The sequence below is a fragment of the Artemia franciscana genome, chromosome 2 (genome assembly GCF_032884065.1).
Source record: "Artemia franciscana chromosome 2, ASM3288406v1, whole genome shotgun sequence".
In the NCBI taxonomy this organism is placed as follows: domain Eukaryota; kingdom Metazoa; phylum Arthropoda; class Branchiopoda; order Anostraca; family Artemiidae; genus Artemia; species Artemia franciscana.
In genome coordinates, this window is record NC_088864.1 from 1,281,485 (window position 1) to 1,349,408 (window position 67,924).

At 34.3% G+C, this 67,924-nt stretch overlaps 2 protein-coding genes across 4 annotated transcripts; one reads left to right on the forward strand and one right to left on the reverse strand.

Moving 5' to 3' along the window:
- Window positions 1-716: 716 nt before the first annotated feature.
- Window positions 717-35,718, reverse strand: LOC136035704 (protein spartin-like). Of its 3 annotated transcripts, none has more exons than XM_065717653.1 (9): window positions 35,612-35,718; window positions 32,300-32,460; window positions 29,597-29,706; window positions 26,595-26,794; window positions 23,416-23,544; window positions 18,372-18,512; window positions 12,571-12,765; window positions 8,094-8,346; window positions 717-1,057 (listed from the first exon to the last, which is right to left on the reverse strand). In XM_065717653.1, the coding sequence occupies exons 2-9, from the start codon at window positions 32,402-32,404 to the stop codon at window positions 907-909; spliced, it is 1,284 nt and encodes a 427-aa protein (XP_065573725.1). In that variant the 5' UTR covers window positions 32,405-32,460; window positions 35,612-35,718; the 3' UTR covers window positions 717-906. The 3 variants fall into 3 exon arrangements, with proteins under 3 accessions (XP_065573725.1, XP_065573733.1, XP_065573741.1); XM_065717661.1 differs by lacking the exon at window positions 35,612-35,718 and adding an exon at window positions 35,421-35,439; XM_065717669.1 differs by lacking the exon at window positions 8,094-8,346.
- Window positions 35,719-52,642: 16,924 nt separating this feature from the next.
- LOC136035724 (fatty acid hydroxylase domain-containing protein 2-like) lies at window positions 52,643-66,771 on the forward strand. The gene is made up of 3 exons (XM_065717680.1): window positions 52,643-53,061; window positions 63,808-63,908; window positions 66,566-66,771. The coding sequence occupies exons 1-3, from the start codon at window positions 52,952-52,954 to the stop codon at window positions 66,754-66,756; spliced, it is 402 nt and encodes a 133-aa protein (XP_065573752.1). The 5' UTR covers window positions 52,643-52,951; the 3' UTR covers window positions 66,757-66,771.
- The last annotated feature ends 1,153 nt before the right edge of the window (window positions 66,772-67,924 follow it).

Genomic DNA, 67,924 nt, shown 5'->3' on the forward strand with positions numbered 1-67,924 from the left:
CTAACCCTTCTTGGGTAAGGCCCTGCAAACAATCTTGTTAGGTTCTGACCGTTAGGTTCTGAACGCCCCTAACCGTTACATCTATTTACTTTATGAAAAAAAACGTCAGTATTTTCAAGGATCTAGAATTAAGGCTTTAAGTTTAGAAAGGGCGTGGTATTAATCCCAATCATGTCAACCGTAGTAATAACAGCCACTGGCTAGTTAAAGAACCCCACTTTATTCCAGCAATTTAGGTCCTCGCAACTGGGTCTGCAGCTCTAATATTCCAACTTTACTTGAATGCGGAATGATCATAAGGCATTGCAGAAACGCACTTTGAGGGACACTGACATCGGACCAAGGGCGTATCCTGGGGGGTTAGGGAGTTTTAACTCTCGCCCCCTCCCCCAAAAATGTCTTTCCAATTCATAAAAAACGTAACAAAAATGAATGTAAGAAATTCTTTGATGCGTTTTTTGAAGTTTCTTTTTGTATTCCCCCCCCCACCCCCAGATTAAAATGTTAAAAAAAGTTGCGAATTAAGAAAGAACAACGAATCTGTATAATTAGTTATAATATTTTAGAAATATGAATGAATATAAGCTCAGGTATATAAGGTTTATAACTCGTACCTTTTGTTTGTTAGCGTTAAACCTGTATTTTTTTTTCGAGGAGTGTGTGTGGGGGGGGGGGGGTCACTAGCCTTAAGCGAATTTTGAACCAAAATCCTCAAATTCTCTAGGATGTAATTTATTTCTAAATCTTAACTAATATCTATAGAGAACGTGAATTTTCATAAAATATGAATATAAGTAGATTTCTTCTTCCACAAGATGTCACACTTTTTACTACGTCATTAACATATAAAATCGTAAGGATAGCATTAAAAAAAAACAAAAAAAGAACTTGAAAGCAATGAGTGAGTTAAGTCTTGAGAACAGCTTTTCCAGTGGATTTGGCCACATTTTTTACTAGACCGCTTGGTCTCAGTACAGATACATTTCTTCCAGCTTCGACTAAATTGAAAAGGGTGATAAATGAATTGCCAGCCAACGAAGCAGCTTGACTTCCATGCCTAAAAAGTTTGCATAGGTTACATAAAAGAAATAAACAATAAAAAAAGATATCTTACTTTATATAAATTAGTGTCAGTGAAATTCAACCAGCCAATAGCTGATCTTAAAACTATGACAGGGTTCTATCGATACTACAGTTGGTTTTTGGATGGTCATAAGAGTGTGCGCTTTTTCTGTTTTTGCCTAAAGGCAAGCGACTATATCTCTTATAGACATCGCATGCTATCAATAGGTTTCCGTTAAAAAGTGACAAATTACCCTAATTTACCTCATGCCTTGAGGGTCGAGTTGGAAATTCAATGAAAACTTTTCTCTTTTTGGAGGGGGGATAAGAGGAGTGGAAATTTCGAGAGAAGGAAACAAACCGTTTTATAGAAACAGTACCTTAAGTAATAATGAAATTGAAGTAAGTAATAGTAATAAGTAATAATAGTAAGTAAGTAATTAAGTAAGTAATAATGAAAATTGAAGTAATAATGAATAATGAAATTAAGTAATAATGAAATTGACAGTGAACTTTATGAAAAGTATAACAATGCTTTAAACGAGTTGTTAAGACAATACGAAGAGGCTACTGGCAATTGTCTGGACACACACTGATCAATTTTTGTTGTTGATTGATTTAAATATAAATTTTGAGGAAATTACTGAAGAAATGGCTAATTATTTTCCCCAAATTTGAACTAATATACAAAATTAAATCGGAGAATTGAAAAATCCTGGTGCTTATGAGCAAGGTCGTATCCAAGGGGTACCAAGGTCGTATCCAAGGGGTACCAAGCTTGAACCCCCCACCGTGAAATTTTAGTTAAACTAGTAAAAACGTAACAAAATACATAAAAGAAAATTTTTGACACGTTTTCAAAGTTTTGTTTGCAACCCTTACACCCCCCCCCGGAAAAAACGAATGAAAATCTTGGACACACCTTTGCTTATGAGCAGTATTTACCTCTCCCGAGTGATATTAATTTGTTAGTTAGACAAACCAGCGAACAGAAAGTAAATGGTATTGTTAATGAAATGAAAAATTGTACCGCTAGTTCTGATCTAATGCCTTTGGGGATTGTAAAGTTTATTTTACCTTTTTTTACCTACGTTTGTAGAAATGGTGAATAGCTGTGTTAAAGATATTTCATTTCCGAGTCCATTCAAAAGGCTAGGATAATGACTTTGTTTGAAGTTGGTGATCGGGCTGATTAAGATGGATCGTTCTCAACGACCCATAAATAATGGTTTTTATCTAGGTAGTACTTAACTCAAAATGGCAGCTGTCCTTCGAATTTGATATGCAGGTACAACATTTTCCGAATTAAATAGCGTTTGCACATCTAGCAAGTACTCTTGAATTTCAATTCGTGCCTGTTCAACAGCCACATGATCTCCATATTGACATATGGATACGAATCCTGTTTAGGGTTATAGAGAAAACCTTAATTGGAGAACAATAGTTTGCGAAGAATACTTGGGATTTGTTGGGCTGATAAGAGTTCCTATGGTTTCTCACCAAGCAACCTCATAATCGACGTAGTCCGACTTTAAACATGGCGATACTTGGGTCACATGCCTCAAATGAGACAAGGAAGACTTCCCTATGACGTTTGGTGCTGGACTCCTCCAGAAGAGTGGTAAACAACGGATCGCAATTGGTCATTCCTTTGAAGATGAGATACGAGCTCTACGGACATCCCTCAATAAGCTATGGTTTCTGGCTCCGGATTGGCTGATGTTGAGGTCAACCACTGCTGACCTATACGCCAATAGGCGTAGGAGCCAATAGGCGTATACGCCAATAGGCGTATTTGAGTATAAGTCTAGAATAGACAGTAAATTGAAGATAGCTACTGTGTTTTTAGACATCTTGAAAGTTTTTAATACTGAGGACTGGGTAAACGTGATGATTGTGGGGTGAGAGGAAGGGCGTTAAAGTTAATAGCCTGATTTTTACCCAATATTTAACTATTGCTGCGGTGTTGCACTCCCCTCCGGGGTCTTCTCTTGGATCATTATTGTCCCCTGCCTACATTAATGGTGTTTCTGGTGGTTTCTTATGTATGCAATGAGACTAATAATAATACTAAGACTTGTGACTGTAACTGGTAAAATCTGAACAAGAAATGTTAATTATACTGTCGGTGACCCTGGCAAATATTTCAGAATGGCTGTGTATCAACAAGTTAAAGCTCAATTGGAAAAATTCCACTTTTATGACCGGCCAACAAATTATTATTATTTTTTAAAGGATTTAAATGTTGGCAATAAAGTTATGATCCGTAGGAATCATGTAAAATACCTAGGGGCTATTTTAGATGAATTTTTATGTTTCTCTGAGCATATTATGTATTCGTTCAGAAATGGCAACAAATATCTCAAAAAGTCTACTTTTTGGTATCTTGTTCGCTGGATCGTTGCTGTCCATCCGAGACCACTGTGCTCGTCAAAATTATCCACTTCCTCCTTTAAATAGTTTTAATACCCGGAGTTCTGTTAGCTTTAATACCCGGAGTTCTGTTAGCTTTAATACCCGGAGTTCTGTTAGCTTGGCTTACACGAGGACTTGGGCTATCCCACTGGCTGTTCTTTTTGTCGTTTATAACAGTGACTCTCTAACTTATTTAGACATTTTAACCCCTTTTACCCACTAAACATTTTAGGTACCCCTTATCAGTTACCGGTACTAAGTAAACTATAGCTAAGATATAAATAAAATTGCCAGTCCTAGAGTTAAAGAGTTGTTTAAAATTAGGCAGGCACTGTACCCTTTTTTACCCGCAAAACATTTTAGGTATCCCTTCTCAGTTACCGGTACTAAGCAAACTGTACTGTACGATACTAAGTAGGCTGACATTGAGTCTTAGACGCTTTAGGGTGTTCACCACTCGAATTGCTCTTTAGGTACTCCAATTACAGCATAATAAAATACTTTTAAGTCGAAAGGCAAAGCTAACTGTGAACAAAACTGTGAAGAAAATTAAAAGTGAATATTCACTTTCAATTTTCAATATTCAATTTTCAATATTCACATATATTCACTTTCAATATTCAATTTGAATATTGTTTAATTGATGAAAAAGCCAGGCAGAATAATAATGTAAAAATGATGGGACTACTAACCATCGTTGGTTTTACCACTGGGGATGAATAGTCAAAAACACGAACAAAACCATAAAATTAGCAATCCAAAAATGTCCCTTTTTGTTCTAGCATGTCTCCTTCTAAAGAGCAACTATTCTAGACCTTTACCAATTTCGATACTAGAAGTCCTAGAAAAGTCCTAAATATTTGAATTAACTAGACTCTGTGAATCCTTATCTTTGCATTTTGAAATACTGCTTACTGATGATATTTAGACTGTCATAAACGGATGAATACTTATTGGAACTATCAACAATTTTGAAACCAAACGGCATTTTCACGATTTTTGTTACCAAGATCCCCCCCCCATAAAAAGACAAAAATTAAAGAAATAGCAAAAAATACCTTAAAAAGTGGATATTTAAGCTTGAAAAAATTAATAAATAAAAAATAATCCCTTCTGGATTTTTGGTCAAATGAATTTAAACCAAGGACTTGTATAAAGAGCGTTGTATGTGCTTGTAACCGTCAGAATAACCATGGAGGAGCCATCGCCAAGTCAATAAATCGAAGCTGACTAGATTGTCTTAGCTATGTCAATTTGTCAGTTTCATCTGCAGAGACACACTTAAGTTTATGTCGAAAATTCCATTTTATTTCAACGTTTCGGTTAGAGGGGGGGGGGGGGTAGAGTTGGATCTTCACTATAAATTAAATGTTTGAAGTGTTTCTTAGTTTACCTTAACAAGAACCTTTTTGTCCATTATCTGCAGTATTTAGGTGTGTTTATGTATATATATATAGCTGGTTTCAGTAAAAATTAATGCAAGACAATTTTTTATTTATCTGCCTTTGTTACTGAAAAATCTGTAATTGTCTCCCTAATCACCGACAAACGTATGTCACTAGTAAAACGGTCTGTTGGTGTCTAGGGAGACAATTACAGATTTTGCCTTTTTGGAATTGCTTAGAATGTGAATTTTATTTATTTGTTTGTCTTTTGTTCTCTCTTTCTCGTTGTATTATTGTTTTTTAATTTTCTAAATTATTATTTTTTCTCTCTTTCTTTTCCCCATTGACAAAGGCTCCCGGATGCGGAGTTGAAATGCTCGGAAATTTTTTATCAATTAATGTTGTTTGTTATTATGTTTTGTTTTTGTACGTTTCGGTTCACTACTTGATTAACAAAATCCGCTTTCCTCTCTTAAATTTTAAATGGAAAACCAGTGTGATCTAACAAATTTTTTTCTTTTGTTTACATTTTGTAGATCATCCTAAAAAGTAATTTATATATATATTATAGATGACCGGAGAGTTAAGAAGAGAAAATCCTGTGATATATTATTTGATAATTTATTTTTAAGTAAAAGTTGCATTAGCTTTAGAAATAGACGATAGATGATTGAATTGGTTGAATACCTGTCTATGTTTTGGATTAAAATTGACTTGTGTGAAGAGAAATCTAATTTAATCAGTGATTGTTTAAAAATTTAAAAGATGATTTTACCAAATACATCTTCTTTTCATTTATTATTTCTGCGGGCGAAAATTCCTCGTCATTTCATGCATACCAAAAAATTCAGTAATCAAGTAATATTGTTACCTATACGTTAAGTATAATTTCTGAATTACTAATTCATAAGGATGAGTTTAAGTCAATTGCTATATTAAGGCGCAACTGGAGCAAGGTTTTACAAAAGACTAATTGTTAGATAATAATACAAAAAAAATATAAATCCTAAGAAGGAAATAAGGTCGAAATGGGCATTTAGGTCCATTATCGTAATAGAGCATGAGCGAAGCCAGGTTTTTTTTCATAGGACGATAAAAAATAATCAATATTTTATACTATATATATATATATATATATATATATATATATATATATATATATATATATATATATATATATATATATATATATATATATATATATTCAAGTTTTGACTTGATTAAAATTGAATTAAAATATTCAAGTTTTGACTTGAATTGTGAAGTGAATCAATATAATATTAGGATTTCTCGACCATTTATCATTAGTATTTTGGTCTTTTGCGCTTTCTGAAACAATAGTGTTAACATTGCCAAGGAGATCAAAAGAATTTTTTGCCACTTGGACCAATTTAGGTCTATTTTTACCTCAAAGGAGCGGTTTTTTCTTTTTGGTTCTTTCACACTTTCGTCAGTGTTGCCACGCTGAACGACGAAAATAGATAAGCAAACCTAATCAGTGTTACTAATTAGGTACTCTTTTCTTTACAAATTCAATCATTAATGATCTATTGATTCCCAAAGACAATTACACCCTCAAAGAAGCTAAACTTTCTTCAGCTGATTTTTCACCAACTTCTCTTTTCTTTAAATTTGAGGCCCACCTTTTTTTAAGATAAAAATTGGTTTATTAAATAACAAAAAACCAGAAGTAAACCGAACTCCGAAGTAAACCTAACACAACCACAGATCCTACTAAAAACTATATAGGTTCGAAGACCACACTGCCTTTTCATGACGATAATATAATAGTTCAAAATAGGAATGAAACCTTTTAATTGACAGTGAAACAAATATGAATTTTTTTAACTGGATATTTCGGACACACTGTATATGTGTCCGAAATATTCAGTTAAAATTTTTATATTTGTTTCACTGTCAATCCCTATCTTACAATGTTATATCTACTAAAAACTGCATAACTGCATACGGAGTTCTTTTTCATTACAAATTGAACTCCAGATTTTTTCAAACTTTTTAAGATTCTGTTAGCTTCCACTTAACCGATTCCAAAATTCATTTTCCATTTTCAGTTCAAATTAATCAGTTTTCTCAAACCGATCTCGTCACAGTTGCCATATGAGCTCTTAGCTCTTGTTTTTTCCCTTGTTCTTCCCAGGAGTGTCGTATCAAACCAATGGTCCTATAAGATCGAGAGGGCTCATTTGTACATAAATTAGAAGTTCCAATGCCCTTTTTAAGTTACCGAAAAATTGGAGGGCAACTAGCCCCCTCCCACGCCCTCTTTTCCCAGAACCCTCCAATCCAAATTCTGAGATAGCCATTTTGCTCAGCATAGTTGAAAGGTCCAATAATTATGTCTTTGGGGTTGAGATGACCCCCCCACACAAACACACACATGTCCTGGGAGAAGGGCTGTAATTGGGAAATTCGCAATTGGGGGGTATTATTTCCCCCAAGTTAAGTTCTGTAATTGGGGGAAGGACAAACTCAAAGTCAAAATTCCGTTTTCAGATTCCTTGGTATTTTGAACTAGCTTGACAGAACACCCAAGTTCAAGTTCTCGGAAGAATAAAAACAATAAAATAAGGAATTAGTACTTTAGTTTTTACGCAATCAATTAATAACTAGGGTATAGTAAAAAGAAAGATTGGAAAAGTTGAAATACTATGACAAGATGTCTTTATTGAAATTTCTAATCAACAAGAGAAGAGTTTTAATTCAATCATTATCATTATTTAGTTATTTTTATTTTTGATTTATTTCTATTTTATTAATTAATAATTTATTAATTCCTTTCGTTTATTAACTGTACCCTTTACTTTGTTTTAATAGAAATAAAATTCAAAAATAAAAAATGATATAACCTTTATATTATGTATTTGAAATTTGGTGCCCCTAAAATTTCTGCACCCGGGACATTTTGTAATAAACGGCATAACAATTTCATAATAATAGAACCTCAGAAATACTGTTTATTTTTACAGCTGCATTATGGAAAGGTGGATTATTAACAATAATTCACTGATAATATTCTATTAATATTTTTACTTTCTATTACTTTCTTCTATTACTTATTTTATTTTCTATTACTTATTACTCTATTACTATTACTCTATTCTGCTATTACTATTACTCTATTACTATTCTATTATTATTTTATTTCTTATTTATTTCTATTACTTATTTATTCTATTACTTTCTTTTATTATTTTCTTTGAAGTATACTACCTATGCTGAACAATGGTAACAGCACTCGAAGCCAAACACGTTGCTAAAACTTTCCCAGCAGTTTCTAATCCATGGTACAAAGTTGAAGCACCTGATACAGCCCCACCGGCAACCACCAAGGCACCGTCTACTTGACTAGCAGCATTTTCTGATGTTGTACCAGTGAGTCGGACAACTAAGTTGGTACCGTGCTCTTTTACATAGGGGGCTAAATACCCACCCGTAGCAGAGGTCACATATCCAATTTGTTTTCCTAAACAAAAGGAACAAAAATTATCGTGGCAACATTGACCTAAAACTTAAAAATTTTGAAAGAACTATCTAAGAAATTTTGAAAGAACTATCTAAGAAAATCGTGGTTTTCACACACGAATAGACTTAAGACAGGTCTTAAGAAAGGAAAGGAAATATGAATAGGAAGGAATAGAAAGGAAAAGGAAACAAAAGAAAAAGATGATTTTTCTGAAAACTAAGAGTTCAGAAGGTTTCAAAAGGAGATAAATTATAGAGACAACCGTGGTTATAGAAATGAAACAGTGCAAAGAGGTCATAGATATGGCGTAAATAGACATGGCGACAGAACTGGACGACATGATGACAGGAACGATAGATGAGGTGTCCCTCCTCGTAGTGGGTATCTTAGCGGTATGAATTGTAAAAAGGTAGAAGAGATCGAGAATTTAGAAACAAAACAGGCAACAAAGGTTCCCAAAAAACCCGCGACTCTATCAGATATGCAACAAAAGGACTAGAAAAAGGTTGCCAAAGAAACAGAAAAAACTGACGAAAAATTTAACCAAGAGGCTGAAAAGGATAGAGCTGAAAGCCAAAACGAAAAAACCGAAGAAGCTGAAAAAACAAATTAGATGAAGAGAAAATGGAAGAAGGCGAAACTGATGTAAAGAAAGAGGAAGTAAATGAGAAGGAAGAGTCCGAGAAGTTAAAGGACACTACTAAATATGCTAAAATTCCGAATGAGTTTCTTTATTGTTATATGTGTGAAAAGTATGTTTGGAATGGAGTGTCGTTTTTACGCAATATCGGTGGTAATAAGCGTTTTAGCCTTGTTCGTCGACTAGAAAACGTTTACGAAGCAACTGTCAAAAGTATCCGCCTTATTTCACAGCTGGAAGAATATCACAAAATCGGGATGGAAGGATCCAAGGGTGTATTTAAAAAGAGAAACTGCCATCCCTGGAAAGGAACATGTGCGAAGTTAGCTTTTTCTGGTAGCATTTATGCCCATCGTACAAATTATGCTCATCAGACGTTGAAAAATTTCCTTCATTCGTCGTGTGGCATTTGTAAGGAGAATTTCCGCATGAAAATCAATCACAATCACGCTGGACATATTAAGAAACTCGATGAAAAAAATGGTGGAACTGCTGAGCATCCAGACGTAATTGACGAATTTCTTGAAGAATTGAAATTTGTTCCAACTGAAAAAGCCATTGATGTTGAAGAATTAGAAAGTGGTGCACCTCCTGTACCAAAGGATACTGACTTCGATATTAATACCATAGAGTGCTATGACGTTAATACCCCTATTGGTCGAGGAAGTGCTATTCGATTAGCTTCGTATTTCTGTAACATTTGTAATGTAGACATGAAATTTGATGAGAGCTTGAAATCCCATTATATGGAATCTGAAGAGCATTTGAGCAATTGAAGAAAGAGGAAAAGGCAGAAGGGGAGGAGCATCCTGAAGAGACGGCTGAAGATATGGCAGGTATGGATATAGTGGATGAAATAAATGAAGAAACTCGTATGGGAGAAGACAAAGAACTAGAAGCTGAAGAAAAGGAGGCTGAGGGAAATGAGGAACAACAAGAGGAGATAGAAGAACATCTAATTAAAAATCAGATTGTGTATTTGATTATTGCTACTTTTGACATATACTTTGACTACTGTTTGACATAAATGTGAGAGTTCCCATTTGCTGTGTGATACTGTGAAGTGATACTGTCTTAAATTATGAATTAGTTTGGATGGAATTAGATTATGATTATAATACTCTCTTAGACTAGAGCCAGACTTTGCTGATGATTTAAGTATCTTCTTAGACATTGAAAATGGGAGCAAAATGAACCAATTTTTAGAGGATTTGTGAGTTTAAGGTACAAAAATAGGTTTAAAATTAATGTTAAAATAACTAACTCGTTAAGACTAGGAATAAATGAAGCTTCAGAGGTGATCTTAGGTAACGAGAAGATTCATCAAGTGGACAGCTCCACTTACCTTGACAGTATTATAAGTGAAGACAGTGAGCATAGTAAAGATGTTAAAAGTAGAATAGCAAAGGTCCAGGTTTGTTTCACAGTTGAAAAAAACTTTGGAAGAATTGGAAGATATGTCTGCAAACCAAGATTAGAATATTCGAAGCTACAATGATGACAGTGGTCGAATATGTTTCTGAAGCGTGGGTGGTCCGAAAAACAGAGGAGGATTCGCTAGACGTTTTCAACAGAAATTACTTACGGATTGAAAGATCTGCTTCAATCCCGATTTTTAGGGCTATGATGAGCCAAAGGACTAGATGGCTGGGACATGTTCTGCAGATGAAGGATGACAGATTGCCAAATATTGTCCCGGTCGGCCAACCGTCTGGGGCCAAACGAAAAGCAGGTTATCCCTGAATATTGAGGGAGGATGTCGTAATGAAAGATCTAAAAAAAATTGAATTTCTTGGGAGGGCGTAAAGAGGGAGGCTTTGAATAAAATGGGATGGAGGAGGGGCTTGCGTAGCTTTGTTGACCCCAGGTCGCTTGATACTGCAGTGAATTATTATTATTAGTAGTAATAGTAATTAATAACAATCCAACTTCGGTAATTAGCTTGTTTTATTTTGAAGTTTTAGGTAGATAAACCCTTTTCCCCTCTTAGCCAGTGGTGTCAATCCACGAAACTTCAGGGAAAGTGAAAAATGTATTTGTTTTAGATATAAAGAGGGGAGGAGGGATTTTTCGTTTTCCAGTTTTTGCAACAAAAATGCCAAAAAGAATTTTTTAATAAAAAGAATCCCCCACCCCCCGAAAAGAAAAAAGATCTTTCAAAATATAGGCAACAAGCATGCGGCAACAAGATGAACACGCAGAAGTCAAGCTATGAAGAAATAATAGTAAACACCCCTACCTTTAACATCACACACAGAAAATTGCTGCAATAGTCAAAATTCGTTAATTGCATCTAATACGCCACTTTTACCACTGTTATGTGCACACAGGATTTCTAAGTCATAAATTGATAATTTTTCATATCTTTTAAATCATTTTTTTCTTCAAAAAAGCGCCTCAAAACTTTCCGATACCCCCTTCATTCAAAACATTCCCATCATTCCCCCTTGACAGTATAAACCAAATTTAAAATCCAGCATTCGTTCTTGGGATATTCCACACATTCAATTTATAACTTCTCAGATAAAATTAGCAGGTCTTTACCCGACATTTCGTAAATCCAATTACAAACCTTGGTAAATTCCTTAATTGTTGGAAACATGGGTTTCATGACACATTTCCAGTTTCAATACTGGATTTGCGCCACCCTTTCAAATTTTTCAATACGACTAACTGAAAGTAAAAATTTTTCCTGGCAGCGACAAGAACCAGCTTGGTCTATTACTTGCGAATTTGATACATGCTGTCTTAACTAACATCGAGAAGTCAAATGGTTGGCTAAACCTTGTCTTGGCTGACCCTCAAAAGCCTTTAACGCAGTTGACCAGTACATTCACATCCATATCGTAATGAAAAATTCAGTCCTTGGCCCTACGTTACCGAATATAATTATTTCTTTCTTTTTCACTAGTTTCCTTTTTGCCTCTGGTCACTTCCCTCGGGTCACTAAAGAATTATATAAGCCCCCCTCTTCTGAAATGTTGGCTGCATGGATTTATATTTTTGTACTGCCTTAATTAAAAGTTTTGCCCGTTATTATATATTTTCATTTCATTTGAATTATCAATAGAATAGTACTGTGGTCTAAGGAGTTTTTCATGGGGCTACACGGACATGCCCAGGAGAGAATAGGGGATTGAAGCACTCCCCCTGCCCCAAGAGATTCTTGGGTTGTGAAAGTGTCAAATACTAAATGTATGCTTAGTATGTTTTGAATTATAATTATCGATTCTAATTTTAACACAAACATATTCATCGATTTAAAAAAGCTACATTAGAGTGCATACTTGAACAAATTGTGCAATTTCCCAGATTGAAAAAACTCTAATAAATGTCGGTAAAAGACGGACGAATTAGTGGAAGTCCCCCTCCTACTCGAACTGAATATCGAGATGCATCCCCTGCCCAGTGCTTTCTCGGGACATCTTTGCGCAGCTCACATATTTTATCTTGTTATTGTTTTACTTTTGCTTATCCTAGCTTTCAATTTTTGAGCAGCATAAATGGGAACGAATATACAACAATTTATCCTCATCTTGATTTAAGTAAAAAAAAAGAAGGCAAAAAAAAAAAATGGAGTTTACCGACATATCCAGAGACTTTAAAGACAACGTTGGAAGCACCTACAGCGATACCCATTCCTGTGCTCAAATGTCGGTTGATTGAGGTTGGCTCCTCCGTCCTCGGTATCATGGATCGTATCCAGCTTCCTCCTCTGACAATCCATTCACCAGCGAATTCAGCTCCTCTAACTGCTGCTGTTCCTAGAGTCTGACCACCTTAAACAAGACAACGTACATTAGGTACGCAAGTACCGATATTTTTGAGGGAAGGGGGGCGCAGCAAGCAGCCAAAGATTGCATAGAGTAAATAGAAAGAACTAGGGATTTCAAGAGGGTCTGCGCTCACAAGAGGGCTCTCTCTGTAAACGTGCCTCACGTGCACACCAATTTTGTAGCTAGGTGAAAAAAGAAAAATACAAATAGTGCCCAAACAACGAAACCCGAATTTACCTGATTTATAAGGCCAGTAACAGTAACATGGACATGTACTTAAATTTATACATTTGCTCTAGTTTTTGGAAATTCTTAAAGGTTTCTAGGCCTCCCAGCCCAGATTATAATTAGCAAGGGTAACTCACTTAATAAGACTGAATCAAGCCATTATTAACATAATATTAGCTACACTCAACTAGATTTGACTTCCTTGCTTGTAATTCATTGTGGTTTCGGCTTTCAGCTTTCAATCTTCTTGTAGCTGAAAGCAGGGCTGCCATAAACTGACCGAAATCACCGAAAAATCACCGAACAAATACGCAAAAAAAAACAAAAATAAAAAAAAATACCACAAAACGAAACAAAAACATCACAATGACTATTGAAAAATTTGGACTAATAAAAGTAAAGCTTGTAAGTTAAGGATATGCTTTTAGTTTCATCTTTATCTAATTCGCTAAAATTTATTGAGTTATTTATTAGAGTTATTAAATTATTATTATTATTATTATTATATATTATATTATTATAATAAATTATTATTATAGTTACTAAATTTATAAAAAAAAACAATTAATAAGACTGAATCCTACCATTACTAGCAGTAGTATTAGCTAAACTCACCTAGATTTGACTTCCTTGTTTGGAATTCATCTTGGGTTCGATCTTCTTGTAGCTGTAATCAAGGCTGCCACCAATTGACCCCCAAAAATCCCCTAAAAACACGCTAAAAAAAAACACCACAGAACAAAAGTGCAATTTATTTTCGCTGTTTTTCGGATAGTTGTGCAGAGGGGTCCAAACATTTCTGCGAGAAGTCTAATGATAAGATTATATTGAGCGATCTACTAAAAACATTATTACTACAAGGAAAAAAAGTAACAGATCCACGTGTCATTTTAATTTTTGGGATTCTTTTGTCAAGTGCCAAAACTATAAGACATTTAAAACAATTTAAGACAATATTTCAGTTTAAAAGAACTTGCTTAAAAATATCTTTCTTCTTTTGAAGTAAAAAAAGAAGCTAGCTATGTCTCAAGCTGCTTTCTAATACTTAAGTTTTATGTAAAAACTCCAGACGAGTCCATCTCCAGTTTTTCAATCAAAACTCTAGTTCTTTCTTTCTATTAAGTGAGAAAGAAAAAAAGTTTAAACGGAATTAGTCAAAATTGGAACTTAAATATATAATAAATTCCAAAAATCTAATAGGAACAAAATATTATTTCTAAAATAGTACTTGATATCGTGTCCTGTTTACGTTATTTTTTGTTAATAACGTTGTTAATAGCGTTATAAGTTGTTATATGTAAAACAATTTAATCTCTTCAACTATTTTATGAAGTAGAAACAGATGAGGTTTGTTTAAATTTTGGAGAAAGTCACCAGAAAAATGTACCCCTAATTTTGCAACCAAAACTTCCCAAGATTAATAATAAAATTCTCTTTTGTTGCCCACGTTGTCAGAAAGCTACTAACTTCTATTGTAAAACTTTAGCTTTTATGTGATTATATAGGCTTTCTGAAACATAAGCTGCTTTTATATTTCTAAAACGTATGTTTCAGATGCGTTCTAAAACATACCAATCTTTCAAGTTGAGGCTCAAAGTTAGGATCCAGCGTCTAAGCCAGTTTTACCTTCTAATCCTCATTTCAAAAATTAAATTTATCATTCATAAAAGAAACTACAATACAGATACAGCATATCGTTGCCTTAAGAAGTTCACCCTTTTTCGGTGAAAAAATTTATGCATTCTTTTCACTAGAGGCACAATTTTCAATTTTTGAAGAAAAAGAAGAAAAAACAAAAAGATACTTGTTAACAATCTAGAATAAATTTGAGAAATTACGCTGTGTTCGATCTGAAAAAAAAAACCGGTTTGCCTTTCTGGAGTTGGTTATAATTTGCTTATAACAAGTGACAAAAAGTACGATGTATTTACTTATTAATTAAATATTTAATATATATATATATATGGAGTTAGGAGAGATAAATATAGAGTTAGGAGTTAGGTATTTAATATAATGCGTTCTGTGTGGCCTGCTTTCCATAATTCTTTGTCATAGTTTCCATAATTTTGTTTCTAAAGTATTATATTATCATCATATTTTGGTATATTTCGTTAAGATTAACCTAACTTCAGTTCTTGAGTGTGTTCTGGATTGTCAACAAGTATCAACAAAAATTAGACAGTGATAAAAGGGAAAAATGTGATATCGTAAAAACAATAAATAAGCAAGATGACTCCATTTTTCACCTCCCCCAAAACAGCTAATTTCAAAAAAAGAACGGCGCATAATTACTATATAATGATGTTTCAATTATAATCATTAGAAGCTTTTCGATTAATCAAGTACTATGACGACAATAAAGGGGATTTCAGTCAATATCATTAGATATGTGGGCTCAGCAATACTTTCATTCTATTCAATTTTCATTCAATAAAATAGATTAAAATATATATACAGCATATCGTTCTGCTCAAGAACGTTAGGATTCCCAAAAACATTCATGTATTTTTTCACTAGAGACACAATATTCAATAATTAAAGAAGAAAGAAAATAAAAAATATAGAGTAAGAAAAGGGGAAAAATAACAAAAGACAACTTCTATTTTCACCCAATTGAACACAAGAAATGAACTGCACATAAACACCATTAGAAGAAGAAGAAGACTTAGATTTTAAGGTGTATTGGTAGAAGAAGAAGAAAAAACAAAAATAATATAGAGTAGAGTAACTTTTTATTTACAACAAGAACCAAACACTGTTAATCAGCGAAAACGCATATGTCTTATAGCATAATTAAACAAGGAAAAGGAAAGGAAAAATCTACAAACAACGACAAGAAAAAATCACCATGCAGACTACATTTTCAATAATTTAAACGGCTAAATCTTCCTAAAATAAAACAAGAAAAACAAAATTTCTTTATTAAAACAGTTCGTGCCAATATGCTATTCTATCGCACTTTCATGTCAAAAGGAATGAAAACGAAAGCCACTCCTTTGCAACCTCTTTATTAGACCTCGTACAATCCTGTACGACCTCGTACAATCCTGTACAACCTCGTACAATCCTGTACAACCCTTATTTTGCAACCTCGTACAATCCTGTACAACCCTTATTTTGCAACCTCGTACAATCCTGTACAACCCTTATTTTGCAACCTCGTACAATCCTGTACAACCCTTATTTTGCAACCTCGTACAATGCTGTACAACCCTTATTTTGCAACCTCGTACAATCCTGTACAACCCTTATTTTGCAACCTCGTACAATCCTGTACAACCCTTATTTTGCAACCTCGTACAATCCTGTACAACCCTTATTTTGCAACCTCGTACAATCCTATACAACCCTTATTTTGCAACCTCGTACAATCCTGAACAGCGGAAACTTTTCTGTATAATTTTTGCAGTTTTATCAATGTTTGAGCAAGTGCAACGTGTCTTCGGATAGCCTGTGCTGCAACCTCGTTTTCTTACTGGCTCCCAGTTCCCGATTCTTCTTCATCATTACTTTTTCCACCCTCTTCCGTAGACGCTGCATCAGTTTTATCAGAGTCTTCGGAAAACTTATTTTCACTTCTGGAGTTTTCGACTCCGTCTGAACCATTTTCATCAATTGGCTCTCCATCTTCTACTTCATCAGAGGATTTTACACAATCTTCTTCAGGAATATTATTGACTATGTTTCGAGGTGGCCAAAATCCAAGAACACGTGTTACAGATAAATGAAGTTAATGTGCAAAACATGAAGTTCAGGATATTGCTCATAGCCTACAAGTTTTGTGACATTGTTCCAAGAAACAGTCACAACACGGAACATCGTATGTGGTAGTAAAAATTTGCTGATTGCAACTTGGATTGCTGAAAGGATGTTAGTAGCTGTATGAAAATGCTCACGCCTCTTGAAATGTGAAACACACTGGTGCAACTTCTGCCCATTTTTCATCTCCCTGAGGTAAAAGGTAGTGATACCTAAAACTCCAAATCCTTTTGCAGAACTTAAACAGCAGACCTTAAGGCAGCATTCTGCAAAACTTGTTTTTGAACTGGCAGCAACACTTATGTGACGATGGATAGTTCCGTGGGATGATGCTTTCAAGCCCCTGCTGTTATTTAAATAAGATGATTCATATCTGGCTAATGAAACACAAAAGTGACAATTTGTCCTTAAACAGTGTTTTACAGCAGAGCTTCCGCTGTGCAGCTTGTTTTGATCGATAGGGAATAAAGAATGATGTTATGTCTGCTCTTCTTTTTTCAGATTTCATTATTTCATTTTCCTTAGTGTTACTTACCTTTCTATCTGGAGCTTTCTTTAGGGAATCACCCTGACCTGATATATGTCTTTATGTTGACCTGGGCTTGTTATTGCAGCATAGAATTATCAAAATCGTCCGATCAAAACTATGAGAAAGCCATTTAGCAAAAAAAAAATTAACACGCAAATTTCGTTTTACTTATTCATGTGCGGTGAGCCAAAATCAAAACATGCATTAATTTAAAAACATTTAGAAATTAAATTAAAAAAGAATTTTTTTAACTGCAAGTAAGGAGCGACATTAAAACTTAAAACGAACAGAAATTATTCCGGGTATGAAACGGGCTGTCCCCTCCTCAACGCCTCACTCTTTACGTTAAAAGTTTTTTAATTGTTTTAAAAAGTAGAATTGTGACAGAGTCAAACTTTAGCGTAAAAAGTGGGGCGTTGAGAAGTGGATAACCCCTTTCATATACGGAATAATTCTTTTCGTTTTAAGTTTTAATGTCGCTCCTTACTTGCAGTTAAAAAAAACTTGTTCTTTTTTATTTAATACATAAAAAATGGGCAACGATCTATGAGATGTGGGTGATAAATGATATTGCGAATTTGTCGCAAGAATCGTAGAATATCTTGATGGAACTTGATCAGAAGCAAATTCATGGCAAATACGGGAAATAAAAATCCAATGGATCAGATTTATCGAAAATATACCGGAAGATTCGTATAGGTGTCTTACTGAAGCTGAACAATAAATATTAAAAGGATCCTAAGTGCTTTATTAAACAAAATTATATCTATTTACAAATAGATGCAAAGTAAATGCCCAAACTGACATACAATAAAGGAAATAAGTGCGAGCAAGAAGAAAATAAACAGTCTTAAAAAATATTCGTAGAGAAATAATGGCGTAACCATGAAAGAATCGTGAATAAAAATTTAAAAAAAAGGAGGCAAAAAAAGACAAGTTCAGTTTTCACCCCAATTAAATACAAGAAATGAATTGCAAATAATGAAGTTACAATTATAATTTTCCATTTTAATCCTCAGTGGTTTTTTGATTAATCAAGCATTATTATGAAAATAAAAGAATTCAATCAACGTCACGAAACAAATAGGCTCACCCTGTTCCAGTGCAGAAGCAATACTTTGGGACGTTGTCACAGGTTCAACATAAACTTCCTCTTTGGTCAGATCCTTCACAAGAGATTCAAAAGCTAGTCTGGATTCCATAGTTTCATCGGGAAAGCTGATTCCAACATAACCTATGAGTATATTTCAAATTATTCATACGAAAACTTCGAAGTAATTAAGTAAGAAGGGTAGTAAATTACACATGGGCATAGAATTAGTATAGGGGATCTTCCCCTAGCCATCAAATCAGTGAGCACCTTCGTATGCATACCTATTTTCATATTTCTTGAAAAATCATTCCTATATGATCCTTAATGTATATAATTTATTGCAATTTGTATTAACAATTAGCAGCCATGTTTTTTTTTAAGATATAGCACATCTTTTTGCCAAGATATAACAACATAAGATATAACAACAAATATTGGCAACTATTTGAAATAGTTGGAAATAATAAAAAGGAATTTAGTAAAATAAGAGACTGTTTTTGAGCATAGTGGGATGGTAAAAAGATATGCCTTCTCATTCATACTTATTTTCGTATTTTTTTTGGGAAATCATTCTTATATAATCCTTAGGACATCAATTCATTGCAAATTGTCTCAAAAAATTTACAACCATATTTTTTTTAGACATAACACATGTATTTGGAGTTTTTTTTTTATGCTACTGTGCCGCATCCTGTTTTACAACCTAACCTCACAATTCCTATTTTGGCGTGAATTTTGGGCTTAAGGGAACAAGAAAGATGAGAAAAACAAGAAAGTAAGTATACATTTCCAACATTTAGATATGCACTTACAGCTATATATCTTCAATATGGTATCAGTGGAATAATTTGGTCAAAATCCTGGGGGGGGGGGCAAAGTTGGAGTCAATTTTCCCAAATCCAGTGAAAATGACAGCGAAAACTGAAAAATGAGCCATTTAGTAACATAAAGGTAAATATATACTAAAGAAAACTGACCCGCTTCTGTATATACTTGAATTAAGAAGGCTTAGTTTTGACAAGACTTTGGCAGAAACTAAATCTCAGCTGGGGAGCCAGATTGGGGGATGGGGGAGCAGATTAGGCTAGAGGGGGGGGGGGGCAAGCCAAGGACAGCTGTCCCCCTGCCCCATAGCAAATTTCAACCCTGATGGTAATCAAAACACTTCATAATGGCAGGAGACCCCAGTCAGGGAATAATAATTTAGCCGAAATTGGCTTACTTGAGCTCGTCCTACGAACACGAGACCTAGACTTGAAGTCCGAGTCATTTTTGAAACTCAAATTTCGATTTGATGCTTCAAATTTTACATGAAACAAGTACTCTATATTTAATTAAGTATGGAAAGTAACTGATGCGGAATCTGAGACCTATTTAGGCAATAAGTCTATGGATACGTATAAAGCTGAAAAAATGGGTAATCATATACGCGACTCCATTACTGACAACGGGACGAAGTGAACCCACTATAATATGCCTTTTTTTACGCTCTGTTCAAAAATAATAATCGCTTAAATTGCCCTCCCCCTGATAGTCCCATAGTAGCCATAGGATATAGGTTCGTGCAAAGCTAAAATAGACGTTTAATCAAAGAAACTAACCTTATAAAATACAGCATACTATTAATCACATTACTGTGTCTACTTTTACTGTTATCCGCAATCATAAATAATTTTTAGACAATATTCAGTACCCAACAGATCTAAAGTTGTTTTAAAATCAAGTATAGGTCTAATGGTTTTCAGGGTCAATGAACCGGTTCACAAAGATCGACAGATACAAAACAAGAGAGAAGTATATTAATCAGGGCAATATATGGAACCGAGAGCATAAGAAAGGCATCGAGTAGTGTGCTCACCTTGTCTATAAATCAGTAATAGAATTGTGAATATAGTTACCAAAGATTGCCAGGGAGCTAACCCATGCCACACGTTACTGTGGCACCGCGCGCCACAGCAACGCGTGGGTTGTCAACTGATAAGGTAAAGAAAATTTCTTTAGTGGCCCATTTTGAACATAAAGCGAAAAGCATTACGTATACAGGTGAAAGACAACATTCAAAGTTCTTAAGCCGAACTGGCCAGACATGACAATAAACAATCAAGAGAGATAAAACTCTAAAAAAGAAAACTTCAAACGAGACGACGGCCAGTAGAATTAAAAGACTAAAACAACGCGGATATTTCGCCTGTATAAAACAAGGCGTCTTCAGCACAAGATAGAAAATTAAAAGAAAACTAATCTAAAAACAAATAAAAACCACCACCAAATATAATAAATACAATTGTCGCTACTTATCCACGTAGGGAAAAGCAGCTATGCGAGTTACTTCAATGAGAATCAAAGAGCAACTGAAGAAAATTTATGAAAATTGAAACTTAGTTAATTATTCTGTTGCGAAATAATCCTTTTGTAAGCTAACATTGAAGCAACTCTTTTTGGTCTAGTGGGTAATCTTGTCCCCTGGTGATTGTGTAAAATTTTAATTCCCCAATCGACTATTGGTTCATTTTTTAAAAGAATGTCATAAATTGGGTTAATATTTAAATTCCCTGTGTCTCTATTTATTGAAATATTAGCAAATATATGTTTTTTAATTTCTATAGCCTCCCTCGCCCACTGAGAAAAACCTCTATCATTAGAAATAGCTGTAGCCTCATCAAATTGTATAAAATGTTCAGGATAAAAGAATGTGTGTTCAGCTAGAGCCGAAACAAAAGTTTCGGGAGGCTTTCTTAGTTATAGGGTTTTTTCTATTGAGTAGCGATGCTCAATAAATCTTTCAGTAAATTGTTGGTGAGTTCTACCAACATAAAACTTTCCACAGGAACAAGGAATTTTATATACCCCACTAACTAAATCCCCCCGGGTTAAATCCTTCCCAGAATTAAGAAAACTACCTAATGGTCTCACTGATTGGAAACAAGTATCAATGTTATGTTTACCCAAAATTCTTTTAAGCATCTCCCCCAAAGTAGGTACATAAGGTAAAGAAATGAAACGTTTCGGTAAGTCCAATTCTGTGCACTGTGAAACCCCAATAACCCTATTGTTGTGTTTAATGCGTCTATTTTTTTATTATTTTATCAATGAATTTAATCGGGTAACTATTACAAAATAAAACATCCCTCAAATATAACAATTCAGAATCTAAAAACTCCCGGGAACAAATTCTGAAAGCTCTATCCACCAGTGCAATCACAACCCCTCGTTTCACTGAGATAGGGTGGCAAGAGTGAAAGTTCAAATACCTATCATTGTGGGTAGGCTTTCTATAAACTGAAAAAAGTAAATGGAACTCACTTTTGATCAATAAGATATCCAGAAAAGGTAGTTTATCACTTTCTTCAAACTCCACTGTAAATTTTACGTTTTTGTCAAAACTATTTAAATGTTTATGGAAAAGGTCTAAAGACTCTAAACCGTGTTTCCAAATGCAGACCACATCATCCATGAATCTGCCCCAGAAACAAGGAGAGAGCCTAAAACTGTGTATGGCGGAGGTTTCAATAGATTCCATGAAGAGATTTGCCAACAAAGGGGAGAGAGATGCCCCCATAGCCAAACCAAACACCTGTTTATAAAATTCACCTCTAAAACCAAAATAAAGAGAATGTTCATTTGCAAGAATAACCAATTTCATAATGACTTCAATCTCCAAACTCGCCATGGTCACATCTTGTATCAAATCAAAGTGCTTTTGTAATTTAATCCTTAATATATGCTCGCACTTTTTTACGTTACAATTTGAATACATGGACACTACATCAAAACTACAGAGAATTGAATTCTCCTCCAGTGTGAAATTTTTTTAACTTATTAGTAAGATCAGTGGAATTTTGTATATATGATTTTTGTGTTCCTAAGAGTGGACGCAATGCCACCGACAACCACTTTCCTAATTTTGCCACTGGTGATGAAAAAGTTGATACAATGGGACGGAGGGGGACTCCCGTCTTATGAATTTTGGGTAGACCATAGATCTTTGGTGCGGAACAACCTCTTGGATAAAATTTATTATAAAATTGTGGGGTAATGTGTAAATTATTTTTCAGGGACTCCAATTCCTTTCTAATCGATTTTACATATTTATCCGTAAGATCGAAATCCAATTTCTTGTAAAAAGTGGTATCCGAAATGATTGTATTCATTTTACGATCATAATCATCGGTGTCCATAATTACAATAGTATTGCCTTTATCTGCCCTAGTGATAGTAAGGGTCTTATCCTTTTTCAAATCAGAAAGTATTTTAATGTCATTTTTTATTATATCATTATCAATTTTTTTCATGTTAAAATTCTTAAGTTTCCTTACGATTTCAGCTCTAAGTTCTTGAGGAGCTTCGACTTTATCAATAGAAGCCATAATTCCTGACTCTACTTTAGAGATTATTTTTGAATAAGAAATTGGGGTTGGAAAACAGAATCTAAAACCCTTCGACAAAACTGCCTCTTGTTGACTACTAAGAGTTTTAGACGACAAATTCTTAGTGGCAGGACCCAGACAAAAACGAGGATAAAAAGTATCCGAATTCTGGAACTTTTCAAACAAAAGGCTATTGAACTTGTCGACCAAACGAACCTTTGACAAATGGAAATCATGGTGGAAAGATCTAACGGCCATTTCCTTAATCCTCAGAAAAATGTCAAATGGAAGGTTATTCCTCAAAGAATTTTCGACAAAATTTGAGTCTTTGGACAACTTGAAACGTCTTTGTTTTTTTTCAGAATAACTTTGTTTATTTTAATCAGAATAAACTCCACTTCATTTCTTTTTGAGAGCCAGATTCATTCTTTCGTAAAGAGGCATGCTGGCAAGCGAAATTTGGAAACGCGTGTTACATACCAATTTAAAACTTAAGCCCATTCCAATTTATTTCGGGTCAGCATAACATTTTAAAATGGACCCAATTATGAAAAAAAAATATTAAATGCAGAATATAAGAAATTAGGAGGACAAATTTAATTATCTTGACACTTATGGCGGCTACGCCTTTACTTCCCTTACAAACCAATAAGACTCATAGGCTTAACACTACTCACCTTCAGAAACCGAGTTATATACTGCAGGAAAAATGTATGATCCATTCTGATTACACCAAATTGAACAAACTCCTGGGATAAGCGGATACGTCCAATCAGCTACTTTGATGTAAGAGCTTTTAGGCTCAACTGGTGAACAAAAATGAAAAAAAAAAATTAAATTGAAACAATGCTGAAGCCATTTTCGGTGAAAACATTTGAAGTTAGTTTTGAAACTAAGTTTTGAAACGTCGCATTTACAAATATTATTTACAATGTTACTTAAATGTCATTTACAAATAACATTTTTGTAATTATTCGGAGTAAAATAGGGGTTTTGAAGAAATTTTCTTCGATCATATACGTATTAAATTTTAGAAGTATATCCATGGCATCGTCATATCCCAAAATGATAGGCTGTATGTACTGAGTACACACCACGCAGAAGAAAAATAAATGTTTTTGACTTTTTCCTAGAGACAGTCTTACAGATAATGTGACAAACTACAATAAGTATGATAGATAATATGAGTAATAATAGGTTTAATTATAATATATATATATATATATATATATATATATATATATATATATATATATATATATATATATATATATATATATATATATATAATACAATAATAATAATAATAAAATAATAAACACAATATATAATAATAATAATAATAAAACAATAAATAGGATAACCCGACAAACTACAGAGTATGCCTGAATTAATTTTGATATTTAACACATGTTGTTAACAAAAGTGTTTGTCTACTTTCTTACAAATTTTCAGATAGAACAGTTGAGCAAGATCAAAAGCAATATTTTTTTTTCGCATACGGACCAACAGTCCGATAAGCGCAGGTACCAATCTCATGATTTTCTCCCTTCGGAAGAGAGAGTGGTATTTATGGTTAGAGGCAAACCATCCGACGCTTCCTGTATTTTCCCCCCAGGAATCCCATTCGGAGTTGGGTCGATTCTAGCTGAGTTTTCAGAGTCAGACCTCTCACCCCCAATTCCAAAACAAATAATCAGTGACATCAGGACCCGAACCCCTGCAAGGATATTGGATTGCCGGTCCAGCCTATGAGCCAATACGGAGTCAAACATTTTTAGTTAGAATGGAAAATACTCTTCTGAGAAAAATCCTTCAAATACAAAAAAAGAAAAAAAAATAGGCAAAAGAGCTAGCCCAAATTTTGAATTAAGTGCGCATTATTCAATTTGCTTTTTACATTCCATAAATATCACTTTTTTCACCTTTTGTATTCTTACAATAAGGGTTTATTTTGTCTGGACTTTAGACAAAATTTTGGAGCCATGTGCTGAAAAATTCAAATGGAACATAAGGCCTTTGTTTTATTAAGTAGGCTCATTCCGATTCATTTATCACTTTTTGCGTCTTATTAGGGAACATTTACTTTTTTAAACGAGTGATTCTTTATCTGTCTACCTGGCTAAGGAATACAGTGGCGAGTTCTTAGCGTTCCTTAACTCGGTTAGACAGGGAAAGAGTCATTCATGAGTAAAACAAGCAAAATTTGCCTTTCTCATTTTAGTCAACTAAAGCTAACATAATTCATAAAAATAACGTAGAAAGTGAGGAATGAATTGGGATAAGACTTTTTTGTATAAAATAGGCCTCTTGATATCTCAGCAAAAAACTAGCAGAAATAATATCGAAACAATATCTTTACTTTTGCTGAGAAATTTTCTCAGAAATAACATCAATGGAAAATGGGTAGTTTTTGAACATGTTAAATCACTGAACATTATTTGTCCCAATCATGACAACTCTTACCTAATTTTAACCAGCTTATCTAATTGCCTAACTTCAAGAAGTAAATATGCCTCTGTAAAGGGCACTAGTGCCACAAGTCTATGTGAAAAATCTTTTAAACTTTCTAACTCATATTCGGATAAGGTGTGACATACAGAATTTTTTCTATCATTTTTAACAATATTGATGGCGCATTACCTACAAAAAGGCCCAAGGGGCTAGACAACATAATTTTGTCAGGTATAAATTTTGAACTGGGATATTCTAGTAGCAGCAAAAATTGAAGATAATAGACAAAAATTCACGAAACTTATGATCCAAATTTAGTTATGATTCTTAAGTATTATGATTCGAAATATTTTGGATTCAAATTTAATTGTTTTGATTCAGTTTACATAGTAAGCCTAGATTGATTAAAAAAAGAAGGAAAAACTTAGTAACAAAATAATTTGCACTAGAAGCAAAATTTTAAGAATTTAAAACCTTTAGGAATAACTTTAAATTATATAGCGTTAAAAAGCAGAAACTTTGTTTAAAAACTTTTTCGTATCGATGCTCGGTTTTAACAAAATAACCTTGTAACTGTATAGAATGAAGAAGAAACCTAGTCTGGCGATAAAACCGCGAAAATCCAAGAAGTGGACATGGCCAGATTTCTATCTGTATGGGGGTTTTTTTTGTTTTGTTTTAGAGTTGATATAATTAAGCCCAATTTCCTACAGAATTTCAAATTTTTAGTTTGGATCATTCGATTTAGCTGTTTTGGCCTCAGACGGTTGGATACTGCACCGAATTGACGGTAGTAGTAATAGGAGTAGTAGCTAATTTGATTATATTAGTTGTGGTTCTGATAGAGCTGTGTTTTTTTGGTGTTCCAGACCGTAGTGGACACTCGCATCAAACACATAAATAACTAATTAAATAACTCCATGGATTTACATAAAACATAACTGCCAGGAAATTTTTAGCTTCGCTAATTCGATTATAGGCCTATTAGTTGTGATTCAGACACAGCTATGGCACTGGGCTGACATTTTCCAGGAATAAGCCTCCCTTTTGGTTATTTTAAACAAAAACATAATTAAATAAATGAACCTTCGGATTTATAAAAAGCATAAATGCCAAAAATGTGAAAGCAAACAGGGGGTATTATTACTCTTTGCTGTCACCTGTTGTTTAATCATCTGAAACCATCTAATATTCTGAAACCATTTTTTTAGTAGAATTTTGTTACTCAGACATCAGGATTCAAAAGGATTTACGAAAAACTAATTTTACATTTCAATACCAAGCTTGATGATTGTCAAGTCACCAAAGAATATCAATCTTTGAAAATAGACAAACCATATACAAGGGGGACAAACATCCCCACTATGATATAGTAAGGGATTAACACCTATTGGTATCATACCTTCTGAACACAAAATCTGCAGGTCATATTTTTCTTCATCCCTCCCAACAATGTTTTCGGTTGATATTCTAAAAATTTCTACATCCTGCTGAGCGAATACGACTGAAAAAATCTGATTTGAGTCTGTTTCTTCAACAATCGGCTGCCTTTCCGCTTCCTGACCAGATTCAATGTCTGCAATACGCATCAGAACTTGCTTCCTGTCAGAAAAAACGATACGAAAACAATATAAGAAATACGAATAGAAGCAAAATGGAAAAAAATATACTAAAAACAAACACACATCAAAAACAACATAAGAAAACATGAAAAAAAACAAGAGCTAAGAGCTCTTATGGCACTTGTGAAGAGGCCGGAAGAGCCAAGAGCTCATATGACACGAGTTCTAGCAAAATTCTAAGAATTAATAGATTAATTTAAAAGGAAAATCAGAGGCTTAATGCTGGTCGAGATTTAAAATAAGAGCTCTGAGACAGGAGGTCCTTCTAAATATCCAAATTCGTTAAGATCCGATCACCCACTCGTACTTCAAAATACCTCATTTTTTCTAATATTTCCTCTCCCTTCAGCCCCCTGACACGCCTACCAGTTTTCATCGTCCTAGCACGTCCAGAAGCACCGAACTCGCCAAAGCACTAGACCCCCTCACTCCCCCAAAGAGAGCGGATCCAGTCCGGTTACGTCAATCACGTATCTATGATATTTGCTTATTCTACCCACCAAGTTTCATCCCAATCTCTCCACTCTAATCGTTTCCCAAGATTTCCAGTTTCCCCCTCCAACTCCCCCTAATGTTATCAGATCTGGCCGGGATTTAAAATAAGAGATCTGAGACATGGGTTCCTTCTAAACATCAAATTTCATCAAGATCCGGTCACCCGTTCTTATGTTAAAAATACCTCGATTATTCTAATTTTTCCGAAATAAAACCCCCTCAAAACTCCCCCAAAGAGGGCGGATTCAGTCCACTTATGTCAATCACGTATCTAGGAATTGTGCTTATTCTTCCCACCAAGTTTCATCCTGATCTCTTCACTCTAAGCGTTTTCCAAGATTTCCGGCCCCCCAGCTCCCCCCAATGACACTGAATTTGGTAGGGATTTCAAATAAGAGACCTGAGTTACGAGGTCCTTCTAAATATGAAATTTCATTAAGATCCGATCGCTCCTTTGTAAGTTAAAAATACCTCATTTTTTCTAATTTTTTAGAATTAAGCCTCCCTCCCAACTCCCCCAAAGAGAGCAGATCCTTTCCGGTTATGCTAATTACGTATCTAAGACTTGTGATTATTTTTTCCACCAAGTTTCATCCCAATCACTCCATTCTAAGCGTTTTCCAAGATTTTAAGTTTCCCCCTCCAACTCCCCCCAATGTCACCAGATCAGGTCGAGATTTTAAATAAGAGCTCTGAGACACAATATCCCTCTAAATGTCAAATTTCATTAAGAGCCAGTAACCCGTTCGTAAGTTAAAAATACTAATTTTTTTAAATTTTTCCAAATTAAACGTCGCCCCACTCCACCCCCAGATTGTCGAATCGGGGAAATAAGCATTTCTAATTTAATCTGGTCTGAACCCTGATACGCCTGCCAAATTTTATCATCTTAGCTTATCTGGAAGTGCCTAAACAAGCAAAACTGGGACCAACAGACCAACAGAATTTGTGATCACTATTTGTTTTGGTAAATATCAAGTGCCATAACAATACAAAGACAATATGAGCATTGCAAATACTTGATATTATATACAACATGTAATAAAAAGTAAATAGTTACAGGCATCTGGCTTAGACAGACAATTGCTTCATGGTTGTTCCATGGTCATTCCTAAAATATGCAAAAAAAAAATAAATATGTTGGAGGCTACTTCATAATATTTGTAGAGTTTTTAAACTTTTTGGAGAAAAGACACTTTTTTCCTCTTTTCCTCTCGTAAAAAAAAAAAAAAAAAAAAAACAAAAAAAACACAGGCTACACAAAAAAAAAAATAATGCCTTGGGCTATTTCATAATATTTGTAGAACTTCTACCAAATCAAAATTGGGAGCCTTAAAATCGAAACATATCAACTTAGCAATATAAAAAAAATACATATACATAAAAAATGAAAAGGAACGAAAATGATGAAAACAAAAAGACGATAATAAAAAAGGTAATTTTCAGCCAGTAAATAATGAAAACACCCCAGATAATTCAGCAAAGCCCTCTTCAGTGCTTAAAAAAAAAAGAAACTGAAGAAGTAACAAAAGCGAAAAAGTAACCAAAAATCAAACAAAACAAAACGGCCATGGAAGGACTGAATTAGGCATGAATTCTATAGACAGGCTGCAGATGCAGCCTGTATATAGATAATATTTGGATTTACCTTGGATCTTTTGGACTAATTAAATAAAAAAAACTAGTTTTTTAACTGAAAGTAACGAGCGACAAAAAAACTTAAAACGAACAGAAATTACTCCGTATATGAAATGGGTTGTCCCCTCCTCAACGCCTCCCTCTTTACGCTAAAGTTTTTTTATTGTTTTAAAAATTAGTTTTGTGGCAAAGAGTCAAACTTTAGCGTAAAGAGCGAGGGATTGCGGAGGGGAAAACCCATTTCATATATGGAGTAATTTCTGTTCGTTTTAAGTTTTAATGTCGCTCCTTACTTTCAGTTAAAAAAACTGATAAACTTAAAAGGGAAGGAGGCGTAGTTGTCCTCCAATTTTCCGGTTACTTAAAAAGGTAACTAGAACTTTTAATTTTTAACGAACGTAAATATTCGAAAATTTGATGTAGTTTTTGCCTTTTTTTGTAACAGAAACTAATACAATATCTTATATTAATGCTGAAATACTTCTCAAGGCGAAATTAATTAGCAACTTAATTTCTTAGACCACCTTCTTTTATTTTAGGCATCAGGTCATATTGTTTAAGTATAATTATCATAGAAGGAGGAGTAATCCAAGGGAAGGGAAGTGCTTCACAACAAGCAAATAGCCAATGATTTTTAGAAAATACTAACCTCAAATCATCAAATATGTCAAGATATTTTCTGGAGTCACCCTCTGAGGGTCCAATATTTTTGACTATGTCGGAAATAGAAGTCAAGGTTTCATAGTAACATTTGATTGCCTGAAAGAAAAGCAAAATTTAGAAAAAGCGAAAAAGCAAAAAGAAAAGCCAATTTAACAATAGCAGTAACAAAGCATAAATAATCATATGGACAGTGATACAAATTAAAATAACCATTACACTTGTTAAAAGCTAAGTTAGCTGCAGCAGATAAAACATGTTTATAAATGGAAGATTCAGCATGACAATGAAGAAAGTTAATTTATATGAATCACTTGCTTGCTCTTTCATTCAAAAAAAAAAAATTCAGAAAAAAATTCACAATGAAATAATAATAAAATTATCAGTAGACACCTTTGGCATGATTCTTCCTAAATTTGATATATTTTTCCACTTAAAACTTTTCCCATCTTCCTTAAAAAAAAAAGAAGAAAGATAAGGGATATTTCTTCATAAGACACAGGGAATTTTTCTGGCTAACAACAATTGTCATTTGGTAAATCTCATAAGTTGAATAATGCTGCATATACTTTTCTTTAATTAGTCAGCCAAGAAATAGTTGGCTCCTCATCAAAAAAGTTTTTCCAAATTTGAGTTGCAATTGGCTTCACCAGTGAAAACTTGCTCATGCTTCTCATTCAATACTCAAGCTTCAGAGCTACTTCTCATAAAATATAGCCTCAGGGTTAATCTTTTTTGAATATTATGTGCTTTACAAGTGAAAACTTGCTCATACTTCTCATTTAATGCTCAAACTTCAGAGCTACTTTTCAAGGAAAATTTATACTTATTAACTGGAAATTTACTGGTGCTTCTCATTCAATATCCAGGCTTTCAATTTACAGCTCAAACCTCAGAGTTAATCTTGTTTCAACAGTAGTATGCTTTACCAGGGAAAATTTTGTCATGCTTCTCATTCAATACTCAAACTTCAGAGCTACTTCTCATGGAATATTCATATTCAAGCTTTTAATTTACTACCCATACCTCAAAGTTGATTTTGGTTGAATACTTATGTGTTTTACTAATGAAAACTTGCTCATTCTTCTCATTTAATACTCAAGCTTCAGAGCTAATTCTCATGGAATATTCATACTTTTTGATTGAAAACTGACTCAAGCTTCTCATTAAATATTCAAGTTTTCAATCTACTGCTCAAATGTCAGAGTAATTTCGTTTGAATACTAGTGTGTTTTACCAGGAAAAACTTGTTGATGCTTCTCATTCAATACTTTGCTCATATTTCTCATTTAACTCATACTTTCTTTAAAGGCTAATCTTTCAGTCACTTCTCAATTACTCATAATTTTTATTAAAAATTGGTTCAAGCTTCTCATGAAACACCCATGCTTGTCATTTACTACTCATACTTTGAGCAAAAAGTTGCTTCTATTAAAATTTTGATGTGATTGGTTTCACCATTATACAAGTAATACAATATTCCCAAATTTAATACCACAAGTTACTTATTTTTGCTAGGGTAATAAAGATAAGTGTGAAATATGCAATATTTATTATAAACAAATGTCAATCAAGAAGCAACCTTGTTGAATAGGAGAATTACAGTGAAGATTTTCTGTTTAACTATATCATGTATGAATAATATACCCACTTTGTGAAAACTATTTGTTTTACTATCACATATCAAAGAAAAACACATATAAACACTAGTAGTCTTATTTCACAAGGACATCCATAGGAGAGATGAAATTTTTAACAACTCCTCCCATGAGTAAGTAATAACATTTAAGAATAAAACTATGCACTACTCAAAACAAATACAGCAATTTTTCTGACAAGAAGACTTTGAAATTTTTCACCAGGAAAGATCATAATGGCTTACTCCTTGCTCCCTCCCTCTTCCCACAAGTTGTTGAGTCTGTAGCCTTTTAATAAAGCTATTTCAATACTGTAGTACCAAGTGATGACACTTTTGTTTGCCAAAAATAACCTAATTGAAATTTTTATGCATGTTACAATCATTACTTTAAAATACTATGTACTTAAACAGGATAAAGTATCTTCTTAATGTAATAACTAACAATTTTGGTTTACTCTTTTGGTCACATTTGATATTTATGCTCCTTTTCTTTGACACATTTAGGGTAGTCATTCTACTAGTGTATTTTTGCCTTGCATATTTTGAACCCACCACCCAGTGGTCCTGTTTAAGCACAGAGCAAAAATGAGGAGGAATGGTCAGAAGCAGCCACCAATGGATTCCTTATAAACCCAATAACAAAATAAAGAATAAGAAATAGCCTTCTTTTTCCTGGTTCCATCTGTAATGCACCACTATGAGAGATACAGGAAATATTTCAAAGCTTACTACAGTAGAAAATCACTAGGAATGGGGTTGTCTGGTTTAGACTTTTATATAGAACTCTTACATTAATGCTTCTGATATGTTGGATACTGGGTGTTCAAAGGCTAATGGTATCTGGATGAAACTTAAAGGGGATTTTGAACTTAATCAAAAGATTATATGTGCATCCAGGTTGTCTAAATGATATACCTGAATTATCCAGAAAGAATACATGCCTTGGTTTAGATCTACATTCACAGCTTAGTTTCCTTTGTGTAGCCTTCTCAATATATTAGCAATTTTTTATTTCCTTACTTATAACAGATAAAGAAAATAAAATATACAAACTTCAACTGGCTTATTTGCTTCATCAAGATTCAGGCCATCACTAATTTGGGCAAGAATACTCTGGTAGAGATCTTCAAGTGATTGTTTTTGATCACTGGTTTCCATTTCTCTATAGTAAAGAACTGACTAGGCCTAATACCAACAAAATTTTTGTTCTTTGCCTGAAATGTAAATTAACACACAATTAATTCTTAGGGCAAAATCCATATTTTTCAGGTAATTCACAATTGTAATATACACAATCACAATTGCATAATACTTACACCATAATAATAATCACAATTGTAATATAACAACTTCAAAATATTCATAATTATTGAAATTTAGAGATTTAGCAAACACAAATGGTCAATAAAGGGACTTGGCTTAGGCTTATTTTGTAACACCCAAAGGAGGAGAAATTCCAATAGAGTTTTTTGAATTGACTATTGACACATCTGTCTTCCCCAAAATCACTTCTTGTAAATTAATCCATTATGTAACTCTCTGCATTAAAGAGTGCATGGCAAATCTAGCTATTTTCAGAGATAAAAACTATTTTTGCTAATCTATAGCTGCCTAAGAGTGTATCAGGTAAGATTCTAGTTAATTGACTTCTTGCTATCTTGGAAAGGGTTTAGGTAAGGAAAATGAAACTTTCAGGGATGGGTCTACAGGCTAAAGTATGTCCCAGGAAGGTATTTTAAAGTACCCACCTCCACTCCTCCCTCTAGAGCGCCCTGAAATTTGCCTACATGACAGGTCTATACCTATTGAAATTTTGACAAAACAACATTTTACCTTAATTTTCAGTTACTGGTTGCTTTTTCTCTGCCTTTAGTTCTGAAAATGCAATTCCTGTTATTTGAGTAGAATTTTGAGCCATATAATTGTTTTTTGTTTTTTTTTTTAATTTAGGAAATTTATTTGCATATCTTTAAAACCTTATAAAATGGAATTGAGCAAAGTTATGAAGCTGAAAACAATTTTGTTGTACTTCAATTAAGCAGAAGATCTATTGGCAAGGTTTCACTTTTATAACACACATATTTTTAAAGGCCAGGGCCCTCTAGAGGGAGAAGGAGTGGAGATATTGGTTCAAAATACCTTCCCAGGACATACTTTAGTCTGTAGATTCATCCCCAAAAGTTTCATTTTCCTAACCTAAACCCTTTCTGAAATAGCAAGAAGTCAATTAACTAGAATTTTACCCTGTATTGTCAAGCTTACACTAAGGAAAGTTGGTAAAATTGTGACAATTTATATTATTGATATAAAAATAATATGAACACATCACTCAGTGCCTTTTTTATGCTCTTTCTGAAAATAATAGTCATTTTACTAGGAAATTCAATTTTAAGCCCTTTATTTATACTCAAAGATGATAACTTTTTTCTGAATTTTGGCTATATAAAGAATTAAAAACTAAAATTCTTACTTCATTATATGCAAAATAATTGTAGTTATCACATTTAAACAGCATATCCACAATTTATTCAGTAAAACTGGTGCAAACAGTATTACTGGCTTTCATATAAAGTGAATATACCACTCGATGCATTTTTTTATGCTCTTTACAAATATAATAATTGCTTCTACTGAAAATTCAGATTTAAGCACTTTTTGACCTCTTAAAAATGACCTATATATTTATTTATTTATTAATACCAAATACGGTAAGCTTTCAAGCTTGTCGCAATAAACATAATAAATAGAAGTTATGACAATACTGACAACATAATACAAACATACAAATCAATGAAAATAACAACTACAACAAACACTGACAAATAATACTATAAATTATTTAAAAATGATTTACTTTGAAAATTTGTTTCTGCTAGTCTTATTTTGAATCTGTTTATGTCATCTGTTAGAAATGTTTTAGGTGGAAGGTCATTCCATGGCTTCCACATCCTGCTGTAAAATGAATGTTGTCCTATTTTCCTTTTTGAGAGTGAGGGGTACAATTTATGTATGGGGTCATTACAAATCTGTAATAGTTTAGAAACAAATTTGGGCTATATATTTGCACATCAGGGGGGTGGGGGTAAAGCATAGCATATATTAAATACATAGACTAATCATTGCTGGTTTTTTTTTTTTTTTTTTTTTTTTTTTTTGGTGGTGCTGTTGCACTGGTGATCTCTCTTCTAATCAAAATTTGATGCCCACAAACACATAAAAAAAAAACAGCAATGGTTAGTTTATGTATTTAATATATGCTATGCTTTACCCCCTACCCCCCTGATGTGCAAATATATAGCCCAAATTTGTTTCTAAACTATTACAGATAGGTAATGACCCTATATATAGGTCATTTTTAAGAGGTCAAAAAGTGCTTAAATCTGAATTTGCAGTTGAAGCAATTATTATATTGTAAACAGCATTAAAAAAGGCATTGAGTGGTATATTCACTTTATATGAAGGCCAGTAATACTGTTTACACCAGTTTTACCAATTATTCACCCTCTCTTCTCCTTGTGTATAATTATATAGCCTGAATCATAGCCTATATTTCACATGTGTTTTCTGGCTCTTAATTTTGTGACAGTTTATTCAATTTACAGGTAAACAAGTTTAAATAAGAGTGAAGAAACAATGCTATATAACCAGTAGGCCTAACTAAAATAAGAGAAAAAGGTATTATCTTTGAGGGTCCATAAATGACTTAAAATTACATTTCCAAGTAAAGTGATTATTATAGTTGGAAAGAGCATAAAAAAAGCCATTGAGTGGTATATTCACCTTATTTGTAGGTCAGTAATATAAAGTGTCCCAAATTTACCAATTATTTTAGCTAATCTGTAGCTAATCCCCAATATTATACTTGGGGATTCAATGTTAGATGAATAGCCTATGTAAGCCTTGTGACACTGAAGAATGCTGTAGCTGAAACAATAAAGAACTGCTTTTTCAACTTTGAACAGGGATCCATATGTAAAAGATAATTCAAATCGTTGTCCTTTTCCTATGTTAAATTAAATGTTAATGGTAATTTATCTGGAAATCAATTGCTTGATCTATATGACCTATGGTCAAGTAGCATAACATCTAAAAAATAGCACTCTTTTGTTTTGTGTCCATTTTTCTATGATCTTAGGTTTAAAAATAAATTCTAGGATTAAAATTGGGATCTTACAGCACATTATGTTTCCAATTTAAGACTATTTTTTAAACTTCAATAGGCTATGAAGCCCCGAAAACGGGGTGTGACAAAATTAGCTATTACATTTGGAATGAGCCTTAGCTGGAGAAACTAAAGATGCATTTTTGCGTCAAGTTTCTACCCTAGAATACACTTTAACCATTAATTTTAACGTGACAATTTACAAATCAGATTCTCTTTTGAAATAAAGCATTCCTTAAAATTAAAAATGTTTGCGGGAATTAAGCCCTGTTTTTCGGTGCAATTTAAAATTGCTTCTATTCGCCAGTTCAAAGACAAACACGAATGAATCAGCGAAGTAACAGATTCTCAAAATCACCGTGAACATTTTATTAATTACCGAACATTTTAGAAATCACCGGGAACATTTAGTATTTATCAAACCCCGAAGCCGCGCTGGTTTTCTTTTCAGCTGATGCTGACGGCATTTTTAAAACAACCCAAGTGACAATATCGTTGAAATCTGAAAAAGCAGACGAGTCTGTTAAAGAGCTTCACATTTCCGTAGGCACATCCTATATAATGACACACGTAAATTCGGTGAAAACGTGATACAAGAAATAACACAAAAAAAGTCTTTTGAATCAAGAGTCTTCTCTGAGACTTCTTAATCTCTTGCTATTCAATAAACATTACCGCTTACATCCCCTCCGTGTCTTTGTCTTCATAAAGCCTGTTGTGGTACTTAATGAACCCTGGTAATCACAGAATCATACCTTTCAAACCACTGGTGTGCCAATAGCGAAGCAGCTTCTCCTCTTCTTGTCTAACAGAACAAAGAAGAAGCTAAGAGCTCAGGTAGTTTGAGGAAAGAATCAGAATATAACAAGCACAAACGTATTACAAATACTTTCTAGTATTTAAGTTAGAGCCAGTTTGTAAAACTGAGCTTTTATACAATGTATGTGAAAAAAAGTAGATGCTAATTTCTATTAGCTTCTAGCAGACAGGGACATCGCAAAAGAGATGGTGGGGGTGGCTCCCCAAAATTTCTGAGATTTGGTAAAATTTAAACACAAGTGCAAAATGACACTGAATCTGGGAAAAAAAAAGAAGTTGTTAATTCTAATATTTCAATCTGATATCGATGTCAATTCTAAGATTTGGTAGAAAAGGTCCAAAAGTTAGTAGTAGGTCTTATAAGTTCTGCGAAGGAAAAGTCGAGTGAAATATTCAGTTATTAAATACAATTAAAGCCTAATCAAAATCATAAAATTGTTCCGCAAATTAAAAAAAAAGTTGAGGATTTGGTTGACCGCACAAGATTTTAGTTTAATTCCTCTGAAAGTTTAACCAAAATCCAGGTGAATCTTCTGAAACGGATATAGTAATATGCTAATTTTTTAACTTAACATCGTCATGGTTTCAACGCATGGGCCCAATTTAAACTAAAAAGTGAATTTGTTTCTGACCTAAAATAAGTTATTCGCTTTCCAAATTCGCCACTTTTGCTTTGGTTTGAGGTATTTTAGTTTTCAGCCCTTTTCACCAAAGTTGAAAAGTGAGCAATTAAATAAAATGAGTAAAATATAGCCTTGGTTGCAAGGGTTCAAGAATATATTTTCAACTCACAGTTTCTTAGGAAAATTCTTAATTTTAAAATTATTGATCTGAGCTAAAATTTTCATCTGCGTTTTAAACAAAAATAATGATTGAAGGCATTCTCCCCCTAATTTTTAGTATGCAGAATTCGAAACAAATTAAAATTGCTGTGGCTTTTTCAATCAAACAGTTTGTGGTAATTTACGGTAAGTAAGGAGCATCTTGGTTCAATAGTACCCAAAACTCTAAAAAACGAAATTTGACATTAATATATACATCGAAAGAATCAGCTTGCTATACTATTTCCAAATATATAAAATTCATCAAGTTTAGTGTTACCCATCAAAAGTTACGAGTCTGAGAAAAATTGCCTGATTTTTGAATTAGGTGGAAACACCCCTCAAAAATCAATGAATCTTGATAAAAATCACTCCATAAGATTCAGAGTAGCCAGGAACCCTACTGTAGAAGTTTCAAGCTCCTACATAAAAAAAAGTGGAATTTTGATATTTTCGCTAGAAGAGAGAACACAGATACGTGTTTATTTTATTTTTTAACAGTCAAATTTTAGCGTCAAGAGCAAGGTACTGAGGAGGTTGCAACCCTTCTTACTTGGAATAATCTATTCAAGTTATTCCGGTTATTCCGTACATGAAGGGTCGCCTCCTCCTCAATACCTTGCTCTTTACGCTATAGTTTGACTGTTTGTCCATATTTTTTAAGAATGACTACTGAAACACAGGGGCCAATTAAAAAGAATAGGAAACTTTTTAAAAGTGCTAACAGCCTAATCGTAAAGAGCAAGGCATTGAAGAGGGGACGACCCTTCATATACAGTATAATTTCTGTTTGTTTTGAGTTTTAATGTCGTTCCTTAATTTCAGTTAAAAAACATAATTTTTAAAATTTAATGCTAATATAAATCCAAGCAGTTTAAATATTTTATTAATACATATTTTATTTAAATGTTTAAATGTAATATAAATGTTTCATAAACAGTATTTGGTCTTTTTTGGACTGTTTCCAGGAATTAATATACTTATGTGCGTAACTTGAACTAGTATACTCGTTATAGATAATATTTTTTCAACCATCAACCAAGTGGTTACAGGGAAACAAAATGATCCCTAAAATACTATAAATGTTGGAAAACTTTCTGTTTAAAGTCGCGGATTCTACAGTTTGACTGATCAAATATAAAACCGCTTTCAGAGGACTATTTTTTGCCAAATTTGAGTAATGAGCAATAAAATTAAATAAGCAAAGATCCTCACAAGTAAACATTGCCAACTGTTTTTATATTTTTGAGCGGCGGTATCTGTTTAAAAAACATACAACACTCAAATTTTTTAGTTAAATATGATAATCCCACTATTAAAATCTTGTAGAACAAAAAACTCATTGTCTTCAAGACTATTTCTTTTTTTAATAATATATGGTAATTCTATATATTAGTATATACTCATTATAGTATATTAGTATACTATACTTATATAGTATATAGTATATACTATATAAGTATATATACTATATACTGTATATAGTATATACTATATAGTATATAGTATATTATATATATATCAGTATATACTAATATATAGTATATAGTAATAACAATATAGACATTCAAGAATTTTGCGGGGTGTGAAAAGGAGGAAGGTTACATGTTAAGGTGAAATAGTGTTATTCATTTGTTACTCACTATTTTCTTGTGTAATCCTATATTGTTTACAACAGTATAATTTTTTCAATTGGACCACTCCTCAAATTAACCCTTAAGTGCTTTTAACTCTCACGGTTCTGGTAGGCTTAATCATGAAAGGCCCACCTTACTGTCAGAACGAGGCCATACAAGGAGGGTTTCCCTATCGGGGATAAGGACGGAAAAAAGAACTTGTGAGGAAGTAGGGATCTCAAGCCATCTTACTCTAGAACAGCTTCAACCTTTTAAAGCCTGTCAGGATTTAATAATAAGTCGGAAAATTAATATTGAAAAGACAATGTCACTTGGATCAAGAATAAATAAAGATGAAGAGATAATGGTAGGTAACGATAAAATTGGTCAAGTGGTTAGTTTCACTTACCTGGGTTGTATTGATAGTAGTAAAGATGGTGGATGTGGTAAGGATGTAGGATTTACTACTGTTGCAACTGCATCGTTTTATGATTATGACTATGAGGGCCTGCAATGGGAATGTGATTGATTTTGGCTGCGACTACTTGTGACTGCGAATACTTACGAATGGTACACTTGTGACTGTAAATACTTGCGACTGAGACTGCGAATACTTCTGATTCTGACTACGACTACAACAACTACTCGAACTGCGACTACTAGAACTATGACTGCAACTACTTGTAACATTACTATACTTTAATTACCAGCATCAATATAAATACAGTGTCTTATGTGCTAAAAAAGTTTTTAATTTACCATATTTTTATGATTGTCTTTTGACTTATTTCCGTATTGCCTAAATATTCACTGAAAGCATCACCTTGATACAATTATCAATTCTAGATACCAAGTATCAAACATCCCCCTTCCTAAATATTAAAAACAACGTGTAAACAATGGGAGACTTGCATAAATCTTGGCCCTTGTCCCGAGTATTGTTGGGGTTCGTACCGTCGAATGAATAAATGCTAGTAAATTTATACGAAGTATTTTTTTTTTCATTTACGACTAAAACAACACTACTACCACTACAACTTCTACAATGGATACTACTACTACAACTACTACTATTACTGCTACAAATACTTCTACTATGGTTACTACCAATAAAAATTTCATGGACCAATGAAAACAACTATTTAATTAGAAACGAACAGAAATTGATTAAAAAAAAAACTTTTTCCATAGACGAAGTTTTTCAACGAAGAGAATAGAGCTAGATATGCCTAGGACGCGCAGAAATAAAGTCAAAGAATAATTCAAGCATAAAACTTAAAAAAAAAACAACAGGAGCTACCTCAAACAGTAGCAGGATTAACTATAGCATCTAAAGACCAGAACGCCATTTGCAATTTGCAGGAAAGAAAATATATTTTAAACATTTCCTCTTTTGTAACGTTAATAAATCCAAAATTATTCAAAACACGGCTCGAAATAAAAAAAAAATTGGTTTCGGTAAAGTCTTTTGAATCTACTCTTTCAAATGATGTCTTTTGATTTTTATTTATCATCCTCCTGACATGTCCTGATAATTTCAATGTAATGCACTTAGAAGTTAATGAGGTATTATAGATTTGCCCTTTTGTTAACCTGGTTGTACATACTTTTTATGATTGAGATGAACATCCCGTCAATTTTCACTGCAAGTTTGAACTTAATTCCCTCGGCCATTCCAAGTAATTTCAAAAAGATACTAATAGCCATTGCACACTTGCAATTTTCTATTAGTCCGAATATCATTCTCTGGCGAGTTTTTAAATTAACACTTCTAAACATACTTTCTGAATACATGACATAACATGGAATATTTTGCCAAAGATAATCTTTCTACAAAGCAACATGTCTACTAAGAGAGTGAGTGGACATCACAGCTTACATATACAATACAGTTATGAAAACTTCTATCTTGCCCATGAGAAGCTTTTGGTACAGAGCTCTGGACTTGGCGCCTACTAGATCGTACTACAACACCATAGGCGGGAACGCAGTATTGTTTTATTTGTCCAATTGCTCCGATCTTTTAGATTCAGACTGCCAGTTTCCTGTCTCCAGCCGCTAGCATCGCTACCGCGCACTGTGTCCCAAAAATAAATCGAGTTTTCATAACTGTATTGTATATCTAAGCTGTGGTGGACACATTAGTTTTCACTGAACTCATAAGGTGTTTCTATGGGGTCTACAATATACCTCTTAAAAAATCGGTGTTTTAGGCTAGCTCTTATGATTAATGATTATTAATTTTAACCACGATATATTTTCAAACATCTATATAGTAATTGTTAAGCATGATAATAAGTAAGGAAAAAATGTATAGATAGATAGATAGATAGATAGATAAGTGTATTTCAAAAGCCCATTGGCCATATACACACAAAAATAGAAAGAAATAACAAACAAGCAAGGAAATTAAACAACAGTACAAATTACAAACACGCACAGCAACACAATACAACGCGAAAATGCCTAATCTAACGATAAAAGAAATTAATCATATAAACATTTTCTTCTTACTAAGGATTTATCTATATACACTCCTACTCGAAATATTGTGGTTGGGTTACTATTTTGTAGAATACCAGAAAGTATCAAATTAATCCCATGTAAATAATTTTCCCATAAATCAAAGAGCACCGGGCATTCTCGGAGAAAATGATCCAAGTCTTCATCCTCATCTTTACAAAGGGGACAAACATACCGCCTATCAGGACCAACTCTTTTTTTGGTCGAACATTTTTTGCCTGTTCTGGATTGGAAGACAATTTGCCCTAAAAATATGTTCAACCATATTTTAAAATGTTCAATGTTAGTTTACAAAAAAATAATTGAAAATATGCGCCTCAAAGACTCAGATGATACATTTAATCTTATTCTTTATTCAGAATCAACACCAAAGGCTATTTTAAAAAAATAACCTGTGCAATAAACCCAGAGATATCGTGTAACGAAAGAGAATGGAATTTTTATTGTTTGGGAAACAGCTGAAAAGGTGATTATAGTAATTACTTGTTTTTGTGATATTTGGTATTACTGCTTTAGTTTGCTCCAGAATTTAAAAATTCTCCAGAACCTTTTCTATGTATTATTTTTGAGCTATCAAGGTGCCTCAGCAATGATGAAAGTTTGGGCCCCAGCTGGGAAAAAAAAAAGAAATTTACATTGAAGTATGATTTCAGACGTCGGCAGGCCTAACCCTTAAGGCGGTATAGCGTTGAATATTAGCATTCGCCAAGTTTTATGAAAAGGAAAAACCCTATAAAAACTTTCAGGGTTTTTACCAGAAGATTTTGCTTGTTGAAATTTTTATTGAAGTTAGTTATATTGATTTCTGAAAGACTACTGAATGAGAAATTCACTGATTAAAAATAACCACACGCCCTTGACCTCCATTGCCATTTCAAAGTCTAAGGCTGCATAGCTCGTGAAACAGGTGACTACAGGTGTAACACAAACTTTTGGGGGCTACTTTTTTTTAATAATTTTTTCTAATTTTGGCTGAAAACACATTCTCACAATCAGAGCCCGTACTAGAATTCTGAGACTTTCCTACCCTAAAGTTTGTGATTAAATTCAATTTTGCAAATCTGTTCATTGTTTGCATAATTTACCAAATCCAAGGGTAAATATAGCACTTCAGCTGTTTTTCTTTCAGCTTACTTTTCATAATTATTTTTATAAAAAATCAAAAGTAAGTATAAGGAAGGTTACCTTTCTAATGCATAAACATATATGAGTAATGATGCCTAATGTAAAGCTAACTTTCTAAGGCGATTAATATTTTAAAACAGATTATGCTAGTTCCCAACTTGTAATTATGCGTTAGCTTTTTTAGAATTCAAACCCGGTTCGTATTATCCTCGGAGTCTTAGCCTATTCGATTTAACTATTCAATGGAACAGGGCAAGATTGAAAATTAAGTTATAAATAAAGCTTATGTATATCCTATAACCGAACAAATGGTGGAGGGAGGGAGGGGACAAGGGGGGCAGTCTTGGGCTCTATTATAACATTAATAAGGGGTGCAGTCACGGAAGCTCTAAAGGACGGGCCTGACTTCTATTTCACTTTAAAATAACATTGCGAAATTATAGCGTCCTCTTAGCAAAGAATATTTAACTGCCCTCTGTTAGAGGTCAAATTGGAATTCGGAATTTTAATATCCTGATGTTGTTTTGATAAGAGCTTATAGCTCAGAGCTAACCGCAAAGAGACTTTAGTTTATGGTTGTTTGTTGAACTAGGAACTAAGGATAGAGGATTTACATATTCTGTGCAAGGAAAAATAGGGTTTTTGTATTCCTTAAAGGCGAAACCAAAAGTAAAACTCTATAAATTTAATAGACTATGAACTACAGTTGCTAAGAAGAGTTTACCAATAAAACTGTGATGCCCCGATCTCCTCCAAGTGCATAAATGAACAGAAAGAAAATAAAAACATAAATAAAGCAATGAACAAAACATAATAAAGAAAGAATAATAAAAGAGTAAACAAATAAGTGAAAAAAGAGAATAAATAAATAAGTAAGAAAAAAAAACAACAAAACAAATATTTATTCCACACAGTCAGATTTGACTCAAATTTTCTCGACATGGTTTTGACCAAATGGTTTTGCAAGAATCTGGCCGTGATCGGACCGAGCATTTTTATTTCCGTATTTCTCTTTGTTGCATTCAATAAATCTCGTTTCGTTCTTGGAAGTGCTTCGCCAATAAATATACCACTAGCCGCCAATGATGCTTTTGCTTTATAGACTTTCCGGGCCATTTTTTTATCAGTAAACTTCACTATGACTGGAGGAACTTTGTTTATTAAGCTTCCAGACTGGTTGCTCATTCTAACTCTGTAAACGGCCGCCATATCAGAAGTTGTTACGCTGGGTAGGCTTATCTTGTCAGATAAAAGGCGAATCATGGTGGTTTGGAGGTCGAAATTAGGTTGCTGCCTTAATCCATAAAATATCAAGCTATCCAGTAACGAATTCTGGTCAAAATTTTCTAGTTTTATCTCCAGTTTTCCAATTCTGTCTTCTAGATTTTCTATCTGGTTTCTTAATATCTTTAGTGAGTTCTCAATTTTCAAAAATTTCGGTTTGTATTCAACCGATATCGCATCATGGATTTGTGAAACAATACTATCTACCGATTCTTTTATAGTATTTTTGTCCTTTAGCCTTTCCACAACTTTTGAGTTTATGCTTCCCATTAGCTCCTTTTTTGTTCTCTCTAACTTAGATTCAGTTGCCACAATTCTGTCTTGTAAATCTGTAGTAGCTGTAGACATTGCTGCAGTAGGCTGATTTTGGACTTCGGTCATTATTGCCTGGTAAGTTTTTGACTTAGACTTGTATTAGACTATTTGTTGAAGTAGAAAGTTCTGCGAATGCTTTCTTTACAGATTGACTAGGATTAACACTAGCATTTGTATCTTACGTCGATAGATTTGACTCAAGAAGTCGATACTCTTCGTGGGTACCATAGCAAAACACAAAGTATGTTGACTTTCCTTTATTTTCCTCCTTTCCAACTTTAATAATTCTAACTGGCCATGGAGGATAATCTTTGAATTTCGCAAGCGCAAGATCAAACTGTTTGAAGACTGGCATCATTAACAGTTGAAATATAAAAATGAAGGAATAAAGTGAACTTTTCTTTAAGCGTGGGCTGTGTCTCGTGCCAGCGGACATAGGATGTACCCCAATAAACAAGGAAAGCGTCAGTCCCCGTTCACCTTATCCCTGCAGTTTAAGGGAGGCCCTCCCAGCAGGTACAACAGCGCTTGCGACGGGGGAACTGCCTCCCTCCTGCTTGCAAATTTGGGTTACGTTAATGTCCCATTAAACCGCTTCATGTATACACTCTTTTAATCCTCAAAATTAATAATATTTCTTAATCTCTTACTGTATCAATTTCGCTAGTTGCACAATCCAATTAGATTCAGAGTTAAGTCCAGTTTATGTCCTCACAGTTCAAAGACTAAATCAGTGCTGATCAATACGGATCAAGTCTGTGAAGCAAAGTTCGTTTTAAGCTTTAACTTCGCTCTTTACTTTCCTCAGAAAAACTTTTTTTTAATTAATCATTTTTAGGGGGGTCGGTAATGGCTAGTTTTTAGAATTGTAAAGATATTGGAAAATATCATGGTTCAGCTTATGTGAGCTATTTTTATATAGATATCTTTTATACTCTGTGAAACATTTATTTTGCTGTTTTAAAGTTTCAACTTCGCTCTTTACTTTAACCATTGACCAAAGAGCGTTGCAGGACTTTTACTGATTTGTTCTAGCGACATATTTGAATTCTATGCTTGAAATTCATATGAACTTCAGTAATTTCAATTCACAGAAATTATGGAGGAGTGGGTCAAAAATGTACTTTTCAAATCTAGGTGAAGGAAAGTTTAGTATTTTTTAATTTGTTTAATGAATGCACCAAAAAGCCATTCTTCTTCCCCCAAGGCCACTGGAAATATCTTGCAAAGATATAAGCACCGAAACCACTGTTGACTTGACGACCAGAACCGCGTTCAGATAGAACACTGATTAAGCTCATTTAATAAATCACTGTGATTGATTAGTTGACTAATTGCAATAAGCTTTATTGAACGGGGGGGGGGGCTTTAAATTGTAAAACTAGACTATTTTCTGAAAAAAACCTTTATTGATAAGGATTGCTGTACTTCTTTGAAGTTATAAGGTTAATTTAGTTCAATGCCATTCACAATCCCCATTCATAGTGAGATTTTATTAGTATGAAGAATAAGCTTGCACTAGCTTGAGCCAATCAGAATTGTTCATAGAATTTCTCAGCCAATCATAAGTTCTGTGAAAACCTAACTGACTTAAATTAGTGCTAGTTAATCTTGGCATTTGTAAAACTGTCCGGAATAGGACTTAATACCGCTCAAAATATCTTCTAATATTGAATGTCCAGAACATTGTTGTCATTTAGCCACCTATTAAGAGCTCTACCTCTAGGTAGAGTATTTTCAGCAGATTTAATTCATTTATCAAGTAATCGTAACCTTTAGCCTGATAAATAAAAACATTAGAACTGTACACTATTTACTGATCAAACAGTTTGTGTTAACGAACAGTAAGTAAGAAGGGGATTGGGTCAGTGGAAACAAAAACTCTAGAAAAAACGATTTTTAATAGCAATACTTACATCAAAAGAATTGGCTTTCTGTACTGGTTCTAAATATGCAAAGCTCACGAAGATTAATGCCACCCACCAAAAGCCAAGAGCTTGATAAAATTTCTTGGTTTCCAAAAAAGAGGAAAACACCCCCATGAATTCTGGTAATTTTAATGAAAATCACATTATCAAATTCAGCCTATCAGAGAACAGTAGTTTAGAGGTTTCAATCTCCATAAAAATATTGGAGACCAAAAAGATTGGAGGGCAACTTACTAGCCCCCCTTCCATACCCCCTTTTTTCCAAAAAACATTAAAAACAAAGGGTAAAATTTCCTGAGGAGATTTTCCTGGGTAAATTTTACAAAGGGAAAATGTTTTCTGGCGTGATTTCAAAAGCGGTCAGAAATTAAATTAAAAAGCTACAATTGTCTTCAAATGAAGGTAGGGAGCAACACTAAAACTTAAAACAAAACAGAAATTATTGTTCATATGAGGAGGTGGGCTGCCCCATCCTCAACCTTCACTTTTTACGCTAAATTTTGACTTTTTGTTGCAATTCTTTAAGAAAGACCGCTCAAATACAACTGCCGTTGACTTTTAATGAGATGTGCGAGTTTTTCGAAAGAACCTTAAGACTTGAGCGAAAGGAGTAAGGGCTGAGGAAGGGGCAGTCCCCCTCTTATATATAATAATTTCTATTCATTTTAATTTGTAATGCTGCTCCTTACTTTCAGTTGAAAAAGCTTGCTTTCTCTTTTTTTTAATTCAGCCAAAGACCAAAACACACTTTCCCTATACAACGGTTTTTTATGCGGGTGGAACAAGAAAACATGAAGTATCCGGTGAAACTGATATTTCGTTCGTTATTACATAAGCTTCAGTCAGAAATGAACAGGCAGTTGTACAATAGGAAAAAGCACGAGTACAGACGCATTGCGCAATCAGATCCATATACTATCAACTAATTGCAGTGCAGTTCTGAATTACGTTTTATTCAGTCTTCTATCGACAGGGAAGTTTACATAGGAGCTTTTTTGGAGAAGGGGGTCAAACTTGAATAAAAGGTGTATTACTGGGGATATTGTACATTTTAAAATGTTATTTTCGGAGACACAGACCGGTGAGACCTTTCCCTGTGTGTACTTGACTGCAAATAAATGTCAAAAAATGCCAATAATGAATGCCCTAAAATTGAATTTAGCTGAAAATCAAAATAAGAAGTTCTACAGCCGTGTATCGGATTAACGAGTTTGGGCTTGAACAGTAACAAGGTAATATGAATAGCGACGAAGACCACACTGCCTTTCCATCATAAACACCATTAAATAATTCTCTTTCATGTCAATGAATTGTCTCGTTTCATCACAATTTATTTATCAGTCCTGGTTGAACATCGCTGAGATAAGGACGCTCTGACTGTTTTGAAAACTGTTCATTCTAGTTTTATTGATTTTATCCTCTTGTAAGTTGTTTTTTCTTATTTATTTTTGAATTTCTGAGGACGGCACTTGGCCACAGGGCCAAAATATTCATTCTAGTTTGTTTCCCACTGTTTTGAGAAATTCCCTATTGTTCTTCTTGTTTTTGGTGATTGTAACAAGGTAATCCTGTATAAAAAGGGCACCCCCCCAATGGAGTGATAATACGAGACCATTAGGGGAGGGAGGGGACACAAATTTTAGAGAAACATCAATTGTATTCGGAAATTGCTTTGAATGCAAGGGTACGGCAACAGAGGTAACGCCCATTCTATGGAATCACGTGCACCAGGTGGCGTGTGCCAAGCGTGGTGGAAACTGCACAAATCACGACAGAAACTTTAAAAAGAATGTCAGAATTGTGTGGCATATGTGGTATTATGAAATGTACCCAAGTGGTTGAGAGTAGGCGTCCGTCAACGGTAACATTGTTACCTATGGGCTCTTCTAAAGGAACACCATATTAACACATGGTATTAATGGTATTATGGTATTAACAAAATGGTAGTACCCTCCAATTCCCCAGTCAACACTTTGCAAGTATAATAGTCACTATCGTGACAATGTACCTCATATCTTTTGATGGGTTGGATCAGGGACGTACCCAGGGCGTTGCCTTGGGGCCTGAATCCCCCAGAAATCTAATTTTTTTTATTGGGAGATATTTCTCATTCAAATTTCGAAAAAGGTGGTAATTACATGTTATCCCGACTAACACTAATAAAATTATTTCTTTTTAATATGCAGAAAGCTTCTCTTAATCAGGATTTCAGGTTTACTATTATTTTATTCACATTTAAAAAACAAAATACCTTTGTCGGACAATACCGTGATGCAATTAACTAGGTTAAGAAAAACACGCCGATAGCGAACAATGTGGGATAACCCAAGTAGTGAAAAGTAGCAGAAAAGTATATCTTTTGGCATCAATAAGGGAAAATCGGGTGCATTGTCATCGTAGCAACCATTATATTAGGAAAGAGTGTAGATTAGGAATCGAATGGTACTAACCTTTTGTTATTATTAAATAAAAAAAAAAAAGAAGTTTTTTTTAACTGGTAGTAAGGAGCGACATTATAACTTAAGACCAGAAATTACTTCGTATATGAAAGAGGCTGCTTCCTCATCAACGCCTCGCTCTTTACGCCAAAGTTTGACTCTTTCTCTCAATTCTTCTTTTTAAAACAGTAAAAAACTTTAGCGTAAAAAGCGGGGTGTTGATGAGGAAGCATCCCCTTTCATATACGAAGTAATTTCTGGTCGTTTTAAGTTTTAATGTCGCTCCTTACTTTCAGTTAAAAAAACTTGTTTTTTTTTAATTTAATTTCTGAACGTTTTGAATCAATGCATGTTTTGATTTTGGCTCTCCGCAGAGGAATAATTAAAACAAAATTTGCATTTTTTTTTTTTTTTGGCTAAATGGCTTTCTCATAATTTTGATCGAATGATTTTGAGAAAAAAAGAGCGGGAGAGGAAGCCTAGTTGCCCTCCGATTTTTTGGTTAATTAAAAAGGCAACTAGAATTTTTAATTTTTTACGAATATTTTTATTAGTAAAAGATTTACGTAACTTATAAATTAGCTTACGTAAAGAACTTTTGTATTCTCATATTTTTATTACATATATGAGGGGGTTCGCCCCCTTGTCAGATCCTCGCTCTTTACACTGAAGCTTAAATTTTGACCCAATTCATTAAGAATGACCCCAGAATCACAAAAGCCGTAGAATAAATAGTTGAAATTACTAAAAATACTTTAGCGTAAAGAGCGAGGTATTAGGAGGAGGTGACCCCCTCAAATGGGTAATAATTTCTGTTTGTTTTAAGTTTCAATGCTGCTCCTTACTTCCAGCTGAAAGAACTTTTTCATATTTATTTTTTCATTGTTTTTTTAAATAATGCTAGTAAATCCTGCGCTCCCTTCATGGAGATTTTCTTCCCCCGTGACAAATTATCGATGGAAAGTTCCCCCAGCATATCCCCCTCTTCTAAACTCCTCCCCCAACCAAAAAAATCCTCCTGAAAACGCCTGTACACTTCCCAATAACCATTACTATATGTAAGCACTGGTCAAAGTTTGTAACTTGTTGCCCCTCCCACGGGGACTGTGGGGGAGTAAGTCGTCCCCAAAGACATAGTTATAAGGTTTTTCGACTACGTTGAATAAAATGGCTATCTCAGAATTTTGATCCGTTGACTTTGGTAAAATAATTAGTGTGGGAGGGGGCCTAGGTGCCCTCCAATTTTTTGGTTACTTAAAAAGAGCACTAGAACTTTTCATTTCCGTTAGAATGAGCCCTCTTGCAACATTCTAGGACAACTGGGTCGATATGATCACCCCTGGAGAAAAAAACAAAACGTACCCGTGATCTGCCTTTTGGCAAAAAATACAAAATTCCACATTTTTGTAGATAGGAGCTTGAAACTTCTACAGTAGGGTTCTCTGATACGCTGAATCTGATGGTGTGATTTTCGTCAAGAAGTCAATTCTGTGACTTCTAGGGGGCGTTTCCCCTATTTTCTAAAATAACGCAAATTTTCTCAGACTCGTAACTTTTGATGGGTAAGACTAAACTTGATGAAACTTATATATTTAAAATCAGCATTAAAATGCGATTCTTTTGATGTAGGTATTGGTATCAAAATTCTATTTTTTAGAGTTTTGGTTACTATTGAGCCGGGTCGCTCCTTACTACAGTTCGTTACCACGAACTGTTTGATAGTGCTTCCTTCTCAAAAGTGCGCTTCATGGTTCTTAAGTGGAATTAAATAAAATAAAAAACAAGTTTTTTAAAATGGAAGCAAGGAGCGACATTAAAACTTAAAACGGACAGAAATTACTCCATATATGAAAAGGGCTTTTATATATAGCCCCTTTTATATATGGAGTAATTTCTGTCCGTTTTAAGTTTTAATGTCGCTCCTTACTTTCATTTAAAAAAACTTGTATTTTTTATTTAATTTCTGGATGTTTTTGAATTAATGCATGTTTTGATCTTAGCTCTCCGCACATAAATAATTAAAACGAAATTTGCATATTATTTTTTTTTTTTGGCTAAATGGCTTTCTCATAGTTTTAATCGCGAAGATTTTGAGAAAAAAGGAGCGAGGGATGAGGCCTAGTTGCCCTCCAAATTTTTGATTACTTAAAAAGGCAACTAGAACTTTTAATTTTTCTACGAACGTTTTCATAAGTAAAAAATATACGTAACTTACGAATTAACTTACGCAACAAACTTCTATATTCGTATGTTTTTATTGCATATATGAGGGGTTTCACCCCTTTTCGATACCTCACTCTTTACATTAAGGCTCAAATTTTGCCCAATTCCTTAAGAATGACCCCTGAATCACAAAGGCCGTTGAATAGATAGTTGAAAGCATTAAAAATACTTTTGCGTAAAGAGCGAGGTATTACGAGGAGGTAAACCCCTCATATGCGTAATAATTTCTGTTCGATTTTAAGTTTTAATGCTGCTCCTCACTTTCAGTAGAAAAAAATTTTGATATCTATTTTTTCGTTCTTTTTTGAAAATCCTGCGCCCCCTTCATTGAAAGTCTCTTCCCCCATGAGAAGTTCCTTCATGAAAAGATCCTCCCACGTAACCCCTTCCTTTAACTCTCCCCCAAAACCAAAAATATCCCCCCTTTCTTAAAACGTCTGTACACTTCCCAGTAACCATTACTATATGTAAACACAGGTCAAAGCTTGTAACTTGCAGCCCCTCCCACGGGGACTGCAGGGGAGTAAGTCGTCCTCAAAGACATAGTTATTAGGTTTCTCGACTATGGTGAATAAAATGGCTATCTCGGAATTTCGATCCGGTGACTTTGGGGAAAAAATGAGCGCGGGAGGGGGCCCAGGTGCCCTCCAATTTCTTGGTCACTTAAAAAGGACACTAGAACTTTTGATTTTCGTTAGAATGAGCCCTCTTGCGACATTCTAGGACCACTGAGTCAATACGATCACCTCTGAAAAAAAAACAACAACAAAACAAATAAACACGCATCCGTTATTTGTCTTCTGGCAAAAAATGTGAAATTCCACATTCTTGTAGATAGGAGCTTGAAACTTCTATAATAAAGTTCTCTAATGCGCTGAATCTGATGGTGTGATTTTCCTAAGATTGCATGACTTTTAGGGGGTATTTCTCCCTATTTTCTAAAATGAGGCAAATATTCTCAGGCACGTAACTTTTGATGGGTAAGACTAATCTTACCCATAATGCGAGTCTTATGATGTAACTATTTGTATCAAAATTCTATTTTTTAGAGTTTTGAATACTTTGGAGCCGGGTCGGTCCTTACCACAGTTCGTTACCACGAACTGTTTGACAGTGACCACGTCAAAGAAGTGAAAATAACTTAACCCTAATGAAATATACCAAATTATGATGAAAATGTAATACCTAGTAACAAAATTATGGAAACTACAAAAGAGAACTATGGAAAGCAGGCCGCCCAAAACGTTTTACATTAAATACCTAACTTAACCACGTCTGTATATTAAATATTTAGTAAAATTATATCTGCATAGATATCGGTTCATCTCCCTCAGGCCAAGCTCATTATTTCCGAGTGGACACAGAAAACCATTTTCATTATAGATCAAGAACAATGTATGGTTGCTATGACACGTAAGTACCCACTTTATATTGGTTTACCCGGTAACTATGGTCGTATCCAGGGGGTACCTGGTTTGACCCTCTTCCCTCCCCCCCCCAAAAAAAATGTTTTCTTTAGTTCCTGGAAAAGTAACAGATATCCATATAAATAAATTTTTGTCGCGTTTTTAAAGCTTTTTCAACCCCTCCTCCTGAACAAAAGATTTAAACCGTCGTCTACAATTTAAATAGAAAGTCTTTTCGCTTTCATTGATTTTACGTTATTGCTTTAGATCTCCTCCAAACAAGATTATCAAAAAACTTTTCGGGAGCTATGAAGCTTTGACCAATCATTCAAAACTAAGCAACAACAATAACAAAAAACACCGTAGAAAAGCTAATTTCAAAGTTTGTTCGTGATTCAGAGTTACATAACTTGTTGCTCAACTCTCAACAGTCAACATACCTGTGGGCCAAATAATTCCAAGAATCTATTAGCAAGTTACTCTAATTGGTTACGTCACGCCTGGATTGTAATCATAGTGTGCTGAAAATGGGAGTACATTGGCCTTAAAAATTGAATTGTTCCTTGTTTAAAACTGACATTTTTTTTGTAGTGATTTCGAAATATTTGGTTAACTTCAGTTTCTCAATTTAATGGTTTGATGATCAGTTACACCATTTACTGCTTGATTTTGGGTTCAAATGGACCTATTATTAATAAAAAATAACCCTTATAGGCAAAGAATGTTGTCTATTTGCAGGTTATTTCATAAACTAGTGCAGAATGTTAGGTAACAGAAGACTAAGAGAAGCTTTTTGGCGATGACCTCTGCTGGGAGTTCACCGCGCCAGTACGCCGGACAAAATACACCTCTAGGTGTTCCCGGAGGGGAGTTCCCTTCTATTGGCAGTTTAGATTTCATTCAACAGATTTCATTTAGTCTTCGATTGGTGTTTAGTGAGAAAGCTCGTTTCTTATCTGCGATATTTTTGGCACAAAACCTTATTTGCTCTTGATTAGAACGCTGGGAACACGTTTATCTAAGAAAAAGTTTTTGTTGGAAAGGAATGGACACAAAAGGATATAACATATCTTTCTTGACATTGTCAAGTTTAATAATTAATCCAGTCATTGTAATTGCAGGTTTCTTTGTGTTGATCAGGAATTTGGCTTCAATGTAAGTTTGAATCTGATTGCTCTCTTATTTTTATTAGACAAATAAATTATATTATTTCTACGTTCGAAGTCAGAGCGTTAGCGCTGCGTGAGAAAAGACCCATGGACCTTTTATGAGTTTTTTTCCCGTCGCCACTTTTTTTCTAAGGGATGTTCGTAGAAACGTTGGTGGGGGTTCATTTCATTGGAATTTGAAAGTTCTAGTGCTCTTTTTAAGAGTCGAGTGATTTGAGAACAAGCAGTTCCCATCCCTGCTTTTTTTACCACACGCCCCCTTCCACAACCCCTTAAGACACAAGAACAATATTTTGATATTGTCATTTTGCTTAGAATGGTGGAATGATCCAGTAAACATGCCTCTGGGATAGCGTAGCCCCCACAGCCCTGGGAAAAGGGGTCGTTAACTATGCAAACTGCCAGTGCCAGAGTTGTTTACAGATAGGCTTAAAGCTGAAAAAGGACAGATACTTGAACTTGAGGGTCCAGTTGCTCAAAACTTTCAGTGTTTGATCTCTTGGTCAGAAGAATCACGCATTTTGTTATGGGGGAGGGGCATATAAGGTCCGGAAAAGGGCTGGATTTCACGCATTTTGTTATGGGGAGAGGGGCATATGAGGTCTAGAAACGGGCCGGATGGTGTGTGTGTGTGTGCCTTATGCGCAGCCTTTCTCGTCGCTTATTTTTATTGTTTTGGATGGTTGGCAACATTTTTTTCATTTAATGATTTTTCGTTGTTTTTTTTTTCTCTTTAAAATGTGATTGTGATCTGTGTATTGTATCCGGATTGCAGCGGTAGCTAGCAATGCAGTAAGAGACGATCACGTTCAATAGTAAAAAATGAAATAGGTCATAATTCCTAAAACTAGAATCAGATTAAAACACAAAGTACACTGTTAGAACTGCCTTGTCCGAAACCTCACATATAGGAAACTTATAGTCCCCTGGCTTGAATATAAGGGTATTAAAATCACCTTTTTGATTTGGGAAAATTATGTAGAGAAAAGAGTTATTTTATGAATTATGAATTATGTCATGCTATATTGCTGTTTGAGTTTTTTTTTCTATAAGTAAATCTTATCTGTCTATCTATCTATCTACACTAGATATGTATTGTTTTTTTTTCTTTGCTCTCAGTAAGTAATTGGCTATTGTTCTTTGAGTATGTGATCCGTATATGATCCCCAAATTCACAGACCGAGAAGCCTTTGGGGGGATTAGCAGAGCGTATTATTTCATATATTGATAATGAATAAATCTTGTCTTGAAACTTACAGGTTTCAACCCAAAGGCCAAGAGAAACATAATGTCCAAAAATATGTTTTGGGGGTAGGTCCCCCCACTTTTTGCGGTAGGACTGGCTGTAGAAACCAGCCCTAGATGGTACTCATTGAAATTTGAAGCGAATCTGAAAGTTCTATTGCCCTTCTTAAGGGCTAAAAGTAATAGTACGGTAACCAGCACTACCCTCCCCCACGCCCTTTTCTACTCTCCATGCCCCTTGATGCTGGATGCAAATTTCGAAACATTGATTTTGTCCCGAAACGTCCAAACATCAAATAAATGTGTCTCGAGGGTTAAAATCACCCCACAGCCCCAGAAGCAATGGTTTCAAATTATGCAAACCATTTTTCACAAATAGGTTTTAGCTAAAAAGATTGCCAATGTTGGTCTTGGTTGTCCAATCAGCTAGGAGCTCTTAGGGATCTTCCTTTAGGTCAAGATTTCCAGAGTTTCCAAAAGGGTATACATAGGAAACTATACGGGTACCTGAGTAAATAAAAAAAACGGTGTGTAAAACAGAGTTTTCAAATTTTTCACAGTATTCGGTGAATGGCTTGAGGGATCGAGTTTAAACTTTCAAGGAGTATCGGGGAGGGCTAAATGGACCTAAAATTTGAACTTTAAGAGGGGACATAGGTAAATAGAATCCACTATGTGTATCAAGGCTGTATCCAGGGGGATCATTGGGTTTGAACCCCCCTAACCCCACCCCCAGTTTATGTTCGACTCGCAAAGACGTAACAAAAACGTATGTAAGCACATTTTTATACGTTTTCTGGTTTTTATTTTATCGCCCTCCCTGAAACAAATCCTGGATGCGCCCTTAATGCGTATTCAAATCATCAAAACGTTTAGGCATTGCGGGAGAAGAAAGGGGGAAGTGTGGTGCAAGGCGAATTCAATTTTTGATTAAGTTCACCATTGAACTTGAAAATAACTGCAATTTACCCTTCTTAGATGTCCTCATTACAAAACGAGAAACTAGGTTGGACTTGAGTGTGTATAGAAAGCCAACTCATAGTGATAGATATCTGAGATATGACTCCTATAACCACCCTATAGTTAAAAATTCTGTAGTCTATTCGTTGGTTGATAGAGCATTTCTGGTGTGCTCCTCTGATTTTGAGCTGAAGGCTGAACTTGATTATATAAGAGATGTTCTGATAGGTAACGGATACCCCCGAAAAGTCATTGACAAGGTTATTTTCAGGAGAAAGATGAGTGGAATTACCAAGAATTTCGCTCCTAAGATTGAAGATGATAAACCCTTTTTGTCATTACCTTATATCAAGGGCATTACTGACATTTTAAGTTCCAAACTCACTAAACTTGGCTTTAAGGTGTTTTTTCCGTCTGGAAAGACTATTTCCTCCTTCTTGAACAAAGGCAAGGATAAGATTACTTCAGATCCACCAGGGGTATATGAGATTCCTTGCAGTTGTGGTGATACCTATATAGGTCGTACCATGAGACCTCTACATCACCGATTAAAAGAACATGCTGATTCCATTGATGCCTGCCTTAAAAAGACAAAGCTAAAGGAGGAAGATAATTTCTCTGCATTGGCCCATCATATCTTTGAAAACCCTTCCCACTCCATTAAGTTTGACCAAGCCCAACTTATTGCTATTGTCCCACAACTCTTAAAGCAGAAAATCAGAGAAGCTTTGGAAATTGCTAAAAATAAACCAGCCATCAATAAAGACAATGGTGAGTTTCATATTAGCGAAATTTGGGAACCAATCACCCATAAATTGAAAACTCACAAAAGACTCCACCCCTTTCCTAAAGGCCCAACCTCTTTAAGATCCACCAGGACAGCAGCCATCAACGCCTCTACCAAAATTCGGGCCATGGCACAACAATAACTCCAGGTTCGGCTCATAATTAGTGTTGTTCAGTGTTTTTAGTTTTATTTATTTAGTGATTTTACTTTCCGGCAAGAAATTTGAATTAACCTGATGATGACAGGCACAGGTCCTGTCGAAATTATCGTTAGAAGAAAAATCAGTCACCTGACATCCATAGCTTAGGTAAGCTTATTACCTTCTATCATCATTATGTGTCTGATAGAGCAAAATGTTTCTGCGCTATAGGCTCCAGTGGGACTTACACCCCTGTAATCTACGCACGGTTAAGAAGTGAGGTAAATACAATAACGCTATGCACATCTTGGTTACCAAAATACTATATCTACAATATCTCTGGAACAGCTTGGGAAATGGGGTTGAAACTTTCAGGTAGTGTTGAGAAAGGAATGGAAAGGGACACGAGGACCTAAATTTATGTTTGGAGGGAAGGGCTAAATATTTTTTGTCTCTGTTCTACCTAAGCATTTTTGTACTATGAGCCTGTATGAGACCTAAAATCGATTCGAAGTTAAGTGGCAAGGTAGGTTAAAAGCCTATATGTTGCCAGGTTTTTGAAGCAGCATATCTGCAACATTTTTGGAACGGATTAGGAGATTAAAGTGGAAATTTCAGGGAATATTTTTGGTTGGAGGGGGGGTTGTATGAGTTATGAATTTCTGCTTTAAAGAGGAGACAGAAAAGGGGTAAATTATATCTTAAGTCTGTCTTAAATTTTTGGCCCTTTATGCCACTGTTGTACAAGAATGTGTTGGAACTGAAGTAACCAAATATAGAAATAACCCCCTCCTATATTTGTAAATCGGAAGAAACTACATGTACCACGGTTAACAGGCCCCCCGCCTCAAGACATTGTCCCCTTCCCCTAGGGTATGAAAAATACTTTTGTCAGTATTATTACTGAAAAAAAAAGCTTTCTTTTTGTATTTTCATTGAAGCAATACCTTCTTTTAGTATTTTCATTCAAAACCTACAAAATCGTCGAAGATAGATTTTGCAAATACATTTTGTCGTCTCCCGTGCATTTTTGTCAATTGGCTTATAACTTGGTTGAAAAGCGAATCTTCGTGGTGTTGTTGGAGTCAGTTGGACTTCAAATTTCAGCTTGTGCAAGGGGACAGAATGTAATCTAAAGACGCTATGTGTATCAAATAGACTATCAAATAACATCAACTATCTAACCGAAATAGCATATCAGAAGTATCTTAGAAACAGCTTGGAAGATGCAGTTGAAGCTTTCTGGTAGTGTGTGAAAGAAGGGCACGAGGAGTTCAAATTTTTTGTTAGGGGGAGGGGGTGTTAAACAGCTAGGTCTCCGATCAACTTAAACGTTTTTGAGTTATAATACGCTATTGGAATTAAAAAAAATCCATGTCTAAATAGCAAGACGCTATTTGGTACCTGGTTGTCAAAATAGCGTACCTGTAATATGTAAGGAATGGCTTGAGGTTTCAAGCGCGATTGGGGTACTGGGCTTGTAGATCAAAATGAAACTTTCAGAGAGTGCTGAGGAGGGGGAAAAGTATACATTGCATCTTGACTTGGGGGAAGGAGAGGTCTAAATATTTTGATAAATCTGTTTAACAATTTTGGCATTACGAACTTTTTTTTTGAATAGAATCAATTCCAGTGAAATATCGATTTATTCCGAAAGGAACCAGGTGAATGAAACAGCGTATCTGCATCACAGGAAAAGCTTGGGTATGAATTTTCTGTTTTCAGGAGGTGATGGAAAATCGTGTGATTTCGTAAAGATTCTATGACATTTAGGGGTTGTTTCCTCCTTTATCGGATATAGGCAAATTTTCTCATGCTCGTAATTTTTGATGGGTAAGACTAAACTTGATGAAACTTATCAAACAGTTCGTGGTAACGAACTATAGTAAGCAGCGACCCGGCTCAATAATAACCGAAACTCTATAAAACGGAATTGTGATACTAATCGTTACATCAAAAGAATTACATTTTAATGCTGATTTTAAATATATAAGCTTCATCAAGTTTAGTCATATCCATCAAAAGTTACGAGCCTGAGAATATTTGTCTTATTTTAGAAAATAAGGGATAAACACCCCCTGAAAGTCATAGAATCTTAACGAAAATCACACCATCGGACTCAGCGTATAAGAGAATCCTACTGTAGAAGTTTCAAACTCCTATCTGCAAAAATGTGTAATTTGTATTTTTTTTTTTTTTGCCAGAAGACAGATCACGGATACGTGTTTATTTTATTTTTTTTCCTAGGTGTGATCGTATCGACCCAGTGGTCCTAGAATGTCGCAAGAGGGCTCATTATAATGGATATTACAAGTTCTAGTGCCCTTTTCAAGTGACAAAAAATGGAGGACACCTAGGCCCCCTTCCACGCACATTTTTCCCCTAAGTCACCAGATCAGAATTTTGAGATAGCCATTCTGTTCAACTTGGTCGAAAACCTAATAACTATGTCTTTGGGGACGACTTAATCCCCCACAGTCCCCGGGAGAGGAGCTGCATGTTTCAAACTTTGACCATTGTTTACATATAGTAATGTTTATTATGAAGTGTACAGACGTTTTCAGGGGGACATTTTCGCGTTGGGCCGGGGTGGGTTGGGGGGAGGGGTGGGGGTTATATGGGAGGATATTTCCCTGGAGGAATTTATCATGAGGGAAGAGAATTTCCATGAAGGGAGCGCAGGATTTTCTAGCATTATTTAAAACAAAAATAATAATGAGAAAATAAAAAGAAAAAATTTCACCTGGAAGTAATGAGTTGCATTAAAACTGAAAACGAAAATAAAATATTACGTAAATAAGGGGGTTCGTCTCCTCTGCAATGCCTTGCTTTTTATGCTAAAGTATTTTTAGTAATTTTAACTATTTATTCAATGGTCTTTGTGATTCAGGGTCATTCTTAAAGATTTGGGATAAAATTCAAGCTTTAGTGTAAAGAGCGAGGTACTGACGAGGGGGCAAACCCCCTCATATAAGCAATAAAAATACACAAATATAGAAGTTTGTTACGTAAGTTAATTCGTAAGGTACGTATGTATATTACTAACAAAAACGTTCGTACAAAAAATAAAAAAATATAATTCAAGCTTTAGTGTAAAGAGCGTGGTATTGACGAGGGGGCAAACCCCCTCATATACGTAATAAAAATACGCAAATATAGAAGTTCGTTACGTAAGTTAATTCGTAAGGTACGTATGTTTATTACTAACAAAAACGTTCGTACAATAAATAAAAAAATCTAGTTGCATTTTTAAGTAACCAAAAATTGGAGGGCAACTAGGCCTCCTTCCCCTTTTTTTTATCATAATCGTCCGGTCAAAACTATGAAAAAGCCATTTAGCAAAAAAAATGGACATGCAAATTTTGTTTTAATTATTTGTGGGCGGTGAACCAAAATCTAAACATGCATTAATTCAAAAACGTTTAGAAATTAAATTTATAAAAAAAACAATTTTTTTAACTGCAAGTAAGGAGCGATATTAAAGCTTAAAACAAGCAGAAATTATTCCGTACATGAAAGAAGTTTTCCCTCCGCAACGCCTCGCTCTTTACGCTAAAGTTTTTTTTTATTGTTTTAAAAAGTAGAGTTGTGACAGTAAAACTTTAGCGTAAAGAGCGGGATGTTGTGGAGGGTAAACCCCCTTTCATATACGGGATTATTTCTGTTCGTTTTAAGTCTGAATGTCTAGTCTTACTTGCAGTTAAAACAAACTTGTTTTTCTTATTTAATGTATTTAAAATCAGCTTACAAATCGGATTTTTTATATATTTCTATTGGTATCAAAATTCCGTTTTTTAGAGTTTCGGTTAGTATTGAGCTGGGTCGCTCCTTACTTACAATTCGTTACCACGAACTGTTTGGTTATTACAACCTTTTTTTGTGACTCTGAAAAAAGAAAATGGACATCGACTATTTTATTTGAAATCTTCGTTGCATCTACCGCCTTTCCTAATAATTTTACCAAGGTAAGGCTATGCACTTGATCGATAATCTCATTACCTAACACCACATCTTCGCCCTCATTTACTCCTTGTCTAAGCGGCGTAGTCTTCTTAAGTTTTATTTTCAAACCTATTGTTGGACATCGATATCTTAAAATCTCCAAAAATTCATTCATTTTGCTAATATTTGTATCTACAATGCTCACTTTATCTGCATTTTTTGGTATAAGAGAGTTTTTTCCTCCCTTTCGATTTCATTTTCTCCCTTCGCAAAAGTGGTGATGCGTAGGTCTGAGACCATCAACATAATAAAAAAGGGGAATAGGACACAACCATGCTTAGCTCCTTTTTCGAAATCAACTTCTCCCCTCGTACTCGACCCCAACCTCAACAATATTACTCTCGTACATAGCACTGATCTCTTCTTACTTGATGCCAAACAGTTCGTGGTAACAAACTTCAGTTCGTAAGGAGTGGAACGGACTAATAGTGACCGATAGTGTAAAAAACCAAATTTTGATTTCGATATGCATAGCTTATTAAAAGAATCAGATTTTTATCTTGATTCTGAGTAAATAAAATTATTAAGTTTGACGTTACGAATTAAAAGCTCTGATAAAATTTGTTTTTTTTCGAAAAAGGGACAAAACAATCCCAAAAAGGGTAAGTGATCCCAATGAACATCAGACCAACCAATTCAGCATATCAGTAAATTCTCTGGTATTGTTTTTAAGCATCTATTTACAAAAACGGGAAATTCGCATTTTCTCGAAATTCAAGATGACGGATGCGGGTTTTAATTTTTGTTTGTTGTTATTTTTTTTTTTTTCAGGGTGGCAGTTTCGGACTAATGATCCTAAAAATCACTGAAAGGCTAATTCGGACGTGAATTAAATAGTGTAGTGCCTTTTGTGAGTGCTAAAAATTTCTACCACAGCAAAATCGTATTTTCTCCTATTTTGTGGTGAAGACTAATGATTTTGGCCCAAAAGGTGCCACAAAGTTATCGAGGGAAAAATATTGAAAAAATAAGAGATGAGTAATTCATTTAAATGATCAAACAATTACATTTTGATCCTCCCAGTTTTAGAGGCCGCGCAATGACACGTTCATCCCTTAAGATATACGAAGTCCATAAAAATAAACGGTTCATTTACTCATTATTTTAAAGCTTCATTTAACTAAGCCAATTTGTTTTAGGAATGTAAAATTATGCACAGGGATATGTAATTGCACATTACTATTACTACTACTAATATCTCACTGCGGCACCAAGCCGCATGAGGCCAATACAGCTAGGCACGCTCATCCCCGATCTGAATCTATTTAAAACCTCCCTCTTTTACCCTCCCTAGAAGTTTCCATTTACCTTGAATCTTTCCTCGTGACATCCTCCCACCCCACTTGAGGATAACCCGCTTTTCGTTTTGCCCTAGACAGTTGGCCGACAAAGACAATCTTCGAAAACCAGTCACCCCACAGAACATATCCTAGCCATCTCATCCTTTCTCTCATTATAGCCCTAAAAAGTGGGATCGAACCACACCTTTTAATAGCTTACTATTTGAGATATGGTCAGCCAGTCGGGTACCTAAAACAATCCTTAGGTAATTTCTCTGGAAAATATTTAGCAACTCCTCTTCCGTTTTCCGGATCGCCCAGCTTCAGAGCCATGCTTGACCACGGTCATTGCTGTATCTTCCAATATTCTAATCCTGGTTCACAGACTTATCTTCTGTTTTTTCTAAACTTTTTTCGGCTGTGGAAAAGAAACCTGGGCTTTGGCTATTCTACTTTTAACGTCTTCACTGCACCCAATGTCTTTATTAATGATACTACCAAGGCAATCAAAACTGTCCACTTGATCGATGCTCTCGTTACCCAGCATTACCTCTTCACCTTTACTTATTCTTAGTCTTCTTGACATTAATTTTCAACCTATTCTTGAACCGTGAACTCACAAAAAACATCTAAAGTTCATTCATTTTGCTCACACTCTCTTCTAGGATGCTTAAATCATCAGCATAATCGAAGTCCAAGAAAGTTTTTCTTTCCCATTTAATTTCGTATTCTCCCATTGCCTTTCCTCTGCTCTTTAGGACTAAGTCCATAAAAATGATCCATTATTAATGGGGATAAAACCCAGCTTAACTACTGACTTAATAATAAATACTGACTTAATAAAGAGCGATGTGGGTACAATGTACTATTTATTTTTTGTTTAGACATACACTGCGTATCGACGGAGTTGTTATAGAAGCTTCAAAAAGGGTTCGTTCGATTGGAAAGTGAAAGGATTAGTGCCCATTTTAATAGTCAACAGTCTTTGGAGGGCAACTAACACCCCTCTCACACCCACCATTTCCCCCGACACATTCAATCAAAATTTTTACATAGCCATTTTGTTCAACGTAGTTGAAAGATTCAGAAATTATATTCTGGAGGATAACAACACCCCTAGAGCCATCAGGGCAAGGATTGTAAGCTATGGCCTGGGGGCATATAAGGCTTATATAGAAAGGGTGATTGTGTAATCTTCGGAAGGGGCTCACTGGATTGCTAATCAGAAGTTTTAGTGCCCTTTTTGACATTCAGGGTGATCGGAGGGTGGTACCCCTACATCTTATATTTTCCCGAAATGTATCTGATAGGAATTTTGAGATGACCATTTGTTGTCATAGAAACTTCGAAAAATTATGTTTTCCTATTACATCTATCTTCTGCAGTGTCAAATTTTTAACTCTCCAGTTTAGTATCCAACTATCCCTGGGAAATTTCTCTCAAATTCTCATCCTGGAGTCTACCAACGTCATAACTTCCCAGAAGGTAGTTATCCTTCCGAAATTTCAGCTTTGAACTAATCCTGTCCCATCCTCAACACCTTGCTCTTTACTCTTATGTTTTAATTTTGTTTTAATTCAGTAAGAATGACTCCTAAAAGACAACATCGTTTAATTAGAGCAACAAGAACCTTTTTTAAAAGTACTAAAATACTTTAGTGTAAAAAGTGAGGTGTTGAGGAGGGGGCAACCCCCTTCATATACATAATAATTGATGTTCGCTTTAAGTTTTAATGTTGCTCCTTACTCTCTGTCAAAAAAATTTTTTGTTTAAATTTGATAATCTGTAAGACCGAGGACCCGAAGGGTCTGATAAATAAGGTATTTGTCAGTTATTAATTCAAAAGTGAAAATTGGGTCAACGCCTCCTCTCTCCTTCTTAAAACCACCCTCTTCTTCTTTAAGACTTTAGCAATACCTAGTATCTCCTAGTATCTAGTATCTTTAATATCTCCTAATTTAATAAGCATTATCTTGCTTAATAATTTGCTTCCTAAAAAAATCAAGCTAATGCCTCTGTATCGCACTTCTTTAATTAGGAAATCAAACTCTTTTGAAGTTTGTGCTTCTTTTCAGTTCATTGACATTTTCTTAGAAAGAGATGACTAAGTAGAGGTATGTCTTGGAAGGCTGAAAACACGTACTGAGTATCGTTTAGACATTTTGATTTAATTCAAATTCTGAGAATTTTATTCAGTTGTTTGCCAAATTTGGCAAATCTACACGAACACCATGATTAACTATGAGGAAAAGATTGTTTTTAAATTACCTTTTTGTATAATACGTCCTTGAATTGATGTTGTTCTTCTTATATTTTCAGTGTTATTCAAGTTTTTCGTTTCAACGACGATTTATGGCAGCAATGTTGGAATCAAGTCACATATCACCTCGGTAACAATGAAGTCAATTATTATGTTTTTGGTACATACTTTTCTTTTTCTATCAGTGAAAATTTATTTTTATTAAAAACGTGTGTTTTAGTTTTATTCAAACCAAATACAGAACTTAAAATTAATTTCCCTTACTGTAGTATAAAAAGGGCTATCGTTTTTAGTTTTAGGCAAAAAAAACATTGGTTAATATTAGCATAAGCTAAACAAGATAAAACATAAAAATCGCATTTGTCAGTTTCACCTTTATTCTGGGAAGGCTCTTATGTTTTCTTTTAAATAAGTGAATTGCCCCAGATTTCTACTTTGTGCAAAATGGAGATCGATGAGACAACGAGAAGTGAGTAAAAAGTCAGTTGAACGAATCACTGTCACATAAACATCGAAGTAAAACACAAGAACGATGTTAAAAGCCTCAAAGAGGATTTTTTTTTCTATTTTTCATTATTTTTCTTGGGTGTTTAAATTTCAAATTTGGAATAAACAAAGCAATGAGCTTATTAACAAGGTTTATTTGTTTTCTGTTTTCTTCACCGAAAAGTCTGATTCTATGTCTATAATAAAACATACAAAACTGGTTTTAAATACGTATTCATTTGAATAGTTTGCAAGGCGAGATTAGGACATATTTACTTTGGTGGAAGCCAGAAAAAGTATTGAACAGCTTTTGAATCATATTTTCGAATCATTTCTTTTGAATACTAAACATAAAGCATTTTCACCAATATTCGTAGCTGCGTTTCTAACTCTTTTCCCTAAGACACCATCAGCGACTTCACAAACTGTTTTCCTAAAATCATTACATCCATCTTGTGCAGTGTCAAATTTTTAACTCTCCAGTTTAGTATCCAACTATTCCTGGGAAGTTTCTCTCAAATTCTCAAATTTTGAATCGTTTCTTTTTTTTTATGATCTTCAGAGACTAAAGAAAATCATACTGGAGAAAATGACTGAGGTCAACATATATTCTTAGTTAGGAATCTTTGGAATTTTAATAAGGAACTCTGAGAGCTGAGTTTATGACTCAATTAGCTTCAAAAGCATTATCGACTTTTGGTTTGTTTCTAAGTTAAAACAGAACGCAGGTCGTACTCGTCTGGGGTGGGAGGACGTCATAAAGAAAGATTTAAAGAACACGGGAACCTCCTGGGAGGGTGTAAAAAGGGAGACTTTGAATAGATTGAGATGGAGGAGGAGCGTGTGTAGATGTGTTGGTGGCTTGGTGTTACGGAGAGTTGTTAGTTTTAGTAGTAGTAGTATCATAAGGCAAACCAAAAATATGGGTGCTTTTATTAAGGCACTCTCGTTTTTTATTTATTTAGTGTATTAGAAACAATTATGGAACATTTTACGTGTAGGTATATTAACTAACTTGTCGCCTTAATGAAGCTAAACCTTAGCAAACTTAAAATGATTCTGAATACGGATTAAAGAGCTTTTAAAACTGAATTTAGTTCAAAATTATCATCATCTTCTTAGATCAACGTTTGTTTCAAATGTGCTGGATTAAATATTTTTACAAAAAGCCCAATTTTTAAAGAAAATACAATAAAGATTAACATCGAAACAAATCCTAGGAGGGTTTGTTACATAATTCCTTTCAAAAAAGAATCCGTCAACGTTAAGAAATGTAAATGCTGGATTAAATATTTTTTACAAAAAGCCCAATTTTTACGGAAAATACAATGAAGATTAACATCGAAACAAATCCTAGGAGGGTTTGTTACATAATTCCTTTCAAAAAAGAATCCGTCAACGTTCAGAACTAGCTTCAACTAGATGATATATATATATATATATATATATATATATATATATATATATATATATATATATATATATATATATATATATATATATATATATATATATATAAGTGTAACTAATTAAATTTATTATTATTCAAACCCAACAAAACCCTTTTATGGTGACTTTTAAACCAATAAAGAGAACAGGAGTCCCAAATCTTAAAAGAAACAGAGTCAATATAGTTACAATCCACATCCATATCAACAGCCGACAAAACTCTAAACAGTTCGCTAGGGCGAAGAACACAACCACGTTATCTTGATTTCAATGCATCACTCGCCACTTGGAGTATTCTAGAAAACCATGATTGACCATTTCAATAGAAGTAATTGAGTGCAAACAAACCCATTAATAGCTTATACAAATCATTCGTTTTCAAGAGATGAACAGAACAGTCTGTATGCAATTGAATCAAGGACTTCTGTTGCGTTTTGTTAAAGATGAAAGTAAAGAAGGAAAAAAAAAACTCCATGTGGACGAGCAGCATAAAAGAAAAGGGAAAATAAGACAAAAATAGAAAAGATGTAGAATAGAAAAAGGAAAAAATCGCCTCTGTTTCTTCATTATTCCCAAATCATATGACATCTTAATGCTCGTAATATTATTATCTTTTGAGTCGTATGCATCTATCGAGGGGAGGGGATATATGAACTTTTGAAGTGAGGAGCTCCGTTATAGAGGGATAGATTGTGCCTATTGGTAAAAATAAGTAGGTGCGCACAACTTCATAAATTATAAGACATTACCATCAAACCAGCAGCAGATTTTGTTTTATCATTTGTTACTTAAGTGTTATCGAAAGTAAAATATTTAGCAAAATATATATTAATCATTATGCTAAATATGCATGTAACTTATTTCTTTAATTCTCACTTGTAGGAACAACATTTCTGACTTTTAGTATTTATTGGACAATTGGATCAGTTTACCTTCTTGCTGACGTTCTTGGACGACCAAAAGCAATTAAAGAGTTAAAAACTCAACCTGGAACAAACGAACCAGTGGATCCGGACCGCCTGAAAAAGGTTAGAACAAAGGATGAAATAACACTTTATTTCAATATCACATAAAAACTGAAGTACTAAAAATTGTCAAATCATTTCCAACCTTGAACATTAGGCCTTAGAATAAGTTTCTAGAATGTAGAGCAGTGGAACTTTCCCTTGAATATCATCAAACAAATTTCGCTTTCTTGGTATTTTTGTTTTTTTTAAACGAAAATAAACTCCCCCCTCTAGACTTGAAAAAGTGTATTTTATTCCCCCTGCCCGTCTGAAATTTTCCTGAATAGGTGCCATGATCAAACTATGACTGTCCAAAATCAAAACACAATAAGTGCATATTTTACAAACAGTGTTTGAGCTTGAGTGTTTCAGCAGGAAGTGTTTGAACACGGTATCTGTGCTTATCCCTTTCTCCGCCCCAACCCCCTGTAATGCCTGTAGACAGATCTTAACTTTGCTGTGCCTAATAGATTTAGGATTATTTAGGTAATAATCCAAAATGAGGATAATAATTGTCATTAAAACCTTCAGGATAGTAGCCTGACTGTCTTAAATATAAACTCTATAAATACATGTTTTATTGTGTTTAATTTCTACCGAAGCTAGTATTTAAGAATTCCTGAGTTTATTAATTACAAATGTAAGACGCAATCATCTGCTCAACTCCTGATTTCACCCTAAACCAACAATTACCCTTCCTTCCTATCTTAATCTCAGTAGTGTTATTCTCATGTATACCGCAGATAACTTTAATGAACTTATTTGGTACGCCCTACAAAGATATGATTTTCAAAAAGGATTTAATATCAGCTGAACTAGCTTTGTATATTATATATATAGCTCAGGACTAAAGTGCCTTGATGTTTGCTATGCTTCTTAATGATTATCCCAAGCGTAAAAATTAGTCCCGCGCGCGTTTTCCCTCCAACGGTGTAAGGTCAATGGATGGAATCCTGCAACTGAATAAACGAATTCCAAAGCACTTAATTTCATGCTCATTAATTCTGGGAGGTAAATTTTAAAACTTATATCAAACCAAAGCAACTTCGGTACTTTAACTAAAACTTTTTATTATTAGCTGAATTAAATGCCTGCCTGTAATCTTAAGACCTGACAACTAAAGAGATCTTGTGATCCAGACACCTCAGACACTTCTCAGTCATTAATCTAAGCTTGAAAATGTGGTCAAGCAATCGTTTTTTTGCAGACCCTCTCTCTCTCCTCTCTTTTCGCT

Excerpts from the sequence above, each read along its gene's own strand:
- LOC136035704 (XM_065717653.1), bottom strand. The coding sequence starts at position 32,404 with ATGGAAACCAGTGATCAAAAACAATCACTTGAAGATCTCTACCAGAGT. Across the intron at positions 29,707-32,299 it reads AAGCAAATAAGCCAGTTGAA|GCAATCAAATGTTACTATGA; the intron begins GTTTGTATATTT and ends CTTTTCTTTCAG. Across the intron at positions 12,766-18,371 it reads TGCTTCTGCACTGGAACAGG|GTGGTCAGACTCTAGGAACA; the intron begins GTGAGCCTATTT and ends GTCTTGTTTAAG.
- LOC136035724 (XM_065717680.1), top strand. The coding sequence starts at position 52,952 with ATGGACACAAAAGGATATAACATATCTTTCTTGACATTGTCAAGTTTA. Across the intron at positions 53,062-63,807 it reads ATCAGGAATTTGGCTTCAAT|TGTTATTCAAGTTTTTCGTT; the intron begins GTAAGTTTGAAT and ends TTATATTTTCAG. Across the intron at positions 63,909-66,565 it reads AGTCAATTATTATGTTTTTG|GAACAACATTTCTGACTTTT; the intron begins GTACATACTTTT and ends TCTCACTTGTAG.